The sequence below is a fragment of the Notolepis coatsorum genome (assembly GCF_963971535.1).
Source record: "Notolepis coatsorum genome assembly, chromosome: 6".
In the NCBI taxonomy this organism is placed as follows: domain Eukaryota; kingdom Metazoa; phylum Chordata; class Actinopteri; order Aulopiformes; family Paralepididae; genus Notolepis; species Notolepis coatsorum.
In genome coordinates, this window is record NC_140170.1 from 138,026,702 (window position 1) to 138,098,790 (window position 72,089).

Consider the following 72,089-nt stretch of genomic DNA (forward strand, 5'->3'; position numbering starts at 1 on the left):
GCGGTGGTTCTGTCTCTCAACGCGGAGAAGGCATTCAACCGTGCAGAATGGCCGTATTTGTTTCTAACCCTCGCTGAATTTGGCCTAGGAAACACTTTTATTGACTGGGTCAAGGTTCTTTACAACTCACGGACGACGGCGGTTCTGACTAACGGGCTTAGGTCTAACAACTTTCCTCTACAATGGGGGAACCCCCAGGGGGATCCTCTTAGCCCTTTACTATTTGACATGGCCATAGAACCACTCGCTCAGGCCATTAGGCAGTCAGCCGCGGTCTCAGGTATTAGGGTGGGCGAGAGGGAGCACAAAATCACTCTTTACGCGGACGACGTACTGATCTTTATATCTAAACCTGACTCTTCCATTCCATGTCTAACCCGCATGATTTCCACATTTGGAACCTTCTCGGGGTACAAAATTTACTTTTCCAAATCCGAAGCAATGCCACTTGGGACACTTAAATCCATCCCGACTCTGCCCGAGCCCTTCCCATTTCGCTGGTCGCCCTCCGGCTTTGTTTACTTAGGAGTATTTGTGACACCCACCTATGATACATTGTTTAAGGCCAACTTTCCCCCCCTCTTAGACACCATAAGGGCAGACTTAGTTAGATGGGCCCCTTTACCAATCTCCTGGCTGGGTAGGATATCCCTCGTCAAAATGAACGTACTCCCCAGACTATTATACCCTCTCCAAATGATTCCAGTGCTGCTGACAAACAAGGTTATCAAGGTGCTAGAAGGCTGGCTAAGCTCATTCATTTGGAATGGGAAGAAACCGCGTCTGAAAATGGCCAAATTACAGATGGATGGTGAAGATGGGGGTCTAGACCTACCTAATATTAGACATTACCAACTAGCAGCACACCTTAGGGTACTTGTCGGCTGGTTCAGATCAGACCCACTATCAATCTGGCTAGACATTGAATCCTCGCAATCTAAGTCCCCCCTGTGCAACCTACTATTTATCAAAGACTTTAAGTCTGTTAGGAAAATATGCTCTAACCCCATCACACTATGCTCCGTCAAGGCCTGGAAGACTGTCCGTAAGGTGGAGGGCCGAGCTAAGCTGATCTCTCCTCTTACCCCGATCGTAGGCAATCCTGACTTTAAGCCAGACCAAATTGGCGGTGGCTTCAAGACCTGGCATACGCAGGGCATAACTGATCTTGGCCACTTGTTTGATGGCCAGACCCTAATGTCCTTTCTACAGCTGCAGCAGCGGTATGGCCTATTGAAATACTTACAAATTAGGCAGTTTATCACCAAGGACACCTCACTGTTAATTAACAGTTCCACCTCGCAGGTGGAGAAAGCCCTCTCCTTGCAGATTCCTAAAAAACAAATATCTATCTTCTATAGTACTCTAAACCTTAATTCATCTTTATCTTCCCTTGTCACTAAACAGTCCTGGGAAAAAGACTTGGACATAGAGATCACGGACGAGGACTGGCAGGATGCATGGACCTACGCAAAAAAAATCTCTGTTTGCAACCGCACCAAGTCTATCAGAATTAGAATCTTACACGGCATTCATATTACCCCTGCCCTTAACACTTTCCCCGCCAATCACGTTGTACGACGTGTTTCAAGTTCATGCGAATTCTGCCAATCCACGGCGTACGACGTTATTGAGATCATATTTCATATTTTCGCCATGTTATTCATATTTCCCTCACGGAGCCTTGTCTGATGCAGTGGGACTCGGCACAACTCTGCAACGCTTCAATACTGCCCCCTGGTGGATGAGCGGCGAGTTGCCAAACCGGAAATGGCCGGTTGGGTCTCGGTGCGTCTCCTAAATGCGTCCGGCCACTCGCATATCGTCGCAGGACTCTAGCCACACACCGTGGATATGGATCAAGTTTCAAGTTTCAAGTTTCTTTAATAGTTGTCATACAGAAGTACAGAATACTTTTATACAAAATGCTTCTTACTGTTACGCTCCAGAGACTGTGCTAGACAAGATAAGTATGAAATAAAATAGTATAGCATGTAAAATAGAAGTAAAAATAGAGGTCACAGTGTTCAGTATAGACATATGTACAATGTTCGATGCAGAATAGAAGTAACTGAGTTACCATACAATATACAATATACTATGCAATGTACTAATATACAATACTATATAGTGCAAAACAGAAATGGGATGAGGTACAATTTAGGTACAATTTACAGTAAGGTGTACGAGTTGTAGTGCAAATCCTTTACCAATAAATATAAAGTGTGTTTAGGTGATCTAAAGTGTGGAGAGTGGGTGCTGCAGTGTGTTGTTTGTTTAAAGTGAGTGTGGATGTGTGTGCTGTGTGCATTTGATGGTTGTTGCATAGTGTTTATTGTTCGTTGAGCAGCCTGATGGCCTGGGGATAGATGGCTGCCATAACTCAATAATCGACATGATTTGGGCGTGTATTAGTATTATACAAACCGGAAATGGATCGACTCGATCCCCATCAAATAACTGGGATCTTTTTGCTCCAGTCTCATCGCCCAACGGTAAGAGGAGGCTGCCGTGACTTTCAGCCTGTTTGTTTATTATTATCCATGCAAACTGCTCTGATCTATATATCACCCATACTACATAAAGCATTTAACGACGATCACGGAATTATAAACAACCCCCCCCCCCCCGTTCATCCGCGCATGATCAGTCATAACGTTTAGGACCATGTACAGTTGACATTTTTAATATAGCGTGGATCGGCAACAAACGGCATTTGATAATCTATATATGCATTTACGCCTATATCTCACGTTCTAGGAATTACTGCAGAAAACGATAAAAACATATTTATATTCTAGACGGTATTTTCGTATGAATGTGTGAATGAAAAAGTAAAACGTTCCTACATCCTGAACGATAGATAATCGATGTTGAATGGGCCATAGTAATGTCAATTTAGCAATACAATTTAAAAAGTTATAGCCCTGCAAAGAAGGTGAACATCTCCATAGACTTACAGTACTGGCAGAGAATGGTATAAGATGCTGAAAGTGCGTGGCAGGGAATGTGTTAAGAGTCAAATTGATCCCAATGCATCCCCACTCTGCTTTAAATGCAAGATAGAGATTGGAAACCACGCCCACTGCTTTTGGTCCTGTGTAAAGCTCCAGAGCTATTGGTTCGACATCGTAGAGGAACTATCTGATATATTCCAGACCCCCATCGAACTGGAACCCCTCTGCCTCTTACTAGGCCTCCCAGATATTCATATTGCCAATTTCAAACATAGGAGACTGTTCAATTTGTTGACATTTGCTGCTAGGAAAAACATTCTGTTGTTCTGGATCAAGGACGAGGTCCCATCAAAGAGGTCATGGCACAATATTATAATGGAATGCATTCCCTGTGAATACATCACGTGCATGCTGCACTCTAAACTGGACCATATCTGTCTCATATCGGGCCTGCACTGTCTGCCACTGTACTTGGTGGGTTTCCCCATTACCCATAGCCTCCTTGTGGACCAATGCTGCCTTGTGTTGTTTTGTTAATGCTGGTATCGTTGTTGAGGGTATCATGACAATTGTAAAGGTGCAAACGTGTTCATGCCCACATACACACACACACAACACACGCACGTACACACACACAAAACACATATGCACTCACACACATGAAGCATGCACACATAAAATGCACAAGACTTACTAAACACACACACATAAAATGCACACATAGGGTACGCACAAGCACATAAGTAAAACACACATATAGTACACATACACACACACGTCGCACACTTAGTCTATTTTAGTACATCTGTCCTAACACTGGCAGGGATCCGAATCCTCAAGAGCCACCTCAAGGATACACAAACATGGTTGCTAGTGCCTGAGCCACATTTATTTTTATTTTTATTATTTTACTTTTTCTTGTTTGTTTGTCTCTTGTCAAGGTCATTATGATTCATGTTACTGTTATTATTGTCGCTGTTGTCATTGTTATTATTATTATTATTATTGTACTGTTATGTTCTGTTTTATGTATGAAAAGAAAAGAAAATAAAAACATTTATAAAAAGAAAAAAATCAAAAAAAGAAAGTGCATAATGTCATAAATCATGATTGGCTGCTCAGACAGGTCATCATGAGACGTCAATCAGCCATCAGGCCATATAAGGTCACAGCTGTCCACTGCTCAGACACTCTAGGACAGTGGTTCCCAAACGAAATAAAATAGAAAATGTATATAATATAATTTTAATTAAAGATTTAATTGTAAAACCGTTGTGTAATATAAAACATGGTATTATAGTTTGTTATTCTCATGTGTGTGTGGCTGTGTGAGTGCGTGCGCGAGCGCACGTCCCATCTCCGGTCTAGCTGACTGTACCCCTGGCTCTCTTAGCATCAGCATTATGAGATAGTAACTAAATAGTAACACACAGCCACTTGGAAAAGTAACTGTAATCAGATTATTGGCTTGTAAAAAGTAACAAGTTAGATTACTATTTACTGAAAAAAGTAATCAGATTAGAGTAACTAGTTACTTAGTAACTAGTTACTGGCATCACTGGTTACTACTACCCCTGCCTTAGATAACGTTACTATTACCCCTGCCTTAGACAACGTTACTACTACCCCTGCCTTAGACAACGTTACTATTACCCCTGCCTTAGACAACATTACTACTACCCCTGCCTTAGACAATGTTACTACTACCCCTACCTCAGACAACGTTACTACTACCGCTGCCTCAAACAATGTTACTACTACCCCTGGCTCAGACAACGTCGTTACTACTACCCATGCCTCAAACAATGTTACTACTACCCCTGCCTCAGACGGCAGGAAAAGGCTAAGTGGGTTCACTGCAGAACCCAAACTCACAATAGATAACTTTTTTGGCATTTAGATTGGGCTGAAGCTGTGGTTGGTTTGTATGAATGCAGGCTTTGTGTCCTGCAGGGAGGCTTTGTGTCCTGCAGGGCCAACTCATTTCCCCATGCATTTAGGTTTCACAAGTCACCAGTCACTCCTGCTCTCTCTATTGATCTTGTTCATTCTCATCTCCCACTCCACTTTTTCTCCTCCTGTTTTTCTGTGTTTTTCTCCCATCCCAATTTAGTCGTGCCAATTCCCCCCTCCCCTTCCTGGTCGTTGCTCGCATGTGCCCCCCACTGGTCGGTCTAGGGAGGGTTGATAGATACTATCGCATGTCCCCTCCGATAAATGCGGTGTCAGCCAGCCACTTCTTTTCACCTGCCAGCGCGGACTCTCAGTGGTGAGGTGTAACGTGTGGGAGGTTCACACTACCCTCACCATCTCCCTTCCTCGCTGTGCAGGCGCCCTGACCGACCTGTAGGGGTCGCTGTTTACAACGACCAGATTACCACCCACCGGCTTCCCTCCCGCTGACTCTGCCAATTGAGCCAGTATGACGGCCGGCCAAGCCGGAGGCAACGCTGACAGCCGGATTCGATACCAGTGTCTCACGCGTTGGTTACGAGCGCTTAGTCCGCTGCGCCACCCAGCCGCCCCTCCCACTACTTTATTGAAAGATAAATGTAGTAATCCCTGAGGGAATATTGTGTCACACAGCAGCTAGTGAACACATTGACATTATACATAACAAGACCAGACAGATTGACGTCTAGCCATAAAAAGGTCTCAAATGACTCGACAGGTCTGTCTTCAGAACAAATAATAACCACAATAAGTCAACAGTAAAAAAACAACCATCACTCAAATCAATGTACATCACACCTGTCTTCACCCTACTATAGCAAGTATGACTCACACAACCAAAATATATGAAAAGAAACATTAGGTAAGGTAAACAAAGTACGTAAGTAAACACAATACATTTACATTTACATTTAGTCATTTAGCTGACGCTTTTATCCAAAGCGACTTACAAGTTCTGTACGACAAGTCATCAGGAAGGGTACAACTCTATCAGCTGAGTAACAATACCCAATTTAAAGTTAGGTCAAACAGTTGACTTTGCACTTGTTGATGGGGGTTCTTGCTGTGAGCCAATGAAGTATGGGAGGGCTGGGAGATACTGCATGTCCATGCAGGCACCAGAAAAAGAGATGGAAGTTTCCAACCTTATCCCTCTATTAGACGATGCTCTTTTGAGTCATCGCCTCTAACCAATAATTTGCCTTAAAGCCCAAATCCGAAATATTATTGATGTTTACATGAATTATTGGAGGAGTTTGATTCATATGATTGATTTGAATATGATTTATTAATATGATTCTGATTAATAATATTCTGATTCTGATCTGATTCTGATTAATAGCTAGAAAATTACCTTTTTGGAATCTTCTTCATTGACTTGTGTTAATCCTTTACAACATAAACCCAAACATGTTTAATGTACATCAGAAGACTTCCAGAGAGTCATTTGGGGACCCGTTTTGATTTTGACATTTTGGACAACACTGAACTAGTGAATGAAAACATGTCTCCATTCTCGTTTCTTCTTTTTGGTGGTGGTGTTACTACCACCCATTTGTTGATGTCTAAATCACAGATTGGGCATTTAAAAGCCAGATCAGTGATCCAAATGTAAACAAATGGGTAGCCCCACCACCAAAAATAAGAAATGAGAATGGAGAGCTGTTGATATGAGTAACACTATAGACAACATAAAGGTTGTAAGACGTTTGTTTACATTGGTAAAGTTTGTAAACACTTAATTAGATCTATATTCCGATTTACAACTGGTTAATAAAGTTGCAAAAAGAGTATTTCCCATCTACAGATCTAACCCTTCAAACATTTATGTATGGGACTATATACCTCAAATAGATATGTTTTTTTTTTATTACAGATTGGGGCTTTACTGTGTCGAATTCTCTTTGACTTTGACAGGGATGTTTGCTGTCCTCAAGGGGCTGTACAGTCACCGACATCAGGTATGAGGTTTCACTAAAGTTAACCTTAAAGCCTCTGAGGAGAGTTCTCAAATGATCACTCTGGATTAGGAAAATCAACACAACAACAGTTACTTTAACTTTCAAAGAGAAGGCATTCTAAGAAAGTGAATATCAGGAAGGCAGCAGGACCGGACGGTATCCCCGGCCGCATCCTTAAAAGTCTGTGTCGACCAACTGGCCCCGGTATTCACTGACATATTTAACCTGTCCTTGGAACAGGCTGTCATCCCCACCTGTCTGAAGAAGTCCACTATTATCCCTGTACCCAAAAAATCCAAGCCTGCTTGCCTCAACGACTACCGCCCTGTAGCTCTCACCTCCATAGCCATTAAGTGCTTTGAGAAGCTACTAAAGGGCTATGTTGACAGAGTCAGCTATGTGGCGACAATAATATGTTCATGAGACATGGTTTCTTCACTTAGCCATTAAACGGTGTGGTTTATTATCACGTTGCACCCAACAGTACATGAGAGTCCTTCTCTTGTGAGAGTGACGGAGGAAGAGACAGAGGGGGAGTTAACATCTCCTTTTATACCTCTTACCTGGCGGTAGCATTAGCAGCTCCGCCTATAGCGCCCTCTTGTGGAAACAGTTAGACAGTTACATGCAATCGTACACATCACATAACTTTAACAGGCTACATCTGCTCCTCCCTCCCCATCAACCTGGACCCCCTGCAATTTGCATACCGCCCTAACAGGTCCACGGAGGACGCCATAGCCCATGTGCTGCACACAGCAGCATCACACCTGGACAAGAGGCAGGGGAATTATGTGAGAATGCTGTTCATCGACTACAGCTCAGCATTCAATACCATAGTCCCTTCCAAACTCATAGCCAAGCTCAGGGATCTGGGCTTGAACTATGACCTCTGCCAGTGGGTCTTGGACTTCCTGACGGGCAGACCCCAGGTGGTGAGAGCAGGCAACTGCACCTACTCATCCATCACTCTCAACATAGGGGCCCCCCAGGGCTGTGTTCTGAGTCCCCTCCTCTACTCCCTGTACACACATGACTGTGTGGCACAGCGGAACAACAACACAATCATCAAATTAGCTGACGACACAGTAGTGGTGGGCCTGATCTCTGCAAACGACGAGAGGGCCTACCTGGAGGAGGTCAAGGTTCTAGCGGGATGGTGTCAAGAGAACAGCCTCTCCCTGAACGTCAGCAAAACAAAGGAGATGATTGTGGACTTTAGGAGGTCGGGGGTCAGGGGGCACCGGTTGAGAGAGTGAACAGTTTTAAGTACCTCGGAGTCCACATATCCGAGGACTTGACATGGACCACACACATTGACAGTGTTGTGAAGAAGGCACGGCAACGCCTCTACTTCCTCAGGCGCCTAAGGAAGTTCCAAGTCAGTCAGAAGATCCTTAAGAACTTCTACTCATGCACAATAGAGAGCATCCTGACTGGCAATATAACCTCCTGGTTTGGGAATAGCACTGCACAAGACCGTAGCAGACTACAGAGAGTGGCCCGTTCAGCCGAACGCACAATTGGAGGGGGGCTTCCCACTCTCCAGGGCATTTACAACAAGCGGTGCATGGGCAAGGCTAAGATAATTATCAAAGACTCGAGCCACCCAAACAACTGCCTCTTTGAACTGCTGCGGTCAGGCAAGCGATACCTGAGTCTCATGGCAAGGACAGAGAGACTCAGAAGAAGCTTCTATCCCCAGGCCATCAGGATGCTCAACGAACAATAACACTATGTAACAACCATCAAATGCACTCACAGCACACACATCCACACGCACACACTCACTTTAAACATACAACTCACTGCAGCACCCACTTTAACCACTTTAGAACACCTAAGCACACTTTATATTTATTGGTAAAGAATTTGCACTACAACCCATACCTCATTACACCTTACTGTAAATTGTACCTAAATTGTACCTAATCCTACTTCTGCTTTGCACTGTATAGTATATTGTATGGTAACTCAGTTACTTCTACTCTACATTGAGCATTGTATATATGTATATATTGAAAATTTTTGTCTACATACTTGACTTCTATTTTATACTTGCTATACTTATTTTATACTTATCTATTTTTGCCTAGCACAGTCTCTGGAGTGAAACAGAAAGAAGCATTTTGTATAAAAGTATTCTGTACTTCTGTATGACAACTAATAAAGAAACTTGAAACTTGAAACTTCTAACTCTATGTTAAACAGGTCCCCACTGAACTCTTGTCCCATGTGACAAATATCATGTCAGCTCACCGTGCATCACTGAGGAAGAATGAATCTTCTCCTCATTTGCGCAAGGCTGGAAGAGCTGACAGCATATTAATCTTAAGAGTTAATCATTCTGCAGAAGCAGGGCTCATCAGCGGGGTAATAATAAAATTACTTTTTAATGGCATGTCTTATTTTTCTGATGCACATGTTCCAACCAGGCCGTGCCTTTTTACACTTGAATCTAGGCTATACACACACACACACACACACACACACACACACACACACACACACACACACACACACACACACACACACACACGAGTTGCTAGTTTGCTAATCGGGGTCCATTTCATGCTGCATGCACAGAGAATTTATAATAGACTACACTGTCTGCATGCACTGTACAGCTTTAATTGAGCAAGGCGCAGTTACACACACGCGCGCGCATGCAAGTTTATCAAATAGTTTCAAATTGCTTTTAATGTTTGACAAGGGCAGTACTGCTGAGCTGATGAAAACACACATACTTATGCAGGCACAAACACATGTCCCATGGAATGTGCCATCTTCATTATTACAATCAGAATTGTATTGCCACGCACATGGAATCTGTCTTGGTGCTTGCTCACACAAGGAGGACAAAAACATAAATAAAAAAATGTAAAACACTAGAATAATATAAAAATGAATATATATCTGAGAGGTGATAGTATATAGTACAGTATTGGGAACACAATAAATACAGATAATTTGCAAGGTGGAAAGAATATCTTCTTGCTGTACAGGATCAAAAGAATTAATACAGTATGTGAGAGAACCTTAGCTATTACATTTGAGGATGTGGTGAAGTAAGGGTTATATACAGTAGAGGAAGAGGAGTAGCAGTTGTAAGGTGTGAGGGCTGATATGCGGAGGACTGCCAGGGGGTTATAGTTCAGTTATTAATGAGGGCCACAGCTGTGTCTGATTGTTTTAGACATCAGAGTCCACAGTCTCTTCCCTGAGGGGACAGTGTGGAAGAAGTGGAGGGATCTGTGATCTGTGATGATCCTTTTGGCACACATCCTGGTCTTCGAATTATAGGGGTTTTTCAAAGTGTTGTCTCTGATGAGCCTTTTGTGGCAGTGGAGTCCATGTCGGCCCACTTGAGGTCCTGATATATTGTGGTTCTCATGGAACTTGACTCCACATGGATCTATGACCCACCAACTTATGAGGTTAGACATGGTCTGATGGGAGAGCTTGGTCTGTAGGAGCTGTGGGATGATGGTATTGGACAGAACACCAAGCTGTAGTCCATAAATAGTACCCTGGCATAGGCACCAGGGCCCTCATTTATCAATAATACGTAGAAAGTGTTCTATTTTCATTCCTACGCACAGAATTTAGAATGTCTCTATACTTACAGAAAAATCGTGATTTATCAAACGTGCGTGCACAGGTCGTACCACACTCTGTGTTGATAAATACCAATTGTTCTTACCATCTATGCTTGTGTGTTACGAGTGGGGGTGATGAGGGAAGGTGATGAGAACTCAATATGCAGACAAGGAAGATTACGGAGACGGTGGTTGCTCTACTCAACGACGTGTGTCTTTCTTTAATAGAAGAACACTGAAGCAATTCAGATAATAACCAAAACATACAAAACAAAAGGCAAAGGCACAGCCGGGCTGGCGCTGGAGAATACACAGACTGTATACGAAAAAACAAAGAGCATAAAACAGGAACACACTCACTCAACAGGACACCAGGGTACACGGACACAACAAGGGGAACAACGCTGGAACAATGACGCCACAATAATACAACCAACCAACAAGCAATATATACAGACACTAATTAATGATGGGAGACAGCTGGGGAAGACAGACCCTAGAACTAAACAAGAATCAAACACAACAGGAACAATGAAACAGGCTAGGACAACAAACAGAATCAGAGATACAAACACAGAGAACAACCTAAACAGATAACAATTGTAACATCAACAATAAATGCAACGACAGCATACTGTTCAGGAGAATTATCACCACAGAGTGCATCATCTGTAGGTGACCGCTAGATGGCACCATATCTGGGACAGCGAGGCCCATTGTTCACATTGTCCGCTCCACGTCTGGGACAGCGATGTTCACTGCCCATACGGTCCCAGACTCGAGCCTGTCTGGGACTATAACAGTACCCCCCCCCCCCCCCCCCCCCCCCCCGAACGGGAGGCTTCCAGACGCCCGAAATTCTCGTCCGGACACGGGCGAAGCAGGAGGCCAGGACCCCGGAAAACACAGAGGGCGAGGACCCGGAGAGCTGGGGCCGGGAGCAAGAGAAACGAACCCAGGAGGGGCACAGCAGACAGGGGGGCCGAAAACTGGTGCAGAGGCCCGGAGAGGGGGGGTGGGGACAGGGACAGAGGCCCGGAGAGGGAGGCTGGACCCGGGGACAAAGGCCCGATGAGGGGGGGATGGGAACAGGGACAAAGGCCCGGAGAGGGGGGCAGGACTCGGGGACAGAGGCCCGATGAGGGGGGTGGGGACGGGGACAGAGGCCCGGAGAGGGGGGCAGGACCCGGGGACAGAGGCCCGACGAGGTGGGTTGGGGACGGGGACAGAGGCCCGGAGAGGGGAGGCGGGGAGGGAAACAGGGAGCCGGTCAGGGGGCCTGGAGCCAAGGGGCAAGGGTAAGGACCCCGGAGCAGGATCCCGGACGAGGAACCCTCCTGCCGCCGGACTAGGGACCGGATCAGGAGAGCCGGAACGGAGGGGCGACGGCGACGACCCCCAAAGTAGGACCCAGCGTAGACCACGGCGAAGACCACGGCGAGGACCAGGGCGCCGGTCACGGCATAGGGCTGGACCAGAGGGGAAGCCAGGACCAGTCGAGGAGCCAGGAACAGTCGAGGAGGTGCCGGGACCCGGTGTTGCAGCCGGACTGGCGTAGAGGCTGGGCTGGGCATGGAGACCGGGCCGGTCCCAGCGACGAGGCATGGCGTAGAGGCCGGAGATGAGGAGCCGAGACCGGGCGTTGCAGCCGGACCAGGCGTAGAGGCTGAGATGGGCGTGGAAGCCAGAGGGGGCGCGGTGACAGCCGGGGCTACCCTGACCGGAACCAGGCTGGCAGCGGAGGCCGGACCAGCTGTGGAGGCCATGTTAGCTGTACTAGCCTCGCTAGACCTCCGAGCCTTGCTAGCTCTCGGAGGTCTGCAAGCTGCGGGGGCTAGGCTAACAGTGGGGCCTGAACTAGCTGTAGGAACCTGTCTAGTAGCAGGAGCTAAGCTAGCTGGGGAGACCAGGCTAGCTGCAGGGACAATGCTAGCTGGGGAAACCCGGTTAGCTTCAGGAGCTAGGCTAACAGTGAGGACAATGCTAGCTGGGAGGGCCTGGCTAACTGCAGGGGCTAGGCTAACGGTAGAGGCTGGGTTAGCTGTGGAAGCCTGGTTAGCTGCAGGGGCTAAGCTAGCAGACGGGGCTGGATTAGCTGTGGAAGCCTGGTTAGCTGCAGGGGCTAAGCTAACAGACGGGCTGTGCTAGCTGTGGAAGCCTGGTTAACTGCAGGGGCTAAGCTAACAGACAGGGTTGTGCTAGCTGTGGAAGTCCGGTTAGCTGCAGGGGCTAAGCCAACAGACGGGGCTGTGCTAGCTGTGGAAGTCTGGTTAGCTGCAGAGACTAAGCTAGTAGACGGGGCTGTGCTAGCTGTGGAAGCCTGGTTAACTGCAGGGGCTAGGCAAGTAGATGGGCTGGACTAGCTGTGGATGCATGGCTAGCTGCCGAGGCTAAGCTAGCAGACGAGGCCGCGCACGATGGCCAACATCTCATTCACCTTGTCCGCTGAGTTCTTGAGTGGTGGCGTCATTCTGTTACGAGTGGGGGTGATGAGGGAAGGTGATGAGAACTCAATATGCAGACAAGGAAGATTACGGAGACGGTGGTTGCTCTACTCAACGACGTGTGTCTTTCTTTAATAGAAGAACACCGAAGCTATTCAGATAATAACCAAAACATACAAAACAAAAGGCAAAGGCACAGCCGGGCTGGCGCTGGAGAATACACAGACTGTATATGAAAAAAGAAAGAACATAAAACAGGAACACACTCACTCAACAGGACACCAGGGTACACGAACACAACAAGGGGAACAACGCTGGGACAATGACGCCACAACGAATACAACCAACCAACAAGCAATATATACAGACACTAATTAAGGATGGGAGACAGCTGGGGAAGACAGACCCTAGAACTAAACAAGAATCAAACACAACAGGAACAATGGAACAGGCTAGGACAACAAACAGAATCAGAGATACAAACACAGAGAACAACCTAAACAGATAACAATTGTAACATCAACAATAAATGCAACAACAGCATACTGTTCAGGAGAATTATCACCACAGAGTGCATCATCTGTAGGTGACCGCTAGATGGCGTTATGATACCACTGTTCACATCATTCATACTGTCTGTTCCTTGTCTGGGACAGCGAGGCCCATTGTTCACACTGTCCGCTCCCCGTCTGGGACAGCGACGCTCACTGCCCATACCGTCCCAGACTCCAGCCTGTCTGGGACTATAACACTTGTGCACGATTATAAGTATTTGAATACAGAACCGCCCCTAATCAACCATATATGGTAATTAAATACCCCCATGGGAACATGCCTGTTTGTGGAATGTGGAATAATGGCTATAAGCGAACTATAAAGATACATTTCACGGAGCGAGATTGATCACGGAGGTCATCTTATGAACAAATTGAAGGTAGAAAGCATTTCGTTGTGAACAATCTTATTTGGAAACATGACACAAAATAATATTCCGTTTTGGGGCGGCTGGGTGGCGCAGCGGACTAAGCGCTCGTCACCAACGCGAGAGACACTGGTATCGAATCCAGCTGTCAGCGTTGCCTCCGGCTTGGCCGGCCGTCATACTGGCTCAATTGGCAGAGTCAGCGGGAGGGAAGCCGGTGGGGTGGTATTCTGGTCGTTGTAAACAGCGACTCCTACAGGTCGGTCAGGGCGCCTGCACAGCGGGGGAGGGAGATGGCAAGGGTAGTGTGACCTCCCACACGTTACACCTCGCCAATGAGAGTCCGCGCTGGCAGTGAAAAGATGCTGCTGGCTGTCTCCTATGTCTCGGAGGAAGCATCTGATAGACTTCAGGAAGGGAAGGGGGGAATTGACATAACGACTAAAATTGGGATGGGAGAAAAACACAGAAAAACAGGAGGAGAAAAAGTGGATAAAAAAATAAAATAATATTCAGCTTTTTTTTTAAACAATATTTGACAAGCTGACCTGATATTTGCACTGTAATGAGTGAAATAAACAAGTCACTGAAGCAAATTGCTACAACCCAATGGAGAATACAAACTCGTGACCACTATTTTGCGCTTGCGTTTACTGTATACTGCAAAATAAATGCACTCTATGGCTCTTGTGCGCGCGTGAGCCTGTTATAATTGCGCTCCTGTTGGATCATTGGGTTGGTCAGAGTCATTAACTATGCCAGCCACACCACTATCTCCAAACTTCCACTCCTTTCGAAACTTTCTTTTGTTATGTGCTCTAGGGCTGCAACTAACGATTATTTTGGTAGTCGACTAATCTAACGATTATTTCTGTCACACCCTCCATCTCTGCTTCCTGTGGGCGCGGCTCCTTTTCAGGGCTCCAGTGCATGTTTTACCTCACATGCTCAAGTCTGCACACCTGTGAATGTCACCCTCCCTCTGCCTTAACATGATCCCATAGCAAATTTAAATAAGGACTCATGAAACATTTGAATTTGGATCTTAATTAAGCTATTTTAATAACAAATACAATAATCAATCATAATGAAAACAAATTAAATAATACAAATTAAAGTGCAAGTTTAAATGTAAAGATAATGTGCAAATAATGTTTTAAAAGTAGCAGCCTCCGCCCCAGCACTGCGGTTCTGATGGGGCTGTTAACCTGGTCCAGGAGGGTGACGTGGATCCACTCACTAGGCTCCACCATCTCCAACAGCTGTAGGGGGAGAGAAGAGGAGGTGGATGAGTCAGATCAGACAGACTTCTAGGTCTTTTGTTTGCTGTGTGTGAGTGAGAGGAGCTGTGTGTGTATGCGTGTGTGTCTTACTCTGATCTCCTGCAGGGGAACACACCATTTACAAATGACAGCGTCCTTAAAGGAACCCGTAGCAAACTTATAGATCATCAGATATAAGATAGCTAGCACTAACGTTCTCTGTCTCTGCAGTCTTAGCCCAAAAAGTTCAACTTTTTTCAACTGAGAAAAAAAAGCAGCCTAGTCTCTAAACCGCGGGGGGTCGCCAGATGATACATTTTTTTTTAAATGCCAAAAATATATATATATATTTTTTTATGCAGTCAGGCCACTGAACTTAGAAGCAGGCCAGGCAAGTGTTTCTAGTTGCAGCAGCGCAATAGTTAGATAACCTAGGTGGGGAACAACCAGGAGATCACTGCAACTCACACAAGTTGGAGAACTATCTCTCTCTCTCTCTCTCTCTCTTGCTCTCACACACACACAAAGGGAGCCGCATGTGATTGGTGGAGGCGGAACCCTTACAAAAAACTGCTAATCATTGACACATGCTAGCCTGTAATAATCCCCCCCAGAAAAATCTACTTTGCATTTGATATATTGCCAATATATGCCATCACACACACTGGCATTTAAAGGGTTAGAATTATAAAATGAATATGTGGTGTTATGATCAGGGCTGAAATTGAATAAAAGATTGTATTTTTTATCAATTACAAAAAAACTGAAAATCCATAAAAATCTGTGTTGTTGCTAATCATGTTAGCCTGTTTTTTAACAATAATTTGTGATGCCATCACGAACACTGGCATTTAAAGGGTACAAATTAAAAAATTCCTGCACCAGAATGCAGGAAATTAAGTCTTTGTAACAAAAGAAATTCCTGGTGGGGACCCAGACCCCCTGCTTAAAAAGTGGCCTGACTGGGACTATATTTTGCACTATATTTCCTGGCCTGAATGATTTCCCCAGTCCAGCCCTGGTTAAAAGCCTCCAATGCTTATTAGTGTGTGTGCGTTTGCATGTTTCAACCATACATTTCCATTTATAAAAAAAATAAAAATAAAAAAAATTGTTATTATTATTTAATTTTTTTCTCCTATAATAGTGGGGGTCGCGGCTCACTGACACCGTTATTTGGGGGTCGCGGCCTGAAAAGTTTGGGAACCCCTGCTCTAGACCATGGCGCTATATAGACAGTGGACGTTGGCACTAGCTATCTTAACTTGTCTAATTAATACTCCAGTCTGCAAAAATACGACACTTGGTGCTAATTCACGGAGCTGTAAACACCGGTAGCCTAGCCAAGCTCTAGTGTGCTCTAGTAGGCTGTAAGCTTGGCACACTTTAGCTAACGTTACATACAGCTTGTTGGTGGACACGCAGCCTCACCAACATATTAACTGAAATAGCGTTCGCTTAGCAAGCATTATCCATGAGACATTCTGTTTTCCAACATGTAAGCTAAAACTTACCCATGATCCGAATAGCTGTCATCACGGTTCCAGGGTGCTTGCTCGTGCATCACTGCTTTCTTCTTCTTTGTCGTTAGTACACAGAATGCAGTCATGGCAGACAAGGGAAATTATACTGCCCCAGCACTTCCTGTAGTGCATTTGCGCAGTTTTGAATGAATGTTACCGGCTCTGTTTTTATATGACGCATCGACACAAAAATTCCGCGCAGACGAATTTTTATGATCGACATCGTCGATTATGTCGACTAATCGTTGCAGCCCTAATGTGCTCGCGCTGCCGCATGGGTTTTCTTTTTATCTGTCGGCTTACTCCTTCCATAGTTCCACATATTTGTAACCCATTTAACGTTATTACGCTAACGTTAGCTAATCGTCGGACATAACATTAGCTCCCTACGGCGCAGTCAGGACAGAAGAGTAGCGGATGTGACGTCGGTAAACAAGCCACAAATTAGGCTGTTATGTAAGACCAAAACACACCGCAGAGCGGGTCTTCTCCAAAGCGGGGGACACAGTGAGTGTGGAGCGGGCTCGGCTCTTACCAGAGAGAGTGAACGTGTTAATCTTTCTGAAAAAGAACTGCTAGAATACTCAATCAGCAGCAGAGTAGTTCATTGCTGCTAGATTGTTTGTTTGTTTAATCAGTTGTAAAATACTTTGATTTATTTGTTATTTAAATATATAGATGTGTATTTTACAATTTTTTTATCAGCAGAATAGTTCATTGCTGCTATTGTTTACCCTTGTTTTATACTTGTTATTTTGTAAAAATACAATACCTTTATTTATTTTGTATTTAAATATAGAGATGTGTACCTTTTTAGTTAATTTTAAATAAACATAACATGTATATGTTTTTTTTTTTTTTTTTTTTTTTTATCTTTTCCCCCCTCCATTTTCCTCCGATTTTCTCCCATCCCAATGTTAGTCGTATGCCAATTCCCAATCCCCTTCCTGGTCGCTGCGCACTTACCCCCCACAGTCAGATCATCTGGGAGAGTGGAGGCTATCACGTGCTTCCTCCGACACACGTCCAGCCAATCAACCGCTTCTTTTCACCTGGCAGCGCGGATCCTCCCTGAGAGGGTGTAGCGTGTGGAAGGATCACACTATCCCACTCAGGTCCTATCCGCGCTTAGCAGGCGCCCCGACCGAACTGTAGGAGTCGCTGTTTACAACGACCCGGACCCACCCCGCCAGCTTCTCCCACCCTCTAATACAGCCAATTGTATTAGTGTGAACGGCCAGCCAAGCTGGTGACAACCCCGGAGCTGTGAGCACAGCTCCGGGGTTGGTGACGAACGCAATCTCCGCTACGCCACCTAACCGCCCCATTTATATGTTGTTCTAAATAAATAATAATAACTATGTGTATAGCACCTTTCAGACAGGGAATTGCAGTTCAAAGTGCTTTACATCAGTAAGATGTAAATAATAATAAAGTAATAATAATACATTATTTATTTATTAAATATTAAGTTTGGAATTTCTTTTTACAACGGAGGTAGGTAGATAACGTTTTATTAAACTAAAGTACCGAAAAAAGGTACCGGTATCGATTCACAGGTACCGGTATATATCGGTTCAAATGTGAAAGGTACCCATCCCTAGTGATCGACTGACGATCTGAATAGTAACCATAAGGAAGAACATATGAAGCCAACTTAACTATACACACCAGGTACCAATTAGTGCAATCAGGGCAGATAGACAGGTAATTACCATCGGATAACACTGGGCTTTTGCTCCTGCAGAGGAGAGCAAAACCCCAAACGTTACATCCACCTATAATAATAAACATAATTATATTACATATAGCAAGTTGTAAAACAAGATCAATGTAAGGACCTTGTGGTTGTGGGAGTGTGTGAGAGTAAGAAATAAGTATGAGCAAGTGTGTGTGTGTGTGTGTGCGCGTGCATGTGAGTGAGAGTGAGAGTGAGAGTGAGAGTGAGAGTGAGAGTGAGAGTGAGAGTGAGAGTGAGAGTGAGAGTGAGAGTGTGTGTGTGTGTGTGTGTGTGTGTGTGTGTGTGTGTGTGTGTGTGTGTGTGTGTAAGCGTGTAGCAAACACATGAGTGCACAAGTTAAAATACTGATTACAATACACATGTTACAATACACTGTTACAATATAATAATCATATGTTGCTTCAAAACCTTTTTTGTACTTTTTTAAAGAAGATTTTATTTTTGCCAGATGGAGAAAATCATTCCATAATTTCACATCTCTATATTTAATAGAACGTTTACCTCTGCGACTCTGCATGTAAGAAATGTAGGAAGATGAAGATGTAAAGATTGATGAGTAGAGTATGAGTGCCAGATGAGGCACTACGCGTTTCTGAAGGAAATAAGAAAGATACGGATAAATTAGGCTATAATAAAGAGCAAGAAGACAGCTAGTGGTAACAAGGTGGCTAATTCTTCTTATTATGCCAACATTTATAATTTATTTTATAAACCCAGTCGATTCGTTAACTGTGTCATCCACAGACATGTTGGTCCTGTAGGATAAAATGTAGACCCATGTTAACTGTGGTGAACTGCAGGGGTTCCGTGATGACCTTGAGGTGAGCCAGCACGAGTCAATCAAAAGCGACAGGCCAGTAGCCATTTAGTCCTGGTACAATTGTACAGTGTAGGTCCAGTGACTGGTTGCTGATGACAGGTGCTAGGTGCTACAATGTCTGAGAGAGGATGGGGAGTCTGGGTGAGACGCTCTGATTCTGTCTCTTGAAAGATCTTTTGACGTCCTGCTCACTGAAATTACATTAGTGTTTTGTACAAAGATGTTGTTGATTGGCACAGTCCTTTCCTCATTTTAGCTCCAGCTTAGCCACAAGTAATGAATGCAAAGTCAATGGGGTCAAGTTTCTGTTTGTACAGGCTGCTCCACAGTGCACACAAAATAGATGTCAGTTGTCTTCAGTCAGCTTGTCCAGACAGGAGCTTGACTTTGCATTGGTTTATGGCTAACTAGCCAGAGCTAATGTGAGGAACAGTAGCTATGGTGGACTCTACCAGTCAAGCACCATTAAGTAGCAAATAGGGCCAGGGTTCCATAGCCTTTTATGATAAATAATAATCTGCTTTCCAAAACCTGCAAGCAATTGAATGCAGATATATTTAGCTGATAGCTAAGTGTGTCACTTCACTCAAATAGCCATTATTCACATTATTTTCAGTCAATTAATAAAATATATCCCATTGTGCCACAGACCATTCTTACACACACACACACACACTAACCCCTGTGCATATAGACATACTGTAATGAAGCCTACTGTTAATCCAAAGGAATGCCTCTCCTCCCTTTTAACTGGCAGCGGTGGTATTTACAGTAACCCACTCACTGACTCAAGGGTTTGCTTTGCTCCATGCTGTTCCATCCAACCTCTGTTGTCTACAGGCTGTACACACGCGAGTCCGCGACCAACGCGCATCACGGTGATAACCACGACGAGAAACACAGGTCAGCAATGCATCCTTGCGCGACGTACGGTAACGAGTTTGGCCAAAAGTACAACAACAAAATGACACTGAAACCTCTTGAGCCAGTATCGGTAGGAGGAGTAAATAATGTGTAGAAATGGGACGGGAGCAGTGAGAGTGTAGACAGTGGAACTTCTGGAGAAGAGGATTGTTTGTTACAGCACGGACATGATCTTATCCCGCTAGGATAGAAAAGCACGACTGCGCATGACACAGGTGTCCACTGGGACACGTTTAACAGCAGCTTCCATAGCAGCTTCTATACGATGACTTAAAATGTTATACTACAGTATGTTGTCGTATTTTATGGGAGGAAGTTATTCATTATTTACTCACTTGTTTTCAGTGGGGGGAACACTCATTTTAGGTGGTAGGTGTGGTGTGAGCGTGGAATGCTAATTGACACAAAGTCTTGGAGAGATTGAAGAATTCGATTGCTACAGTACATTGCCATGGGGACTCGTGAGGGAAGATCCAGTTTTGCTCGTCTCATCTGTCTGCTCTGCATAATCAAAGGAATACGTTTTTGATATTTTTTTTATCAATTTGTATTTATATATATATTTTCTTTTTTTATGTTATTATTTATACCATGGAGTGGTATTTGCTTTCTTATTTTGTCCTCGGGGTAATGTTGCGGCCGACCAATACGCAAGTTGGTCTACCTGATACAGGTGAGTTTAGACCATACATACCTGATTGATTGATTGATTGAAAATGTTATTAACGGATTGCAGAATGGGTACACACAATTGTTAAGGGGATGCAGACCAGAGAAAAAGTTTCGTCTTGTTTACATCAGGGTCCCCCATTTTCAATTAATCATATGATGACATACAGTCCAGATAGACAGTACTGTATACCTGACGGTAAAATATCAAGAAGATGCATCTTTTAGCCTACCCGTTGAGATTATAATTCGAAAATACAGTACATTAACAAAAAAAGAAAGAACGAGAGATTTAAATCAGATACGTTTAAAAATATATATCACATTTCAGTCTTTGTTGTGTGCTGGAGCCCATCAAGACAAACATTTTCAGTCCAGTGTTTTGCTACTAGTAGCCATAGGCTATTCACGATCGCAGACATCTTGGTCTACAAACAACAGGTAATAATGGTAATACAATTTATTTAAAGGGAAACTTTATTATGCACATAATCTCATATACTGTATCCCAAAACTCTAAACCGTTTTGTACACATTAATTTAGTTTGGCAGTTATTAAGTTAATGTGTTTGGATATGTCCTCCAGTGATGTGATCGGAGCACCCTGAATCTGTGTGTTGTGTTAATTACAGCTCAATGAAATGATGTAGATGAAATAATAGGGATTGCAATAGGGAATGCTTTTTTGTTTATCTACATCATTTCATTGAGCTGTAATTAAAACAACACAAGGATTCAGTGTCCTCTGATGACCTCACGGAAGGACATATTCAAACTCAATAACTCTCAATGACTGTCAAACTAAATTAATGTGTGCAGAACTGTTTAGGGTTTTGGCATGATATGTGTGAGATTACGTGTACAATAAATCTGTCGTTTTTTGGTGAAGGGTCCATTTAATAACTACATTAAGATTAAATGACAACCATGGCCAGTGAGCTGTGGCTTTGCACCATATTGGTTGGCATGACACATCATTCGAATACTTCACTACAATGTAACATTCTCATACAGGTTTACAGGTTTAGTTAATGGGACATTTCTTCAGTTATTGTTGTTCACCAGCCTCTTCTGATAATAGGTGCTTGTTATTATCATTTGTCATTGAAACAAGTTGGTAGGCTACTGCCTGCCAACTGAGGCCTTGCACAGAAGGTTTAGAATGCCCATTGCCAGGGCCTGATTAACGACCCGGCCGTTTTTTTTGGAGGCCCCTCGTCACTAGAGGCCCCAACATTCTTTTAATTTTTTTTTAACTTTAATTTTTAATTTTTTTTAAGGCCCCTCGTCACTAGAGGCCTTTTGGAGGCCCCTCGTCACAAGAGGCCCCAAATTAGTATTATTATTTTTTTAACTTTTATTTTAAATTTTTTTGGAGGCCCCTCGTCACTAGAGGCCCCAAATATTCGTTTATTTCTTTTTAACTTTTATTTAAAAGAAATTTGGAGGCCCCTCATCACTAGAGGCCCCACATTTTATTTTTATTTGTTTTCTTATTTTGGAGATCGATGTCATACTGTGACACTGAAATGAAAACATATTTCATCAACTAAAATATTTAGTCAACAAAAATATTTCATCAACTAAAATATTTAGTCAACAAAAATATTTCATCAACTAAAATATACAGTACGTCACACCCTGCCGCCTGCAAGTGGCTAATCTTGAGTATTTTTTCTCCTCTTCATAAGAGTTTGAGGTTTTCCGTTTGAGGTAAAAACAGCAATAAAAAGTCAAAACTTGCATCTCCACATCCCAGCCCCGACGCCTGAATACTTTTACCAATGGATTTCCAGTTCCGCGTTCGCGTTCTGCGCTCTGATTGGCCACTGCCGTTTCTGGTAGCGCCAATCGTGTGACGCCTCTTTCTTTCACCGGTTAAGCTTAGGCACTCTTTCGAAGTTGGTTAAGGTTAGAGTTTGTCTTAGAGCAGGGCGATAGAACACCAGCCCTGATTCCATACTCTAACCTTAACCAACTTCGAAAGAGTCGCCTAAGAAACGTCAGTAAATATTTCTATTGTATTTTTTTTCTTTTATACATACATACATACATACATACATACATACATACATACATACATACATACATACATACATACATACATACATACATACATACATACATACATACATACATACTGTACAGCCCCACCCCCACCTAATAGACAGTCCCCTCCCCACCATATGTAATGTATATATTCTCTCCCCACCGTATGTATATTTCTCTCCCACCCACCCACCCCCTCCTAATGTACAGTCCCCTCCCCATCATATGTATATACACTCTGTCAGGATCTATGGGTAACAGTACTGTATATTTGCATATCATATATGTCACAAATGTAACAGTACTATATACCTGTATGTCATGTATGTCCCTATGCCATAAATGTCATGATGTCATATATGTTGTGCATGTCATACATGTCACTATGAATTGAAAATGGGGGACCCTGATGTAAACAAGACAAACATCTTTCTGTGGTCTGCATCCCCTTAACAATTGTGTGTATTGAGCCGTACTGTATTATTTGTACCCATTCTGCAATCTGTTAAATACCATTTTCATTAATTCACAGACAGTAACACAGGACAAAAAACACATTTCAACCCCCTCCCTTCCCTAATTATAATTTAAATTGACATTCACGTAAAAGTAAGCTTACTATTCTAATATTATATTCTTGTCTCCAAAGTGTGTGCATGTTTTTTTTCTTCCTGAGGATGGCGCCATCCCCCCATCTAAACATGATGTGTTTCTTTTCTCTTCTCTTCTTGATTGATTGAAAACTTTATTAACAGATTGCAGAATGGGTACAGTACAGTACAGCTCAATACTTGTTAAGGGGATGCAGACCAGAGAAAGACTTTCGTCTTGTTTACATGAGGGTCCCCCATTTTCAATTCATCATATCAATTCATCATATCATATTCATATATGACATACATGACATACAGATAGACAGTACTGCTACATCTATACATTTATGACATACCAGATTTGCAAATACAGTACTGTTTGTGATACGAAAAGAGTCCAGAAAAGAGAGTATATACATTTGACGTAGAAACTGTACATTGGAGGAGGTTGGGTAGGTGGGGTGGGGTTGGGGGGGTGGGGGGGACTGTACATTGGAGGTGGTTCGGTGGGTGGGACGGGTGGGTGGGGGACACTGTACAAGCAAAACTGTACATTGGAATATTGACAAAACCATACTTGGTCATTTACTGTACATTGGAGGGGGTTGTGTTAGGACATTTACAGGGGCCAGTTTCGAATTGCAGTCTCCCGTAGGTGTTCTTTGGGAGTGCTTTTGAAAGTGGGTAGTGATTCACATTCCTTTACAGCTTTGGGTAGGGCGTTCCACATTGATGTGGCATAATTGCGAAACGTGTTTAGTCCCTTGATTGAGCCGAATCTGGGTTTAACATGATTTGTGGAGCTCCCTCTGGTGTTGTGATCGTGGTATTCACTGACCTTTGGGAAGTATTTTGACATGTACATGGGTACCTTGGTCGTGTAGTGTATTTTGTAGACCAGGCCCATTGCAAGTTGCTGTACTCTGTCGTCTACTCTAAGCCATCCTAGGTTGTCAAAGTGGGCAGGGGTGATCAAAGTCCTTTTAGCTTGGCCCTCAGAGCCCACCACTTCTAAATATTCTATATATTTTTTAAAGTGACATATAAAAACGCCACTGTGCGTACGTGCACGTGTATGTGTGTGTGGGTGGGCCTCCACAAGAATCTGGCCCAGGGGCCTCTGAAGTCTGAGGGGCCTTTCTCACTTAAGTTTGGAGATCGAATCACTGCTCCCGAGAACGGGGGGGAGTGTTCTCACTCACCCCTTTTGCGATGCGAAACGGCGCTGATTCGTTTCACCCCCCGCTGAACGGGATCTGTTCGATGAGGTGGTCTCGGAATCGCGCCGTGCGGTGCGGGGGGCGTGACACACACAACGTCGTTACTGTCATGCTTGCTTGAATTTTGGGCAGATAACACCACACACAGCAACAACTGGAGAATACCCACAAAAACGATATTTATGGGCAATTTGAGAGTTCAGACCTCAGCCAAAAACAAGTGGATGAAAACATGAAGTTATTGTTATAAGGACCCCAGTCCAAGCTACAACAGTCTGCATTCCCTTAACAATTGTTTGTATTGAGCCGTATTGTATTGTACCCATATGCAATATGTTAAATAAAGTTTACATCCATTCATTCTGCTAGCATTACCGATTCGGCGATTGCATGAGCAGCTGGCTAATGTTAGCTATCAGACCGTGTTAGCTCAGAGCTCCTCTTTCAATCTTAACAAGCATTAAACAAATGGCCCAGTCATCTATTCACCGTTGTTTAATACACACAGTGTTGTCTCTAATGTCTCTAACCAGTAGATCAATGACATTCAATATAATGCATATAATCGATGCAGCAATGTTACTAGTAAAAGGCTAAGCTAACTAGCGTTAGCCGTTAGCCATTGCTGTATACTATACTTTCTTGTTCGAATGCATTTATTTCTATTAGACCAGTGGTGCCCAACCAGTCGGCCGTGGTCGACCAGTAGATCAATGACATTCAATATAATGCATATAATCGATGCAGCATTGTTACTAGTAAAAGGCTAAGCTAGGGGTGCTCCAGTAGCACACCATGTTACCGCGCTGCGTCGCGGAACTCCGTGCTGCGTCACGGATCTGGTTGACTCCGAGTTCGATTCCCGGACTCGCAGTCATTTGCCGAATGTCTCCCCCTGCTCTCTCTCCCGTTTCACCCTACAACTGTCGGTCATGCTTGACCAGGAAAGCGATAAACGCTAAAAAATAAAGTAAAAAAAAAAAAAAAAAAAAAAAGGCTAAGCTAACTAGCGTTTAGCCGTTAGCTTAGCGCTATCGTTAAAACGCTCAAAAGCGGACTCTACAACACCATCCATTCGTGATAAAATGGGGTGGGTTATATTGACAAGGCTTGACAACAGAGGTTCAAATATAACTTCATATTTATTGGCAATTTGTTCATTATATCAGCATCCAGAGTCCGCAGTCGTGTTAAGACATTCCTGTTTACATTTTCGAACGTGACGTCATCGCCTACGGCAAGCGTAAACGCTCAAAAGGCAAACCGTAAACAGAACCCGAAGCGAACCAAGACTGCAGTGTGTACACAAACTAGAGGGGGGAGAGGGGGGGGGGTTCGCACTCTGACCCGGATGGAGGGCGGTACGCGACCGGAACGGACAGAATGAGTGAGTGAGAAAGGGCCCTTAATCTGGCCTTGCCCATTGCCCTCCATTTTGGAAGAAACAATGGTTTCTATGTGCAACAAGAAATATTTAAACAAACATTTTATAATTTGGTTTCTTAGACTATTACTGGATCTTGTAATATTGTGTTTTTCCAATGCTTTACCACTGTATAGAAATTATGCAATTTCTTTCAAAAGTGGTTAACAATGGTTATAGGAAACCAAAGTACACACTCGACTCATTAGCTGATTAAAAGTTATTCCAATGTCAGCATCCCTTGGACTCGCGGAGGATCCTGCATTGAGTGACACCGACCCTTTGAGAAACCATCTGACATTTGAAAGCAGGAAGCTGGGTAGAGGAAGGTATATTCCTCCTGGACTGTACTGACTACAGTATTGGTGGGGCTGGAACCCAATAACCCGGGCTCTCCAAGTGACAACACTACTACCGTACCAAGATACGTTATCCCACTTGTCAGGGCAGTTAGGGGCCTACCAGGGTTGTTACAAGATTGATGGACCAAGAAAGGTCCTATTGTCCTTGATAGTCCAAGCAGTACAAGTAGGCAGATGTCTGTAAGAAGGCCTACCTGAATGGCACGTGTGCGCCGTGGAGCAATTCAGTGCCCATGTTAACAGGTTAGAACAGCCACACAGTGACCATGTTAACAGGTTAGAACAGCCACACAGTGACCATGTTAACAGGTTAGAACAGCCACACAGTGACCATGTTTACAGGTTAGAACAGCCACACAGTGACCATGTTTACAGGTTAGAGCAGCCACAGTGACCATGTTTACAGGTTAGAGCAGCCACACAGTGACCATGTTAACAGGTTAGAACAGCCACACAGTGACCATGTTTACAGGTTAGAACAGCCACACAGTGACCATGTTAACAGGTTAGAGCAGCCACACAGTGACCATGTTAACAGGTTAGAGCAGCCACACAGTGACCATGTTAACAGGTTAGAGCAGCCACACAGTGACCATGTTAACAGGTTAGAACAGCCACACAGTGACCATGTTACATTTTACATTTACATTTAGTCATTTAGCTGACGCTTTTATCCAAAGCGACTTACATGTTCTGTACGACAAGCCATCAGGAAGGGCACAACTCTATCAGCTGAGCAACAATGTTCATCAAAGTGTTGAGTGCTACAGTGTAGGTTAGTTTATTAGGACAAGTGCATGACAGTACGGTTAGTTAGGGTTAGATTTATAAAAAAAAAAAAAAAAAATTTTTAATTCAGATAATGGTTGAAGAAGTGCGTCTTTAGTCGACGACGAAAGATTGGACGTGTTTCGGCTGTCCTAACTGGGGTGGGTAGTTCATTCCACCATTGTGGGGCAAGGACTGAGAATAGGCGACTTCTCTTTGATGAGGTTAGAACAGCCACACAGTGACCATATCAACAGGTTAGAGCAGCCATACTGTCAGGATGGAGGTAGGTGAGTTCCAATTGTTGTAGGCAATCACAGAGACGGAGAAGGTATACTCTTGAACAGGTTCGACTTTAATAGTAAAGAACACAAAGAGTAAAACTAGGATACTATGCCAAAGGCAAAGGAACGAGAGAATAGAAAATGGAGCTTAGTGGTGGTCCAGAACTGGAACCGGCTGCGTTATCTCCGAACGCCTATAGTGAAGACCTGACGAATGACAAGCAGAGGAAAGGAATGTTAAATAGCCACCAAATACCAACATTCCACACACACCCCTGTGACAGCCAATCAGAAGCCAACCCCTAAGTGACAGCACTAAATGACAGGGAAAAACAAGTGACAGCAGTCAGGTGACAGATGACAGAGAAGGTGGGTGGTTCCCGACCGTAGTCAGGAACCAGAATCGTAACAGTACCCTCCCCCGACGAACGGCACCAGATGTTCACCTGGGGGCCTCGGGATTCAGCCGCCGGAAATCAACGATCAGGCTGGGATCTAAAATATCCCTTTGAGGCACCCAAGAACGCTCTTCTATCCCGTACCCCTCCCAATCTACCAAGAACTGAAACCCCCTACCCCTCCGCCTACAACCCAGTATCCTCCGCAACGTGTAAATGGGCTGACCACCAATAAACCGAGGCGGAGGAACCGTAGGCAGTGGCGGGGCCAAGGGCGATGAGAGGAACGGCTTCAACAGGGACACATGAAACGTCGGATGAACCCTCATAGAGCTCGGAAGCCGTAGCCTGTAAGCCACAGGATTCACCCGACGTACCACTTTAAAGGGCCCTATAAAGCGAGGAGCCAGCTTCCTGGATTCCACCCGGAGAGGGAGATCCCGGGTGGAAAGCCAAACCCGCTGCCCAGGACGGTAAACCGGAGCCGGACGACGCTTGCGGTTAGCCTGCCGCTGGGTACTAACCGAAACCTTCTGCAGCGCCGCCCGGACCCGCTTCCACGTCCTGCGGCAGCGAGCCACGTGTGCCTGGGCCGAGGGCACCTCCGCCGCCTGCTCCTGCTCGGGAAACAGAGAAGGTTGAAAACCATACTGACACTGAAAGGGAGACATACCGGTAGAGGAGGAGAGGAGGGTATTATGCACGTACTCAGCCCATGCCAACCTCCTACTCCACGTTGCCGGGCAACATCTCAAGACCCCCTCCAGGTCCTGGTTGACGCGCTCCGTCTGCCCGTTCGACTGCGGATGAAACCCAGACGAAAGGCTGACGAAAGGCAAACGCCTTCCAGAACCTGGAGGCGAACTGAGGACCCCGGTCAGACACGATATCCACTGGAAGCCCGTGGACCCGAAAGACATGCTGTATCACCAGATCAGCAGTCTCTTGGGCCGATGGAAGCTTGGGGAGAGGAACAAAGTGAGCCGCCTTAGAGAACCGGTCCACCACCACCAAAATGGCGGTGAACCCATCCGAAAGGGGGAGGCCAGAAATAAAGTCCAGGGATATGTGCGACCAGGGCCGTTTAGGAATAGGAAGCGGCCGGAGGAGACCTGCTGGTGCACAGCGAGAGGTCTTACTGCGTGCGCACATCGGGCAGGCCGCCACAAAGGAACGCGTATCCCCCTCCACTGTCGGCCACCAGAACCTCCTACGGATAAATTCCAGGGTCCTGGTGGCCCCAGGGTGGCTGGTGAGGGATGAGGCATGTGCCCACTGCAGCAAACGTGAGCGTGCCGCCTTGGGCACATACGACCGCCCCGGAGGGCCCCCGCCAGGATCGGGCTCCCGCGTCAGCGCCGACCTTACCACCTTATCTATGCCCCAAGATACGGGTGCAAAAATCAAGGCCGGTGGAATAATGGGATGGGGCTGCTCCTCCCGACCAGGAAGATCAAACTGGCGCGATAGCGTGTCGGGTTTGATATTCTTGGACCCGGGCCTATAGGAGATGATAAATCGAAATCGTGTGAAGAATAACGCCCACCTGGCCTGGCCCCTTGGATGTAAGCCAAGTTCTTATGATCGGTCCAAACAATGAAAGGATGTGCCGCACCCTCCAACCAATGTCTCCATTCCTCCAGTGCCAATTTGATAGCCAACAACTCCCGATTACCCACGTCGTAGTTGCGCTCGACTGGTGACAGACGGCGAGAAAAAAAAGCACACGGGTGCACTTTCCCATCCTTTAAGCACCTCTGAGAGGCATCCACCTCCACAATGAACGGAACCTCCGCATCATGGCGGATCAATACAGGAGCGGATGTAAACCGACGTTTGAGATCGCAGAAAGCCGACTCTGCCCTAGGCGACCATTCAAAGCCAGGGAGAGAGGCCTTAGTGAGAGCTGTTAACGGATTGGCTAAGGCGCTAAAGTTGCGAATAAAGCGCCTGTAAACATTTGCAAAGCCCAAAAACCGTTGTAACCCCTTGAGCGACGAAGGCCGTGGCCAGTCCAAGACTGCACTCACCTTGGCCGAATCCATGCGTAGATCACCCTTCGTCAACACAAAGCCCAGGAAGGAAACGGTATCAGTGTGAAACACACACTTCTCGGCTTTAACGAATAGTTGATGCTTGAGGAGACGTCTAGCACCTCCCGAACATGCAGTTGGTGTTGCACCATATCGCGAGAAAAAATTAGGATATCATCTAGGTAAACAAACACTGACACCCCAATCAAGTCTCGCAGCACGTCGTTAACCAGGGCTTGGAAGACTGCCGGGGCATTAGCCAAACCAAAGGGCATGACCAAATACTCATAGTGACCATTAGGCGTATTAAATGCAGTCTTCCACTCTTCTCCTTCTCTAATCCTGACCAGATTGTATGCATTACGTAAGTCAAGTTTAGAAAAGACCTGCGCCCCCTGTAAGCACTCAAAGGCCATGTCCATGAGAGGTAAAGGATATCGGTTCTTGATGGAAACGTCATTCAATCCCCTATAATCAATGCACGGACGCTGATCCCCATCTTTTTTATCAACAAAGAAGAAACCAGCGCCGGCCGGGGATGTGGAAGGACGTATGTGCCCCGCAAGCAATGCCTCCTCAATGTAGGTGTTCATGGCCAAGGTCTCGGGGCGTGAGAGAGAGAACATTCGCCCGCGAGGCGGGGAGGTACCGGGTAGGAGATTAATGGTAAGATCTATGAGGCGGTAGTGCTTTAGCACGCGTCTTGCTAAAAACGTCCGCCAGGTCCCAATAGATCTCAGGAACCCCTATCAAATCGGGATTAGAGGGTGGAACAGAATCTGCGACGCTCCCCACCATCCTGGAGAGAGAAGAAGGAGAAAAAAGAGAAGAGGGGGAGGGAGACAAGGGAGTGGACAAACTCTCGCCGACGACCGACTTCACGTCGACCTCCGTTGAGAGCTTGCCCATGCTCCAATTAATATTACGTATACATGAAGACAACCAGGGATGACCCAACACCATTACATAATAGGGGGAGACAATGACAAATAATTGAACCCACTCCCACCCCCCACCGCCACCCGGATGTGTATAGGAACAGTGCGTTGAGTGACGCTCCCACTGCCCAGGGGCTGACCGTCCAGGGTGTAGACCGGAATAGGAACCCCCAACTCTTCTACCGGGATTCCCCATTCTCTCACCAACCCCAAGTGAATGAAATTGCCCGCCGCCCCTGAGTCAATGAGAGCCTTCGTTCCCCTAACGTTACCCCCACAGTTAACCGCCACCTCCAGAAATGTACGTGCGTCTGATGGTAGTGCTGGGGTGAGCCCACCTGCTGGCGCCCTCTCGAGGCCCGGCGGAGCACCTCCTCTTCTCAACTGGCGCCGAGTTGAGCCAGCCTGTTCCCGACAGCTGCCGAAACAATGACCGGTGCAGCCGCACCGGAAGCAGCGTCGCTCCTCGATGAAGCGCCGCCGCTCGTCGTCTGAGAGCGACATCGCCCCAAGCTGCATGGATTCTTCACCCAGTGGCCCACTCATGTAATGCGGGAAAGTATCAACAACGGGAGGAGAAGGGACACGTACCTGGGTAGTATCTTCACGCTCCCTCTCTCTCTCCCGATGCCGGTTGTCCATCCGTATGGCGGTGTTGATGAGCGTTTCCTGCTGCTCAGGGATCTCACGCACGGCGAACTCGTCCCTCATCCGTGCGGAGAGTCCCTTGAGGAACAGGACCACACAAGGAATTTCTGGCCAAGCTGCCTCCCGAGCCACGATCCGAAATTCGATGGCGTAACCTGCGACCGTGTGGAGGCCCTGCCCTGCAGGCGAGAAGCCGCCCACCGGCCTCGAAGATCGAGAATACTCAGGAAGTGTCAAATACCCTTCTCAACTCCCCGGTGAAGTCGTCCACACAGTCGCAGATAGACGAACCGCTCTCCAATTCGGCCGTAGCCCAGGAGAGAGATTTTTCTCATCTACCCGCCACTGGCCGGTGAGTCAAAAAGTTAATTTCGTGCCCTGCCTGCATCCCTCCGGTGCTCCCGCGTAGCGGCCTGGTGCGGGTAGCCGTGGCTCCTGGGTCCGATCCTGGTGCCCAAGAGCTCCCCGACTCTCCTCGGTGTTGAACGTGGTGTTGAACGCCGCCTCTCCTGCCGCCGTCTCTCCCACCGTCGTCCTTACCCCAGCCACCTCGACTTGTGCCTGCTGGGCTGTGAGTAGCGCCGACTGCGCCGTCTCCTGCGACGAGCTGACGATCCCGCCCAGCCGAACCAACTCGGCGCTGACCAGATGTTGGTGTTCCTCCATGCGCTCCTGTGCACTCTTCTGTGCCTGGAGCATCTCCATGATTGCCTCCATGGAACTCTGATGGTCAGGTCTTCTGTCAGGATGGAGGTAGGTGAGTTCCAATTGTTGTAGGCAATCACAGAGACGGAGAAGGTATACTCTTGAACAGGTTCGACTTTAATAGTAAAGAACACAAAGAGTAAAACTAGGATACTATGCCAAAGGCAAAGGAACGAGAGAATAGATAATGGAGCTTAGTGGTGGTCCAGAACTGGAACCGGCCGCGTTATCTCCGAACGCCTATAGTGAAGACCTGACGAATGACAAGCAGAGGAAAGGAATGTTAAATAGCCACCAAATACCAACATTCCACACACACCCCCGTGACAGCCAATCAGAAGCCAACCCCTAAGTGACAGCACTAAATGACAGGGGAAAACAAGTGACAGCAGTCAGGTGACAGATGACAGAGAAGGTGGGTGGTTCCCGACCGTAGTCAGGAACCAGAATCGTAACACCATACAGCCCATGTTAACAGTGAAACGATCTGTTGATCACATTGACACAAGTACCAGGAACCCCATATAGACTATAATTGAGTACCTCAGACAAATAACCATACAAGTCTGTTTTAAAAACAATATTTTCCAACTGTATTATCTAAAGATGGTAAGTCAGAATGTTGTGTTCACTCATGGTTAAAGATGGTCGAGGTTTTACATTTTAAAATGGACTTATATGGTTCTTCAGTGCAAGGGTTCAATTATATAAAATTAATAACTTAACACACCATCAGGTGAAGGACAGCAGTCTTCCACCCCCACCCCCCCCCCCTCTCTCTCTCTCTCTCTCTCTCTCTCTCTCTCTCTCTTGCTCTGAATGCGGGAACAACTAAAATCACGTGAATGCTTTCTGGTTACAACTCTTCACTTTTCTGACCTGCTCATCAAGGATTGATGATATAAAAATTATATTATTGATGGCCATTATCAAAGGCAAAAAAGAAAGATAGGGCTGGTAGTATCAGTGCATCAGCAGTTCAGCGAGATAGCCACCACGCACAGTTAATGTAAGCTGTATGAACATAGTGAGTGTAATGCACAGTTCATCTAAGCTGTATGGACATAGTGTAATGTACAGGTAATGTAAGCTGTATGGATATAGTGTAATGTACAGGTAATGTAAGTTGTATGGCCATAGTGAGTGTAATGCACAGTTAATGTAAGCTGTATGGACATAGTGTAATGTACAGTTAATGTAAGCTGTATGAACATAGTGTAATGTACAGTTAATGTAAGCTGTAAGGACATAGTGTAATGTACAGTTAATGTAAGCTGTATGAACATAGTGTAATGTACAGTTAATGTAAGCTGTATGAACATAGTGTAATGTACAGTTAATGTAAGCTGTAAGGACATAGTGTAATGTACAGTTAATGTAAGCTGTATGAACATAGTGTAATGTACAGTTAATGTAAGCTGTGAGGACATAGTGTAATGTACAGTTAATGTAAGCTGTATGAACATAGTGTAATGTACAGGTAATGTAAGCTGTATGTACATAGTGTAATGTACAGTTAGTGTAATGCTATATGGACATGTAATGCACAGTTACAGTTCAGAAGACGTCAGGGATGCATTAAGCAAGTTCTCTTATCTCCTCCACTATTGTGGTCTGCCAATCAGTTTCTGGGTCACAGAGGAAAGGAGGGAGTAGTGGAGGAGGAAAGGAGGAGTGCTTGGAAGTTTGGGACACATCCAAGGCCTATATAGTTAGTGTTGACTTTGGCAAATACTTTTTTGGAAGGTTTTGGATATGGTCGACTCATTGTAGGCAAAGGATCGCCCCAACTAATTAGAAGAAATGTATTTGTTATCTACCATTGGCTTTCTGAAAAGAAAATACATTTACTCCCATGATTATGTTTTGGACTGAGGATTGTGCATTTAAAACCAAAATAACATAATCAAATCTCTCTCTCTCTCTCTCTCTCTCTCTCTCTCTCTCTCACACACACACTCTGTACACCATTATTCTGTGGAATGCAAAGAGGGAACAGAACTGCATTCCTCCACATCTCCATCATCAACACTAGTCCCACCTCTTCTCTCTTTCTCTGCCTGTCGTTTATATTGTATCCTATAGCCTACTAGCTTCCCTCTCTTTCTCTGCCTGTCATTTATATTGTATCATATAGCCTACTAGCTTCCCTCTCTTTCTCTGCCTGTCATTTATATTGTATCCTATAGCCTACTAGCTTCCCTCTCTTTCTCTGCCTGTCATATATATTGTATCCTATAGCCTACTAGCTTCCCTCTCTTTCTCTGCCTGTCGTTTATATTGTATCCTATAGCCTACTAGCTTCCCTCTCTTTCTCTGCCTGTGGTTTATGGTTTATATTTCTTTTCATCGGAATCCCAACCTGAGTGTGACATAAGATAAAAATGGCAGCCGTGTGAATATGATCAATTGAAAGAATCTATTAGTTCTTATCTGACACTAAAGGGGTCAGAGGATCAGAGCAGCATATGAGAGAGTGCCTGGTATATTTGGGGGTATTATCCTGGGTATTTTCCATGATGTTGCTTTGTTCATTGATTCAGCCACATTGTATGCAAGGCAAATTGGGGAAAATACACTAACCACCAGCCAAGAGGCTGTTAAATTAAGAAAAAGTTAAAAGTTGCGCCCCCTAGCCAGGAATTCCAATGAAAGTGAAATGGTGTAAGTTTAACCCCAAAATAACATCAGGGTATAATGCCTTTCTCCCCCGTTTTCTTGTTGCTCTCTTATTTATGATGTCATCCTTAACACATCCACCGGCAATCCCGTTGTACAGCGTGTTTGCCGGCCATGCAAATTCTGCCAAACCACGCTGTACAGCGATATTGAGATCATATTTAATTTTTTCGCCTTGGCATTCATAATTCCGCCACCCAGCCTCTGGTGATACAGTGGGACCCTGCACAATAGTGCAACGCCTCAATACCGCCGCCTGGTGGATGATCAGGCGAGTTACAATCGGTGCATCTGGGAAATCCGTCCGGCAGTCACATATCGTTGCGGGACTACAGACAAACACTGGCGTGCATATGGATCGCTGCCATAACTCAATAATCGATATGATTTGGGCGTTTATTGCGCCATACAAACCGGAAATGGATCTAGTAGATCAACGTCAAATAAGTGGGATCTTTTTCCTCCAGTCTCATCGGCGAACGGTAAGAGGACAGTAACGTTACTTTCAGCTTGATTGTTTATTCTTTTCACTGCAAACCGATCTGATCAATATATCACCCATACTACATAAAGCATTTACTGACGATCACGGAATTATAAACGACCCCCCCCCCTTTCATCCGTGCATGATGAATCATAACGTATAGGATCATATACAGTTGAATTTTTTAATATAGCGTGTATCGGGAATAAACGGCTGTTGATAATCTATATATGCGTTTATGCCTATAACTCACGTTCTATGAATTACTGCAGAAAACGATAAAAACATACTTATATTCTAGAAGGTATTTTTGGAAGAATCTATGAATGAAAAAGTATAACGTTCCTACATCCTGAACGATAGATAATCGATGTTGAATGGGCCATAGTAATGTCAATTTAGCAATACAATTTTAAAAGTTATAGCCCTGCAAAGAAGGTGAAAATCTCCATAGGCTTAGAGTGGTGGCAGTGAGCCTACATTGATGGATATAACCGTGGCAGGGAATGTGTTAAAGGAGTATGCAGACTTTTTTTATTTTATTATTATTATTTCATCAACTCACCACTATGAGACGAGAATATCTGTGTTTGTTTCTATAGAGGACCAAATGTGTCCTCAATAATTAGCCCAAATTATTTGATGAGCATTTTATAGGCCCAAATAGGTGTTGGTTTCAGGCGGTCAGAAGATGCAGAGCGTAGCGGTCTTGTGGGTGTGTAGTTGGAGACCATTGACTGGAGGTAGGAGGGAGCCGTTCCCCTTGCTGCACAGTATGCCAGGTCAAGAACCTTGAAGCGGATTCTTTCGGCAATGGGAAGCCAGGCCACTGCGTTCTGGATGAATCGAAGAGCCTTGGTGGCACAAGCCGGTAAACCAGCTAGCAGAGCACTGCAATAGTCAGGGCGAGACATGACTATTGTGATTGCAGGAGGAGTTGGGTGGCTTCTTTTGTCAGGAAGGGGCGGATCCTTCTGACGTTGCTCAGGAAGAATCTGCAGGTTCTGGTTGTAGAGGTGATGTGAGCAGAGAAGTTCAGCCGGTCGTCAAGGACTAGTGTTCTCCAGCAGGCGTATATTTATATATTATTTATGTATTTATATCACGGTATATTTAAAATGTTGGATGGTAATGGCATATATCACGGTATATTTAAAATGTTGGATGGTAATGGTATATATCACGGTATATTTGTTTTTCTAATAACAGGACAAAACAAATCTATCTAATTTTATCAGATGACATCCTACAACATAGACTACACACAGACAGCAATCATCCATGAGTTAACGCTGCTGCTCATCATCACAAAACAATACTTGCTGGTGGCTGGGTGGCGCAGCGGACATTGCGCTCGTCACCAACGCACAAGACACCGGTATCGAATCCGGCTGTCGGCGTTTCCTCCGGCTTGGACCGGCCGTCATACTAACTCAATTGGCAGAGTTAGCGGGGGGGAAGTCGATGGGTGGTAATCTGGACGTTGTAAACAGCGACTCCTACAGGTCGGTTGGGGCGCCTGCACAGCAGAGACAGGAAAATGGCGGGGGCAGTGTGAGCCTCCTACACGTTACTCCTCGCCAAATGAGAGTCCGCGCTGGCAGGTGAAAAGATGCGACTGGCTGCCTACATATCGGAGGGGACATGCGATGGGCTTCTATCCTCCCTACAACCGGCCAGTGGGGGGCACATGCGAGCAACGTTGCAACGGCACATGTGCAGCGCACCGATAGAAAATATTGTTGCCTCTTCTGACACAACAATGGAGCCAAGTAAACACTATATGCCCACAATGATGGGACTTATAATTGACCAAACTCATTTCACCACACAGCACAAACAAACCACTAGCTGTGGGGCTTACAATGATATGCTCATCATCAATCATCCTCATTGATCATCAATACTACTCAGAGAATGGCAATAAAAAGCATGCATACCATTTAGTTAATTTGTCCGAAACAGCCCAGAAAACAGCCATGGAGCCATCTGACTCATTCTGCTTCATAACGTTATTCCCAGGGTCTTTCTTGGGCAGTATTGTATGTCCTTTGATAATCCATGAACACCTCAGAACACCTTCAACTTGTTCAACTTGTTGATATTTGCCTCAATTGGTAAATTGATTATAGTAGCGTACGACCAAAACCTCTACTGTACATCTCTCATTGGAGTGAATTGAGCCTGTGCCAAAAGTTGTTTGTGCCAAAAGCTTTGGAGGAAGTAGAAGTAGTGGAGAGGGGAGACTAGTAAAGGTTAAAGTAAAGTATGCAAATATTGCCATGGTGTTTATAAATATATACAGTAGGGCTATGGTCCTGTATGATAGCAGCTGAGAGACTTTCTTGAAACAATGTCTTTAACTTTAGAAGTCTCTCCGTCTTCTAATGTCTCTAGTTATTAATAATGTGTTTTAAGACACTGGCTGGTGTGCCTTCCTCTGTCTTCTAATCTCTTGAAGTTATTATCAGTGTGTTTTAAGACACTGGCTGATGGCTTCATCTTGATTGCCTCTTATTTACACTCCTTTTGTCAGCACTGGTTTATTCTCCGGCTCCTTAGAAAGGTTGAATGGCTGGGAGCTGTTGTTGCAGGGACGTCTTGACAGTGTTGTGCTGAAGGATCAGCAGATGGCCGAGAGGAATAGAAGTGCAAAAAGATACAGATGTGGAAAGACTGACGTAGTATGAATAAGTATATTAGCCAGGGACTTAAACTGGGAAATTATGTTGTGGGAGTATGTGCGTGTGGGAGAGGGAGCTTTATTGCTGTTTAGGGGAAAAGGAGAAGTTAGTGAGTGTCAGCCAGTCCGTAATTTTTTTTTATCCACTTTTTCTCCTATTTTTCTTGTATTTTCCTCCCATCCCAATTTAGTCGTTATGCCAATTCCTCCCTCCCCTTCCTGGTTGTTGCGCACATTTGCCCCCTACCTGCCGGTCTAGGGAGCCCTGAAGTCTATCACATGCTTCCTCCGATACATAGGAGACAGCCAGCAGCCTCTTTTCACCTGGCAGCGAGGACTCTCATTGGGTGAGTGTAACGCGTGGGAGGGCACACTACCTCACCCAGATCCCTTCCTCACTGTGCAGGCGCCCTGACCGACCTGTAGGAGTCGCTGTTTACAACGACCAGAATACCACCCACCGGCTTCCCTCCCGCTGACACTGCCAATTGTGTCAGTATGACGACCGGCCAAGCCGGAGGCACTGCTGACAGCTTGATTCGATACCAGTGTCTCTGCGGTGGTAGACAGACGCTTAGTCCGCTGCGCTACCCGGCCGCACCTAGCCAGTCCGTAATTCTTGAGAATCGTCTTGGTCCGTTAGCGGGGTTCGGTACATATTGGTCGGTTCTCATACGGGCGGGGGCTGGTCCGGGAGAAGAGACGTCAGGCGTCAGGGTTCTCAGACGATCGGGGGTTATGGCACACAGCGGGGTCCTCCTTCCAAAAGCAGATAAACACAGCATGGGGTCACACAGACAACAATCTTCCTCCTCTTCTCTCTCTCTCTTCTCTTACTCACTTCCTCTCATTGCGTACAGGTTTCACCTCAGTTACTCCAATGATTCTTTCTCTCTGTCTCCATTTTCTATGCTGCTTGATGTTGATTGCGCTTACCTGTCCCGTGTGCATCTGGCACAGGTGCGCTGCATTGGCGCTGACGCACTCTGCTCTGCCGGGAGTCTCCTTGGATTCCCTAATATGAGCATATGCCCTAGTACATTGGCCGAGACATAGCGGCCATCCACATCCAGTACCATGCCAGCCGGTCTGCCACAATATATAGTTATAGAATAATGAATATTCTATATATATGGTTCTAGAATTATTTATATTCTATATCTATGGTTTTAGAGTAATTCATATTCTATATCATTATCTATGGTTATAGAATAATGAATATTCTGGTTTTAGAGTAATTCATATAATAATTTGTATCTGTTTATATCAATCCAATCCAATCCACTTTATTTATATAGCACATTTAAAACAACAAAGTTGACCAAAGTGCTGTACAAGTCCACAAACATAGGATAAAACATAAAACATAAAAATTTAATAAAAGCACATAATAAAACAGTACAATGTGTCACATAAAAAAAGGCCAATCTCTCAAAAACTGTTTAAAAAACAAAAGCCAGAGCAAATAAGTGTGTTTTGAGGCGTGATTTAAACACCTGCAGAGTGGGGGCCTGCCTAACATGCAGTGGCAGCTCATTACAGAGCTTTGGGGCTGCCACTGCAAAAGCACGGTCCCCCCTAAGCTTCATCCTGGAGTTTGGAACGGCCAATGGTTTTAGAGTAATGAATATTCTATATATATGTTTTTAGAGTTCTATATCTATCTTTGTTTACCCATCTATCAAGTCAAAGTGGCTGCTGTGAAGAGGGCCTATTATCATCACCAAAGCAAAGTATGTCAGTATGATTGAGTTGCTTCCTGCAACAAATCCTGCATGCATTATTAGCCACTTATACCTGACACAGGGGAAAGATGACATGAACTGTCACAGCTCCTGTAAGTGACAGATATATGCCTACTGCTTGATAAACTGCATAACCCAGTGGCAAATCTCACTATATTTATGACAGACCCACACACCGGCAGGTCTTGAATCAGGGACATTTCTTACTGTGAGTGTTTCTCGCTTGGATCATGGGGTAGTAAAGTGGATGTGATACTTTATGCTGGAGTTAATGTAGATCCACCCCCCACCCCCATTGAAATAGAGCTCAATTGCTTCTGAGAAAACGAGGTATGGGGTCTGGTAATCAGTAGGCATATAAAATGCTCATCAAAGTGCAGAAAACTTGAGCTGAATCTCTCTCTCTCTCTCTCTCTCTCTCTCTCTCTCTCGGCATTGTCAGGCACTCCTCTCATTCTCCTTGTATCTGCTATGTGTAAATCTCTCACTGCAGTGGCCTCTTCTATCTCTGAATGACAATGTCAGGGATATTATGGTTTTACCCCGACTGCCATTGCCACGTTAGCGAGATAATCTTTTCACATTTGTGGTGCACATTCATGACCCCTAGATGATGAACCCTATTGGTGACCCCATGACCTTTCCTCTAGCGCCACCATCAGTCCAAATGTAATTTTGAAAATTGTGAATATGATCATTCGAAGAGCTTTCTTTCCAATCTTTTATAATTTGCGGTGCACATTCATGACCCCTAGAGGATGAATCCTATTGACTTTGGTGACCCCATGACCTTTTCTCTAGCACCACCATCAGGCCAAGCTTTCGATTTTAGAATTAGAGTCTCAAATACCTTTCGTTCAAATCTTTTTTTAATTTGATGTGTATATTCATGACCCATAGAGGAAGAGGCCTATTTATTTTGGTGACCCTATCACCTTCCCTCTAGTGCCACCATCAGGCCAAACATTCATATCCTACTTGGGAATGTGATAACTTAATAGATTTCATTCTAATATTTTCAGATTTGTGGAGAACATTCAGTACCCCTATATATACCCCAATTTCCACCAAACTTGACAAATATGTTTGCCTTACAATAACAAGGAGGCCGGTGAAGAGGCATCTTGCCTCAGGGTGGTGCTATTCTCATAAAACCAAAAACATCTACTCCTCAACGGAGAATTCAGGTCGTTTGGGAATATACCCGCTGTCGGTCACCGATGGCACATGTCTAGTTGTTATTATGGTATTTGGTACAGTACATGGTTTTATGGTATGATGCATTTAAAATATTTTGAAAGAACATAGCATTTTGTAAAACATGTATTTTGACTCGGTATAAGCATGATGTTAGTGTTATCGATTGCATACTTATACAGTATTCAGATTCACATTTGATCAAATTCTGTGCTAACCTCAATGGTGTCATTTTTGTGTCACTCTCCGAGTGCCGTTCCACTTGATAGACTTGAAGAGGAGCCACACTTCCTCAGAGGATGTACTCCGGCACAAAGGAGCGACTTCTCAGAGAGAAACATAAAAGTGCCACTGGAGAGATTTACATACAGTATATTAAGGCATCAGACCCTATCAAGACAAGAATGACATTAGACTTGCGTGTCAAGAACGCTTACATTGTTCATTAATATCAGATCCCCTTGTGTTCTGTTCCATCTTCTCTACCAGTGTTTCACTGCTGCGAGGGGGACATTCTCCTCCTGCTGGACTCGTCAGGAAGTGTGTCGTCCTATGAGTTCTCACGCCTGGTGCGCTTCCTGACTGAGCTGCTCCGCCCATTTTCCCTGGGGTCTGGCCGGGTCCGGGTGGGACTGCTGCAGGTGGGCACCTGGCCTCGCTTGGAGTTTGGCCTGGAGGCCCACAGCAATCAAGCAGACCTGCGGGGGGCTCTGCTCGGGTCCAGGCAACTCAAGGGAGACACCAACACAGAGGCTGCCCTCAAGATGGCCCGGCAGCTGCTAACCAGAGCGGAGACGGAAGCTGGACCGGAGAGAGACGTCGAACTCCCTAAGGTGCTCCTGTGGTTGACTGACGGAGTGCAGCCCGGAGACGTGGATGAGCCAATGGCTGAGCTGCGGCAGCAGGGTGTGGCTGTGTTGGCTGTCTCTACGGGGCATGGGAACTACCAGGTGCTGCGGCGTGCTGTGACTCCGCCCATCGAGTCTCACCTCTACTTTGTGGACATAGATGACATTGACATCATCTTAGAGGACCTGAGGGAGGCCATCATTGGTGTGTGTCTGCCTGCCTGCCTGCCTGCCTGCCTGCCTGCCTGCCTGCCTGCCTGCCTGCCTGCCTGCCTGCATGCTTGTATTGCCAGATACAGTACATATCGCTTCTGTCGGGTGAAAACCTTGTATCTCCATAATGGTCAACTTTTCAGGAATTAAAAACAAAATATTTTGGATTGACAGCCATGTATTTATGAAGTTCTACATTGGTTTTTGGAATGTGTTTCAAGGTCCTTTGGGTCATGAAATACAACACGGAGAACCATGTAAATGTTCAATTCAAGTAAAAACATGAAACAGCACAGCAGTGATATGTGAGAATTCATTTATTTAAAGGATTTTAAAAGATTATTTTGGACCCCTAGCCATGTTCCCTACTTACCAATGATGTAGAGTCCTTTACTCCTTTCTCAGCACAATGTTGTTATTTTTTTTATCCACTTTTTCTCCTTATTTAATTTTTTTTTCTCCCATCCCAATTTTGTGTATCCAATTCTCCCCTCCCCTGTCTTGAACGTTGCTCGACTATGCCCCCCACTGGTCGGTTGTAGAGAGGATAGAAGCCTTGCATCACGTGTTCCTTCCGGTACACGAGGAGGCAGCCTGTCACATCTTTTTTCGCCTGCCAGCGCGGACTCTCATTGGCGAGGTGTAACGCATGGGAGGCTCACGCTACCCTCGCCACTTCCTGTCTCTGCTGTGCAGGCGTCTCCCAACCGACCTGTCCACAACGTCCAATCCCCACCCATCGACTTCCACCCGCTGACTCTGCCAAATGAGCCAGTACGACGGCCGGCCCAAGCCGAAGGCAATGCTGAGACTGGGATTCGATACCGGAGTCTCTTGCATTGGTGACGAGCGCAATCTCCGCTACACCACCCAGCTGCCTAGCACAATGCTGTTCTTAATACTGGATCCCTGCAGCTCCTGCTAGTTAGCCACATGTGCATGTGTGCCTGCTTTTATTATAGAGTTGTTGTGCTGATCTTTAGAGGAAACAACTGTTGGAACCTTCTGTAGTGTGGTAGTGAAAGGGTTAACCCTTTGTCACGTGGCAGTGAAAGGGTTAACCTTCTGTGTTGTCGCAGTGAAAGGGTTAACTATTTGGTAGTGTGGCAGCAAAAGGGTTAAATACAGCTTTGTGTTGATCCTTAGAGAAAAAACAGCTGTTGGTTGTATTATAGACAGAGTGGTGCTGATCTTTAGTGTGTTGGTTGCACAGATTGAATTCAGCGCAGTAAGAACCCTGCCAACACCATGCGAGAGGTGAGAAGGAACAATCTGCCATGTGGCTGAGCTGATCTTTAGAGGAAAAACAACTGTTGGTTGCACCAATTGAATTTAGCACAGTACTAGAAACCCCACTGACATCACGCTAGGTGGGGAGGAACAAATCAGCAGGTGGCTGACAGAGTCGTCAAAGTGAAGTATCTTTAGACACCAGCTTGTTATTGCTGATAACGGAATGAGACGTGTGATCATTCTCTCTTGTGTCTGTCTCTTGTTATCTGTGTGCGTTCATATCTCTGTGTGCCTCTGTCTCACTCTGTGTTCTCCACTTCTGTTTGGTCCACAGAACTCATCCGCACGGAGCGGCTGCGCGTGGTGCGTCTCTCCTCCCACAGTGCAGTGCTGCAGTGGTGTCCTGTCCTGACTGCAGAGACTGGATACTACGAACTCAGCTATAACTGTGTGTGGAGGACAGAGGGAGAGCCCCCCCCTGGTACAGGCTGTAGCAGCGGGCAGTACCACAGACGCGTCCTGCCGGGGGACACCAGCCGGGAGGAACTGAGCAACCTGCAGCCTGACACCACCTACACAGCCACACTCACCCCCGAGTCCAATCAGCACTTCCACAACACCCTGTCCGTCACCTTCACCACTCTGCCTGGTGAGAGAGGGGAGCATAGCGGGTACACAAATGATAGACACCATGTAAAATCCACCCTGATTACTTCATCTAGTTGAAATGGGAGTTGCACATGCACAACTTCCACTGGGAGGAAGTCCAACCCTGTGTGTCTGGTTCTGCAGCGCCCTGATTAGCTGTCTGGTTAGTTGCTATAGTTATCTTTAATGACAGAATATGACCTTGTACAATTGGCCACTTGAAGCATGTGGCCAAATAGTACTTAACTTAACCCCAAATACTGGGTTTTCGATTTTTATTTTAACCACCGTGGCCCATTTTGTTGTAGTATATTGATCTTCCCTAAGGGTGTGATTGATGAATGTAAATTCTAACTAGGTGGGGAAAATGTACTAAGTGTTAATAACAGCTGAACAACTGCCAGAGGGTAGCTGGTTGTCCTTCCAGATCCTGATGGGAGGACATGAGCTACATGTACTGTAAGTTAACTCAGCGAGTTGGAGGGTAGCTGTCAGTATATTCACAGTGCACTGCCCACCAACACGCTGAACACAGAACCTGATCCATGCAACTACCTTCTGCGGACATCACCCTGGTCTGTCGTGAGTGCACACTCGCGTGAGCGTGTGTCTCAAGTTTGCTTATTAAAAGACAAAGTCCAATAATTGTATTTGATGTTAAAAAAAAGTTCCTTTTAGTTAATTTGAGTTTCTTGTTGGATGTAGTGGTATAGTGCATTACTGTAGAGCATTAGTGTAATGTTAGAGGTAAGAGAGTGAAGTAGACTGCATTTTCTGACTAAAATCACTTTTAAAAACTGCCTCTTTTTTAAAAAGTGCTTATGTTGACCCAGAATTCATGCTACGTGAACATTTGTTTGCACGTTGCTTGGCTGTGAATGTATGGGAAAGGATTGTGGTGGATTGATCACACTGGGCTCTGAGTCCTCATCTCTTGACTCCTGTGGGTATCGTTTAAGCATTACATCATGCGCAGGAGTGTGTTATACGAATTAGATCATGCCTACGGGTGGTTGTTAGACCCCCCTAGGCATGATCTAATTCGTATAACACACGACTTCAAGTGATGTAATGTCTTTTATACAATGGCCCAATTCATCCAACCTTATTGCTATACAATAAACACACAGTAATTGAAGCATAATGGAGATTTATTCACAAAACCATCTGCAGAAAAAGTAGGTCCAAAACAAAAAGAAAAAAAAGTTGCCTCCGTGTCTAGAAGCAGGTGCGGTGCTTCAAAGCATGCCATCTAACAACAAACTTCATATAAATCCCGTAATGTATTATTGTTTTGACAATGGGTCATGACAAACCAATTACATAATCCAACATTGTGTAAACAACTAACATATTCCAGTTAACGGTATCTTTTTAAAATTATTCGTTACGAATATATCCATACTTCCATTGTGTCCGGGACATCCAGTGAAATCGCTTAGTGCGACAGTGTCCTTTTGCAGAGGCAGGTTGCTACAAAGCATGCCATCCAACAGTGAAGTTACCGGTTGTTATTTGATTGATTGATTGATTGAAAATTGTATTAACAGATTGCAGAATGAGTACAATACAGTACAGCTCAATACACACAATTGTTAAGGGGATGCAGACCAGAGAAAGACTTTCGTCTTGTTTACATCAGGGTCCCCCATTTTCAATGCATCATAACATATATGACATACAGATAGACAGTGCTACATCTATACATAGGTTGCTACAAAGCATGCCAGCTAACAGTGAAGTTAGCGGTTGTTATTTGATTGATTGATTGATTGAAAATTTTATCTACAACGAATGCCATCTAACAACACACTTCCCGCGATTTATATTTTGTTTCACAATGAGTCATGACCAACCAATTACATAATCCAACATTGTGTAAGCAACTAACACATTCCACGTGACTTTATCGTTTTTGAATGAGTCGTTATGACGATATCAATACATCCATTCATAAAGATTATTGTCCGCCATCTTGGTTTCATTCATAAAAACACGAACGGCAGAGTGATTCGGAAGAAAAGTTATTCGGTTGTGGGCGGGTTCTGGGATCACGTGGAGTGTGTTATGAGAAATAACAACGTCTGAAAGCAGTGTTTCAGTCAATCAGAATCAAGAAATTTGCATGCCATAATTGCTCTTAAGACATGTGCTTTGTTTCATAATGCTGCTTCACGTTGCCGCTTTTCATAATTGCCACACTTTCAGTATATATGAGGCAGACTTTTGGCACTCACTGCAGGAGGAATAAAGATATATTGGTTTGTCCATTCATCCATGAACGCTCGATATTCTGTGTCTTCTGATCTCATCTCTCACATCTCCAACTTTAGTTTATCTTGCTTTCTCTCTCCTACTTTGGTTTATCTTGCTTTCTCTCTCCTACTTTAGTTTCTCTTGCTTTCTCTCTCCTACTTTAGTTTCTCTTGCTTTCTCTCTCCAACTTTATTTTCTCTTGCTTTCTCTCTCCAACTTTAGTTTATCTCACCTTCTCTCTCCAACTATCTATTTCTCTTCTGCACACTGTAAACGATCACTTAGATTGGCTGAGTTGCGTGAAGTAATTTAAATAACGTATGCGATTGGTCTGGGGGCCTCAGCTCCGAGCCAGCGCAGTTGAAGCTGGATAAGCTACGCCCTGTTAAAGACTCAACATTATGATTAATTTCTCGATAATTTACCAAAAATGGGCCGCAGTCCGGATAGAACCATCACTCAGTCCAGTCTCTACCTCCTGTCTCTTCAGAGGTGCTGAGTCCAGCAGTGGTGTTGGTGTCAGACTCCGGCCCTCACCAGGTCCGTGTGAGCTGGGGTCCCCAGCAGCCTGACCGGGTCCGGGAGTACAGGGTGGAGTACGGAGCCTTCCCCAGAGGACACGTTCAGACTGTGACGCTACATGGCCATCAGAACTCGACCCTGCTCACAGGCCTGGAGCCAGCTACCCAGTACCTGGTCACAGTCAGCGCTCTGCACACGTCCGGCATAGAGAGGGCCATGTCTGTCAAAGCATGCACTCAGGAGGGTATGGTTACACGTGAATGCCTGGGGAGAGATGATGGAATTAGTGGCGTGTGTGTCTGTCTCTCCAGAGCCAATCTCACCAACTATAGGGCTGTGGTGGCTAACGGGGCTGTGGTGGCTAACTTGCCATGTAGGCTGACAGCAGGCCAAGGACGTGACTCCTGGAATATTAAGTGTAGGGGGCTGATGGGGGCGCTATAATTAACCCATTAAGCCCAACGGGCCCGGTACGGGCCGGATTTAATAGAATAGAATAGAATAGAAATACTTTATTCATCCCGAGGGAAATTTGGCACTAAGAATCGCTCACAGTAAACAGTAAACATTTAGGGAGAAAAAACAATATCACATCAATATCATGTCATAAATAGATCAATACAGTCCATATTAATTAATGTTGTATTTTATTTTATTTTTCTAATGTAGCCAAGAGTAAAGACCCTAACCCTATCAAAACGGCAGTCAAAGTGTATATTTTCAGCACTACGTTTGTTTACCAATGATTTTAAGTGTTATTAGCTAAATATGAGTTGATAAATATCTCTGCGCATCCCGGTGGAAACCGGATGAATTAGACGCGAGGAAATAACGCATCATAAATCAAATCAAATGTATTTGTAAGGCCCGACAACACACATTAATGTCCCTATGGGCCGGACACGTCTTCTTTAATGGTCAACATTTTTAACTTTGAAAGGTCATACCTCTTCCGCCAGTCCAAAGTCCAATTTACATTAAACTTGTTACAGACATATATCAATCCTCACTCTTAAAATGTGCCTCCTCAATGGCCCATAAAGTCTGCCATATTGGATTTCCCACCATTTTCACTTTAAAAAAAAATGTGTCCAACCCTTGCAAATAGTGTGCTAGTGTAATAGTGTGTAGTAGTGTACTACATTCACATTTACATTTAGTCATTTAGCTGACGCTTTTATCCAAAGTGACTTACAAGTTCTGAATGAGTAACAATGTTCATCAAACAGTGCTGAAACTTGGGTGCTGCAGTGTTTAGTGCATAGTAGTAAAGACATATTAGTATAGTAGGAAGAGTGCATGATAGTATAAGACCGTAAGAAGGTTAGTGGATATTTTATTCCTTTTTTTTCTTCTTTTTTTCATTTCAGATATTGTAATGATATTGTAAGTGTGTAATAGTGTGTGATTGTGTAGTAGTATAATGGTGTCAGTGTAATAGTGTGCTGGTGTAATAGTGTGCTAGTGTAATAGGAATACTGCGGGGAGATATGCTTTCATTGGTCTAGGTTTGCCCCGTCCCCTATACTTAAGCCCCACCTAACATGTAACGTAAGGCTCCTAGAAAATAAATGCGTGGCTGCCCCCTGGAGGAGATTTATGCTCTACTGCAGTGGTTCCTCTAGGGGTTGCGAGCCGCCGTGGGGGGGTCGCCAGATGATTTAAAAAATAATAATAATAATAAAAGATACAAAAATATATATATATTTTTTTATTTATTAATGCAGTCAGGCCACTGAACTTAGAAGCAGGCCAGGCCAGTGTTTCTAGTTGCAGCGGCGCAATAGTTAGATAACCTAGGTGGGGAACAACCAAGAGATCACTGCAACTCACACAAGTTGGAGAACTATCTCTCTCTCTCTTGCTCACACACACACACAAAGGGAGCCGCATGTGATTGGTGGAGGCGGGACCCTTACAAAAAACAAAAAATCCATCAAAATCAGTGTTGTTGCTAATCATTGACACATGCTAGCCTGTAATAATCCCCCCCCAGAAAAATCTACTTTGCATTTGATATATTGCAAATATATGCCATCACACACACTGGCATTTAAAGGGTTAGAATTATAAAATGAATATGTGGTGTTATGATCAGGGCTGAAGTTGAATAAAAGATTTATGAAAGAAAAAGTGGTATTTCAACATATAGTAATATTTGTATGCCGTTTTTGAAGAGGACAATTTAGTCCCTTATGGTAAGAGTGAGTATATTTTTTTTCAATCTGACGTTACAAAAAAACTGAAAATCCATAAAAATCAGTGTTGTTGCTAATCATACATATGCTAGCCTGTTTTTTAACAATAATTTGTGATGCCATCACAAACACTGGCATTTAAAGGGTACAAATAAAAAAAATCCTACACCAGAATGCAGGAAATAAAGTCTTTGTAACACAACATTTCCTGGTGGGGGACCCCCAGACCCGCTTAAAAAGTGGCCTGACTGGGGCTATATTTCGCACTATATTTCCTGGCCTGAATGATTTCCCCAGTCCGGCCCTGGTTAAAAGCCTCCAATGCTTATTAGTGTGTGTGCGTTTGAACGTTTGCATGTTTCAACCATACATTTCCATAAAAATTAAAATAAAGAAAATCTTTTTTTTACCTCCTATAATAGTGGGGGTCGCGGCTCTCTGACACCGTTATTTCGGGGGTCGCGGCCTGAAAACTTTGGGAACCCCTGCTCTACTGAACACACCTTTCTAGTTGTACATGGTGTTTGTTTATGTGTGTGCATGTGTGTATTTTGTGTGTGTTTCAGCTCTTTTTTCCTTCCCCTAAATTCAATTTCCAACAGTATAAAATTTTGTTCTGTTTATTTAAGTTGTTGACCTTGAAGAGGTTGGTTCCTGAGTACACTGTCACAGTTTTCTGTTTTAAAAAAAATTACTTAATTTTTTAACTTTTTCAACACATTTCAAATACATTCAAAACCAGATCTGTGTGTCCCAACGTTTTCTCTTAGAGAACACTGATTATTTTAAACATATCAACTCTTGATGAATGGTACAAGGTACAAGAAAATCCCATAGGTACAGGTACAACTCTGTATAGACTCAGAGCGGAGCATCTGGAAGAGATAAAGGTACATTGATGTTTGATGTAATTGATCTGCTCAATTCGGAAAATTGACCCCTCACTTGTTTTGTCATTTTGACAAAGTTCCTTTTTCCCCCTCTCGCCTATGGTGAAAATAATAGTGTTTTCCTTTCTCGTTTACCAGTAATTTTGTCCTTGATACTGCATGTGGGGTTAATGGGGAAATTGTGTTTCGCCAAAGGATTCTATGTTTTGTTAAAGTAATAATATAAATAAATTTCTATTTTCCCACTCTCTATCGCCAACTAACACAATAGTGATTCTACCTATAACCTGTTCATGAATGTTTTTTTTGCTGTTCTTGGCTGTTATAAACACTGGTGTCTGGCAGGACATTCCCGGGGGAAATCATCTGGCACACAGGAGGTGATGTGTTTTACATCACCAGCAGTTAGTTTGGAATGAATAGAAGATTAACTCAGTAGTAGCATGAATTTTCAAGATGGAAAGCAAATCAATACAATGCAAAACTACAACAATGACCACTTATCACCAATAGATGTCGCCAAAATAAACAAGGATTAAGGATTGCCACTTTAACGTTCCAATTTTTAAATGCCAGATTTCTAACACTAAACTACCAGATGTTGCAGACAATGCACTGACGCTGGTGACCTGATCTGCAATGCTAAGCTATTTTTGGCCAGTGATTATAACTGCAGATTCAAAATTCTAAATTATTATCAGAGAGAGAAATGTATATTAGATGGCCACAGCCTGCATGAGCCACAGATGAAGCTAGGAGTGATCTATTCATTCATTCATTCAATCTTTATTTAGACTCAAAATTACATTAATAAATCCTTAATAGTCCATTCATCTTCTTATAGTTGCAGGAGATACTGGAGTGGCAGGAGCAGCCGTCAATACATCACCTGTGAGCGGTCTAGTCCCTGTGGCAGTGCTCCCAGGCCTGATGGACCTCAGGCTGACCTCAGTGGAGCGAGGTGGGGTGCAGGTGGACTGGCGGGGCCCTGAGGAGGGCCTGAAGGGCTACTGGCTCAGCTGGGAGGGGGAAAACTCCCAGAGCCCCTCTCCCTCCCAGCCCTCTACCATGTACCTGCCCCCTGGTTCTCCATCCATGCGTCTCACACACCTTGCCCCCAGCAGTCGAGTGTGTGTATCCCCCGTCTACAGCTCTGGCCGTGGAGAAGGAATATGCTGTACTGCAGGGAGGTAGATGGGTTGGTCAAGTGGAACATTTGCTTTTGATTATTTTATGATTAAATTGTTGCAACACACAATTTATTTATTCATAATGGGTTTGGTGTTAGTCCTAAGCGAACATGTACCAACACAGATAATTGAACCTCCACCCTCTTCTCTGTCTTTGATAGGTTCAGTGCTCTGGGGCTATCAATAATAAGACAAGCAGGAAGCTGACGTGAAGAAACTGGTGAAATTTGCCATTTTAAGTGCTTTAATGCTACCTTGGCAACACATTAAAGACAGAACCCTTTATGTAAAATGTAAATAACCCTGTCATTTCATCAAGCCACTTGTGTTTTCTGCCATGCTCCAAGGCTACCAGTGCATGAGGAGAGGTGATGCAGTGCTTGAAACGCACTGAAATGATGACTGTAAATCATGTTCTCGTTTGGTTGGATTGATGTAAAGCTGATGCTGAATCAAAAACCACAACATCAAGAGCTAGCCAGGTCAGCTTCTGCATAGAGCTTGTATTATAGGAATGATTGTGAATATGTTTTGTGAATGCATTTTCAATGTTTTATACAGTAGTACGAAGAGGCATTTGTCTGTAACTACATGCTACTGTCTTCTTGCCCAGGTCTCCTTTGTAAAAAAGAGTATATCAACAAGAATTACCTGGTTAAATATATGGTTCTTTTTTTAAAGAAGATAAAAAATCGATGTACTTACGCCTGTAATAATGAAATTAAGTGATAATGATAATGAAAATAAAAGTAATTCTGTTTGAAACCAAAGGGAACAGGTAGCTACTTACCAGAAATGGACAATGTGTCTTCTCTGGTATTCATAATAATGACTGTGGTGGAAAGGGAGTTGATTAAATGTAGGCTACTAGACATGTTATGACATTAACGATACACACAAAAAAACAAGAATAAGTGGATTTGCTTGGAACACCTGATAAATTAAAGGTCAGACGAGATTCAGCTGTCAACTCTGTCTGAGCTTGCTTGTTCATAGGGCCATCTAGTGGATATTTATCACAAGTTGCCAGTTGTATACAGTTTGTCTCGCAATGTGTTGATAATTTACAAGCCATTACCACTGCATACTTTTTCTTTACACTGAATGTACTGGAAATATGTTTTTCAAACAAAAAGTTAAATTGTATCTGAAAACAAAGAATGAGATTCGGCTTATGATATAACTCTGCCACCGGCTACGTCAGAGAACAAAGAACTGAGATCAAAGCGACCTCTGGTTCTTTTAAAAGAAGCTTTGATGGTTAAGTTGCCAGGAGGGTGGGATTCATATGGGAAAGGAATTTGAGGAGTCTAACAGCACACAGAAAACTTTTATGGGCAAACATTATGGGCAAACATATGGCTATTAGAACCCATTTTGGAGTGCTAATGCAAGGATAAGACACTAACAAGGATATTCTTTTAAGTAGATTCCAATTCAGAGGCAGCAAGCACAAAATAATTTGAGTTGTACATGCTCTCTTCATCCTGTGTTGAGCATTTCTCCACTGGGCTCCTCTTCCTCCAAGAAAAACATGAAGAAACATCTTTCATGTCCTCTGAGACCTCATTGCCCATGTCCTCTGAAACACCCTCTTTCATGTCCTCTGAATTTATATTTTCCATGCCCTCCAAAATGTTATCTTCCTATGTCTTCACCAAGGTTTTCAATCATGGACATCACAAGGGAACATCTGGAGGCCATGGAGGAGTTCCCTGGCTTTGGATGGAAGGGACCCACTATGGTAGATCACTGCTGCTCTCTTCTTTTTTGTTGTGATAAACAAGTCATGCCCAGAGCAGTCCTGTTCAGTGACACAGGAGGTATTGGCACCATACACACATTCTTCAACACGTTTCACAGAGAGTGCTTCATCTACATTGAAACTGCCTTCCATCTCTAGCTTCAATAATAACTCTCCATGGGTTTCCTGTTCTGAGACTATCTCATCTTGGAACATGTCACTGTCCTCCAGCAGCAAATTGAAGCTCCTGTTGAAGGAGTCAAGCTCTGAATTTTGTGGTATTTCCATCACCTCTTGAACAGAGGCACCAGCTGCCTCAACATCACTCTGTGCTGGATGCATGTGTAACTCAGACTCCATCCTCATCAGCTCTTGAGCTTTCTGATTCTGAGCCCTTTGCTCCAATGTATTGGTGTAATTGCTGATCTTCTGGGCCGTCTTCATGGTTGTTTACATCTATCGAGAACATCAGGTCATGATCGGAGATCCCAAACATTTCCATGGAGTGAAGGTAGGCGATGTGTTCATCTAGTTCAGGATCAGTTCGTCTGCATCTGAGTGCTGTGACTGAAGCTGCAGCTGTGTAGACTAGAACCGTGTGTCCTGTACTGTGAAGAGCTCACTTAGCTCTTGCTTGCTTACCGGAATGGATTATTTTTGTCTCCAGTGGTCTGCCTAATCAGGGAGTCTTTGAACACCTACCATCTGTATATTTTCTCCACTGTCCCACAAATGATCAGTCTGTATATGACAACATTTTGCATTCCAGCTAGGATCGAAAATCACAACTCTGTTTGCTGCGGTCAGTGTGACTGTGATGACAACCCCACCTACTTGAGTAGTCAGGAGGAAGACTGAATACTGCTTGTTCGTCTGGAAGGAAGAGATATGCTTCTCCCTCCCAGCCAGTTGAGTTATTGTGCCGTCAAGCCTTATAGTCTTGAAACCTCTGTTCACGACATGCTCAAGTATGTCAAGGACCTTCCTGAAATGTGCAAAAACAAGGCTCTTCCCTGAGCCTTTCGAGAAGTGCAATGAGAAATACAAGCTTCCCAGACTCTGATATCAGGTACGTTGACAATACTATTTTTAGCAGGCTCATTCTCACTATCCTGGAGGTTTGCCATTTTGCCAAGGCCTTAGTGAGTAATGGTAGTCTCAGACAAGAGCCTTGGGTGGTCACACAGTTTCTTCAAGGGGTCAGTTCTGTGAGAGGTGACCCGGTGGTCATCAGCAGCTCTTTGATGTGGTCCAATGAAATAAACTGCCTGTAAAAGTCTTCCTGAACTGGGCTTAAGTATGTCCAAACAATCAGGTAATTCTGGGGACACGTCCCCAAGGACTTCAAAATTGCGAGAGTAACACCCCTGCACAAAAAAGGCAGTAAATTAGACCCAGGCAACTACCGCCCTGTTTCTATCCTTACCTCCATCTCGAAAGTCATGGAAAAAAATTTATAATTTATATATCGAAAAATACCTTGCGGAAAAAAATCTAATCTACGAATTCCAATCTGGCTTCAGAACATCCCACTCCACTGACACATGCCTTCTCTATTTAAACGACCACATCAAACAAGAGGTGGACGCGGACAAATACTGCGGCATGGTCATGCTGGACCTACAAAAGGCCTTCGACACTGTCAATCACACCATTCTGATAGACTATCAAAACCAATTGCTTTTAGCTTGTCAATCAGTGAGCTGGATGCAATCCTACCTGGAAGGGAGAGAGCAGATGGTGGAGGTAAACGGTACCCTATCCCCCCCCTCACAGTAAGCTGTGGTGTTCCACAAGGAAGCATACTAGGTCCGCTACTGTTCCTAATTTATGCAAATGACATGTCGTCAGCTTGTGACTGCAACTTGTTCCTGTTTGCGGACGACTCAACCCTGCTGGTCTCTGACAAGAACAAGTTACAGGTTGAAAAAACCCTCGGCTCAGAACTAGGCAAAATCTGCATATGGCTCGCTGATAACAAACTATCATTACACATGGGCAAAACAGAGTCCATTCTCTTCGGTTCAAATAACAAACTCAGCAAGACCGACGGCTTCTCAGTTACAGTGGGTGACAATATTGTCACAAGGAAAGAAGATATTACCTACCTGGGTTCCATCCTAGAGGCAAATCTTTCCTGTGACAAAATGGCATCCAATGTAATAAAAAAAAGTCAACCAACGAACTCGATTCTTGTACCGGATCTCCTCACTGGTAAACAAGAATACCCTGAAGACTCTGGCAGGAGCACTCATTCAAGGGTACTACGACTATGCTTGCACCTCATGGTACCAAAGCACCTCAAAGGCGCTAAAAACAAAATTACAAACATCTCAAAACAAACTGGTCAGACTACTGCTTGACCTTACTCCTAGAACTCACCTCACCCCTGCCCACTTTGACAACCTAGGATGGCTTAGAGTAGACGACAAAAGGGTAGATTATACAAAAAAAAAAGGGTGAATGAATAATTCTGACTTTGTTATTGTACAAAATTGCTTCACCAATAAAAACTTTTGCTTTAAAAAAAGAGTAGACGACAGAGTACAGCAACTTGCAATGGGCCTGGTCTACAAGATACACTACACGACCAAGGTACACATGTACATGTCAAAATACTTCCCAAAGGTCAGCGAATACCACGATCACAACACCAGAGGGAGCTCCACAAATCATGTTAAACCCAGATTCGGCTCAAACAAGGGACTAAACACGTTTCGCAATTATGCCACATCAATGTGGAACGCCCTACCCAAAGCTGTAAAGGAATGTGAGTCACTACCCACTTTCAAAAACACTCTCAAAAAACACCTACGGGAGACTGCAATTCGAAACTGGCCCCTGTAAATGTCCTAACACAACCCCCTCCAATGTACAGTAAAAATTACCAAGTATGGTCTTGTCAATATTCCAAAGTACAGTTTTGCTTGTACAGTTGTACAGTGTCCCCCACCCACCCCTCCTACCCAACCTCCCCCCCCCACTCCTACCCAACCTCCCCCCCACCCACCCAACCACATTTTTTTTATGATTAATTGCGAATATTTTCATGTTGAGCTATAGATTGTGGACGAATACGCACAGAAAGGTACACCATGCAAATGTTAATGCTTTTTGTTTTAAACGAGACGATTTAGAAATGGGCAATGGGGAAATACATTGCGTTGGACAGAGGGTGGAACACGAAAAACTGCAATGACGTAACCACTACACCTCCCTATAGCAGTGTTAATTTTGTCAACTAAAATGGTGACGAAAGATGTTCGTCAACGAAGGTTTTTTTCATGACGACGTGACGTCACGTTATTGAAGACCATGTCACGCTAAGAGACTAAATAGTTTATTAAATATCGTTGACCACAACTGAGGACACAAATGTAATTTACAAAAACCAGGATGAAATTTCTCTTCATGTATGTTGATATTGTTGACTAAAACAAGACGAGACAAAATAATTATAACTTTTCTTAATGCCATCGTCCCGACAGAGCAGTGTGACGGGGAGCTCTGTTATTACTAGCTATTTGAAAAGCTAGTTTTAGCTTTAACGTTACCTTGGCTAAAGTTGGGACTATTCATAATCCAGCTGCAGACCTTCAAGCAAAGTACAGCAAGTTGGCAAAGGAGTATTCCAAGGTAAATCACTTTCACCAGTAACATTACATTATTTCCATCTAGCTCACGCTAACTGGCTAACCTAGCTCACGCTAATGTGGCTAACTGATCGACCTCTCGCACACAATTAATGACATGTTGCGGACAGCCATACCGGTGACAATGTTTAGCTTTTAGTGCCAAATGATAAGAGTCTGAGGCGGAGTCTCAAAAGAGAATGTTGAATATTTATTGTGCATTAAAAATCACAACAGAGCCTCTGCTACTAGCTGACCTAAACGGAGCCTTCTGGAAGCAAGTGCAACAACGTATAATGTCCGTGTGGAACCAATGTGCCAACAACCTTTCTGTGGGTGAAGCATATTGTCATTTAATGATACTAATACTAATCTATACAATCACCTGTTGTTGAATAAATACCATTACATTCTAGTTATTACTAAAAAACAGTATATATAAAACAGTAGCTGTAAAAAAGAAAAGAAAAAAAAAGTTTTATCATTTATATAATATAATTTTTTTTGTACATTAACTAAAAATAGACAAATGTCATCCGTTTTCGTCGACAATCTAGACTAAAACAAAAAAGACAAAATTGAGACAAAAACTGACTAAGACTAAAAAGCTCAGACATTTAGTTGACTAAAACTGACTAAACGAAAAATAAATGAAGATGACTAAATATGATGAAAATGAAAAAGGAGCACTTGACACATGACTAAGACTAAAACTAAAATGAAAATAGCTGCCAAAATTAACACTGTCCTATAGGCTGTACAAAAAGGCCACTCCTTGCTGGTGATCATCACATATTGTTACACAGTTTCTTGTAAAGCATGAGGCCAGTTGTTGGCATCCTCAAACTTGTCACCCTCACATTTCCTGCTAGAATGTCTTCAAGTTTCTTTATTCTACTTTTCACTTTCTCATTTGAGAAAATCTTGTGAGTCAGTTTGAAGAGTTCCAGTGCTTTGGAAATGTTTCCTTGTCTGGAAGCATCTTTTCCATCCTTTGTGTACCTGTAAAATAAAAAAAGGGCATCATTAAACATCATTATATGCTTTAACCAAACTTTCACTATTTTCCCAGTCAATAATATTATAAAATAGATGACTGACGTTTGGTTTCCTGCTAATGTGACTGAGAAGACAAACTTACTAGCCACATTTGGAATTTAGCAGGATTTGGCTGGTATTATTTGTCACACTGCCTGTTAAGCAATGCTACCGCAAGTCAATGCTGTGAGAAACCATTCAATCCAAAAAATGGACATAGTGCCAATCCGTTCTAACAATTCCTTTACACATTAAAGTGGAAACAAACTTCAGGCACTTTTGCGCCCACACTATCCATGCTAGAGTGCTTGAAGTTTGTTTCCTCTTTCATTCGATGATCCTGAACATCAAACCTGACCTTCAAGCTTAATTTATACTTCTGAAGGCTCTCAGATGCGACGCACATGAAGAATGTAACTACACATCAAGCTCAGCAGAGGTAACGTTTGAGCTTCAGAACAATAATAACAATATAATAATAATGCAGGACCTCTTTAGAGATGTCTTTATTCGGCATGCAATGACATAGGACATGCAATGGGTGGCACACACACAGGAATACACACACACATGCATTTTTTTGTATTCTTTTTTTTTTACTTTTTTTTTTTTTTTTTGCAAGGGGTGGTTTGGAGGGGGTCCGGCACGACCCCCTCCACGGCAGATTTTTTAACATTTAATGAACACCTGTATGTGCAATTTCCTGCAATATAGAGCCTTCAATCTTGACCAAAATAAAGCTGCTCTTTTCACTATAAAACTCAGTTTATATTGCAGTATGATAGCTATAATAATAATAACTTCACTGCGAGGGCTCTTTTAGCTAACGCTAGCTAGGCACGTATGATAGCCAATTACTATTATAATAATAATAATAATAATAATAACTTTCCCATCCTCCCAAAGCCCCTCCGGCCCGTTCACATCCGCAGCGCAGTACCAACAACAACAACAACTAATTGACGCTATCAATAGCCCCAGTGAGCGCGGCGGCTGAATGAATGAATGAAAACTTTATTTAACAGATTGCAGAATGGGTACAATACAGTACGGCTCAATACACACAATTGTTAAGGCGATGCAGACCAGAGAAAGACGTTTGTCTTGTTTACATCAGGGTCCCCTTTCGTGACTGTGCTGCACCGAGTGAATCCACAGTCACTTGCTCCTCAATGGGAAACCAACCTAGATTTACCATGAAGGACTGGTTCTGGCCGAACCGTTCGTTATACAAGTATCACAGAGACATTACAAAGGTGCTCACAGTTGCACGAGGGGTTCGCACAGAGATACGGGATGGTTTGAAAGCTCGGCGTTGCTAATAAATATTTTTAATATTTTTTTATAAACTGCTCAAAGCGGCATTATTTCCGCCGTTGGGTGATCACAGCGCCTGCGCACCATCCCGTATCTCTGGATTCACTCGGTGCAGCGCAGCAGCGCCGAGGCTCACCATACGAGAAATATTCAGTTTCAATCTGTTTGCGCATTTAGTATACAGTCACAGTGTTCGACTTACATGATGATTTGCTCCATTTTGATGTAAACACCGAAGAATAATCCAGTCACAATGTTATCCAATATCCAGCCTGAATTTTTCAAGGGCTTTCGAAAAAGCCGCCTCCCCCAACATGTCGTATACGTCATGCCGACGAACCGTGGCCCGTGGGCACTGGATCAAACCATTAAAGTGGGGGGTCACACAATCTTTGGAAACTTAAAAACTTGCTATTAAGTGTCATTGCGTATTATTAATTTGATTGAAATTACTTAGTTATGGTTAGATTTATATATGGGGGGGGGGGGGGGTATATCATATTTTTCATATGATCAAAAAGTGGGGGAGCAAAACCAGCGTTTGCCCCCCCATGTTCAATAGTCGTAGAGCACCCGCTCCGCGTGCTCTATTGCGCAGGCGTCTATGCTTGTATTATTCACTCGACTATAAGAAGAGGAACGTCATTCTTATACGACAAAGATCACCAACATTTTAGCTAGTTGCGCTACTTCTGTCAGTCTCACCTCAGCGTGCAACAGTGAACCAGCAAGGTGAAGTGTAGCGATAACGTGTTACTCAAGGCTAATAGATGTTTGGAAAAATAAATAGACTCTGTTTCAAAGCTGCATTCCACAACTCTGGTGTAGGAACATTTTGGGATGAGAGGAGAGGAGAGCCCATTAATAACGTGAACGAGCTGGTGTGGGACAATTTTGGGATGAGAGGAGAGCCCATTAATAACATGAACGAGCTGGTGTGTCAACTGAATGACCAATTCATTCTCCTCCATTGAGCGAATATTTTCCTTTTTTTTAAGTGCTGAAAGCAGTCGAGAGAGGCTCAGTGTTTTGGGTCACACATCAGACTTGATGAGTCGGGAGGGGACGTGTCATTATCTGGCTGAGCGTCTCTCCTTCATCATTCTCTTTTCTCCCCTTATTTTCCAGCTTACTTTGGGCACTTGCTTGCTTGAATGGTTTGAATAGGCAATATACTTCACAACGAATGAGCCGTTTCAGCTCTGATCTGCGTTGTTTCCTCGACTGAGGATAACTTTTTTTTAGATGCAAAGTTACCAGTTAACTAAAATTACAATAATATCGTTCTCACAATTATTTATGGGACAATATATCATCCAACTAAAATAGTTATCGTGACAGGCCTAAGGGTTTCTGGTAGGCTTGCTGCAGTGTGTAGTGTTCCTCAGTGTTCAGGCATACACCGAGTACATTACTTGTCCACCAATATGCTTTTAAAATAAATAAATAAAACCCATTTAGTTAATTTACGCATATCAGTGCCTACTCAAAAAAGAACTATTTTGCACATAATCTCACACACATTCAAAAACGAAACAGTTTGGCACACATTAATTTAGTTTGACAGTTATTGAGAGTACATTTGTTTGAATATGGCCACCAGTGATGTCATTGGGGTCAATGACATGTGTGTGGGGTCAATGACGTGTGTGTGTGTGTGTGTGTGTGTGTGTGTGTGTGTGTGTGTGTGTGTGTGTGTGTGTGTGTGTGTGTGTGTGTGTGTGTGTGTGTGTGTGTGTGTGTGTGTGTGTGTGTGTGTGTGTGTGTGTGCCTGAGAACAAGAGGAATTATGAGGCAGGCAGACATGTGGCCTCTCATTCAGTCTTCTCCAGCTATATGTTTATTAAACATTTTCCAAATGCAAACAATGTCCCTTCTTCCTCATTTACTATATTCACATTGTCTATTTCTGTCAGGTAGAGCAAGTATTACCATTTCACATTCACATATACCTGCTATTAAAAATGAAAAAAAAATTACATTATCTTTGTTTGAATAAAAATACAATGGCTTTCTGAATTAAATCTAACAAGTGCTTCTGTTGGTACCACAACACCTTCCACAGAGGTCACACACTCGTTAGTTTGTTTTAGCATCTAAGCTACATGAAATACACTTAATGTGGAGTATGTGATGACAAGACTCTTACGCTGTTCAAAGAACAGTCTACTCTACTGTATACTCTTATTAAAAGATAATATGATGTGCAGGAGCCAGAAAACTACCGCCTAACTCGAGGGAACGCACTGCTATTTTAGCACTCAGTCTTGATACATTCTTACATAACTACTAATACAATACTACATGAAACTGCATAATTTTAACATAAACAAATGGGTAGACATTCGTCTCCAAGTTATTTGTGTTGTGCTTTGTGTACTTTACATATCACCAACTAGGAATAGGCAGGCAGGCGTAACTTCAGTCATTCTGTCTTCTTAACTATGGGAGGACATAGCAGGTGCACATGCATAGTGTAAGAACCACAGCACTGCACTGCCACCTACTGTCCATATAGGTTAGTCTTAAAGGTCCCCTGTTTTGCTATTCCTTTCACTATTGGGCAATTTTACACAATTCCTCTGAGTCTATGGAACACATCTGTATGTTTTTTTTTCAAAACAATTCATTGTTTTGTATTTATAATCAAGAATACCGCCTTGATGGTAGCCTCTTCAACATCCGCCGGCTCCAGGCACACACAAAGACAAAATCCTGCCAAGTATGTGAGCTACAGTACGCTGATGACTGTGCCATCTTAGCTCACAGTCCAGAGTCTATGCAGCATGCTCTCGACACCATATCCAGCCTGTACCAATCCTTCGGTCTCCAGGTCAACATACAAAAAACCGAAGTCATGTCCCAACTCACTTCCCGAACCTCTACACCTCCCAGTTTTCACATAAACGGTGTTCCACTCAAAACAGTGGATCATTTCACCTACCTCGGCTCCACTCTGTCCTCATGCTGCTCCCTTGACGCGGAGATACACACACGTATCAATAAAGCGGCATCATCCTTTGGACGCCTACGCAGCAGGGTTTTTGAAAACCGAAACCTGAAGATCAGCACCAAGGTTGCCGTTTACAACGCAGTATGTCTCTCCACTCTGCTCTATGGAGCAGAATCCTGGACCCCATACCGCCGGCACATCACCAACTTGGACGCTTTCCACATCCGTTGCCTCCAAAGGATCCTCGGCCTGACCTGGGAAGATCGAGTCCCCCACACAGACATCCTCAACAACACCAACTCAATCTGTATGGCCGCAGCTGTGGCCAAAAAACATCTTCGTTGGATAGGGCACACCATACGTATGCCTGACCACCGCCTGCCCCGCCAAGTCCTCTATGGCCAACTCAACTGAGAGGAGCAAAGCGGGCTGCTGGAGGCCAAAAGAGACGCTTTAAGGACTACACCAGGGACCTCCTAAAGTGTGCAAACATCACGCAGCTTGAAACTCTGGCACTCGACAGATCAGCCTGGCAAGTCACTTGTGCCACTGCAGTTTCCCAAATACACCAAACGAACCAAGACCGAAGATCTGAGAGGCGCACGCAACGACACCAGCGGGCGGCTGGCATCCCCCAGGTATCTGGCTTCCCTTGCGCCATCTGTGGACGGGTGTGCGGCTCAAGGATCGGACTCAACGCCCACGAGAAGTGGCACCAGCGGCAGTGTCGCTAACTCCCCTCCCCACCCCATCCCTGGAGCAAGCGTCATCATCGAACACGATGGACAGCTAAGAGAGTGTGTGTGTGTGTGTGTGTGTGTGTGTGTGTGTGTGTGTGTGTGTGTGCCTGAGAACAAGAGGAATTATGAGGCAGGCAGACATGTGGCCTCTCATTCAGTCTTCTCCAGCTATATGTTTATTAAACATTTTCCAAATGCAAACAATGTCCCTTCTTCCTCATTTACTATATTCACATTGTCTATTTCTGTCAGGTAGAGCAAGTATTACCATTTCACATTCACATATACCTGCTATTAAAAATGAAAAAAAAATTACATTATCTTTGTTTGAATAAAAATACAATGGCTTTCTGAATTAAATCTAACAAGTGCTTCTGTTGGTACCACAACACCTTCCACAGAGGTCACACACTCGTTAGTTTGTTTTAGCATCTAAGCTACATGAAATACACTTAATGTGGAGTATGTGATGACAAGACTCTTACGCTGTTCAAAGAACAGTCTACTCTACTGTATACTCTTATTAAAAGATAATATGATGTGCAGGAGCCAGAAAACTACCGCCTAACTCGAGGGAACGCACTGCTATTTTAGCACTCAGTCTTGATACATTCTTACATAACTACTAATACAATACTACATGAAACTGCATAATTTTAACATAAACAAATGGGTAGACATTCGTCTCCAAGTTATTTGTGTTGTGCTTTGTGTACTTTACATATCACCAACTAGGAATAGGCAGGCAGGCGTAACTTCAGTCATTCTGTCTTCTTAACTATGGGAGGACATAGCAGGTGCACATGCATAGTGTAAGAACCACAGCACTGCACTGCCACCTACTGTCCATATAGGTTAGTCTTAAAGGTCCCCTGTTTTGCTATTCCTTTCACTATTGGGCAATTTTACACAATTCCTCTGAGTCTATGGAACACATCTGTATGTTTTTTTTTCAAAACAATTCATTGTTTTGTATTTATAATCAAGTACTCTAAAGCAGCATTTTTCCACTTCAAGATTTCAAGCTGTTTTTGGCTGGGCTCCGCCCATACTCGCAAGACGCTTTGAGTGACAGTCACCAACCAACGTTGCATCCAGCCTATTTGTAGATAATACTAGAATCCAACATAGTCTGGTGAAAACACACCTTATGTTATGGATGGATCATCACCGTTTGTCCTCTTCCTCTTCATAATAATATTCAATAGTTCGCTGTAGGCAAACACCATTGTAGGCGATCACCCAGCTGTACTTTGGGGAGCTCTCAACTCGGCGACAAATAATGCCTCGGCCGGTGTTGTGCCGAATTTGGACTCCCTGCCAGAATCCGACTCGCCCTCGCGTGAACACGCATACACTATCAGATTTCTGTCATAAAACGATAAAGCGGAAACGTTTTGATTATATTTAAAAGGCTTTGACATTGTAAAAACGAAATAAGTGGAGTTTCGAAGCTGTAAGCTGAATACAAGTCATAGGAACACCCATGTTCTTCCCCCTTCCTACTGTATAAGAAAGAAGAAAATCACAAAACGCAGAAACGCTACAGTAAAATAGTAATGTTAATACACTATTGACACATGTGCAGACAGTTGACAGTTGCTGAGTAATAATTTGACAACTTCTGTCCATAATAAATATAACCCTGACAGTGAATCAATGACTAATTACGACATTTGTACTTACTGATTTGATATTTTCTTTTCGGGTCCCGAATACTCGATTACTCGGTACAACTCCCTTCTTTAGTAACATCCTGGAAATCATCCTGGAAATCATCCCAGCATTATAAAGTCCTTGATTCTCAATGTCCTCCTTGCAAAAATGTGCGGTATACACACACCCGACTCCGAGCAGTTGGGACAAACATTCGGCGGGTCTCCAAAAACAAAACAAACTTGGCCCATTGCTGGCGGATCACGACATCATCAGAAAATGAATGCAAGGACGTATTCGCTGCTTGGCAGTCAGGAACAGCACAACATATCTTGCCCGTTTTGCTCATAACGTTTTTAAATGCTAACCCAATGCTAACTAACTGTTAAACTTCAATTCCACACATTTGCTTGCGTACTGCAATAAATAATGGTTGAGTGTGTGCTACAACCATAGAGGGGGCATTAGTTATGCAGATCAGCTCCTTGCTGATCTCCCAGCTCCTTGCTCCTTGAGTCAAATCAGAATGGCTTAGTTCACTGGGGGAGGATCTTGTCTCATCTGAATTGGAGCAATCTGCCAAAATGAGAATTAGAGACACAGACCCCATTGATACAACCCCACATTGCTAGAAAACAATGCTAAACACGGGAAAATGCAATTTATAAGACAGGGGACCTTTGAAGTTAGTATCATAGATCGGTGGCTATAACCCGTTATACGACTACTGGCAGAGCGTCTTGCTCCGCCTATTGGACTACACTTGTGTACCTATTGCACTCGCCTGAAAAAAACAATAATGCACCTTACATCTACCATAGCCACGCCTACCTCCGGTCGTATATATTATAGCCCGGTGTAGTGGCCATGCTCACCCTTCCGAATCTGAATTTCATGTGAAAACAAGCAGGGTCCTCAGGGCCGAAAAGTGAGACGCTCTGCCAGTAGTCTTATAACTAGGGTTATAGGATAAGTCAAGATAACCACCGTTATACTTCCTACTGGCTTCGCGTCTCGCTCCGCCTATTGGACTAAATGGGCGGAGCAGAGTGCGTAGCCCCGATAAATGTTACCCCCTGAGGTCCCTTATGACCATCAAAGCGGGAGGGTCCTATCCCCACACTCGTCCTAACGAGGAGCGGGAGGATAGGACTCCGATACTATGCATAATAGGGCGCAGCTTCCCTAAAATGCACGACGTGAGTGGACCGTGCGTAATCAAACCACTGTCCACATCACCACACATCCCTGCATGCTAACCCGCTAGAGGCAGGATGCAGAAGAGGTCCCAGCCCTAAGGACCGCACAAGAGACAGAACTCTCGGCCAGGTCCACGAGATAGAACCTGACCAAAGGACCTGGCACGGCCCCATGCCGCAGCCCTTATCTGCTCCCAGCTGCCCTTGGGGGGAAGGACGGCGGGATGGGTCAAGTGCAGACACTCAATTTCATCGGCGACCCAAAAATGTGTATGTGTATGTGCCGCCCATTGCATGTGTGTGTCACTGCATGATAAATAAAGACTTCTTCAAAAAGTCCAGTTTATATTATATTATAGTGTGTGTCTGTCTTTCCCATATCTCGAGAACTTTCCATTATATCAACTTCATGCTTGGTGGCATAGGTGGCGGGTATAATAGGCCAGGCTAGGTTATGCCTACGGCAGCCTACCCAAATCGGCAGCCCCAGTCGGCCAGGGCTCTACAGTGCGACCAAATTGCTCGCATATGCCCCTAAAAATATGTGTGTGCGAACTAGGGCTGTCTTAAATACGTCGAAGCTTCGAAGCTTCGTTCGATGGCACAAGCTTCGAACATTTAAAAAAAAATCGAAGTTTAAAAAAAATAAAAATATTAAAAAAAAAAAAATCTACTTTTTTTTTTTTTTTACTTCAGTGTGTGTGTGTGTGTGTGTGCATGGGGCCATTGGGTGGGGCCGGGGGACAAATACACTGGAGGAAAGTAACCCAGCTCAGCACTGCCCAAATTATATCATCACTATTGCCTGTTTGAAGGATATCATCCTCAAACACATATACACCACCTACACGCCTATTCTCAGTCCTTGCCCCACAATGGTGGAATGAACTACCCACCCCAGTTAGGACAGCCGAATCCCGTCCAATCTTTCGCCGTCGACTAAAGACGCACTTCTTCAACCATTATCTGAAATAAAATTAAAAAAATCTAACCCTAACTAACCTTACTGTCATGCAAAAAAACCAACCTACACTGTAACACGCAACACTTTGATGAATATTGTTACTCAGCTGATAGAGTTGTACCCTTCCTGATGACCTGTCGTACAGAACTTATAAGTCGCTTTGGATAAAAGTGTCAGCTAAATGCTAAATGACTAAATGTAAATGTGAATGTAAATGCCTTGTAGAATTCCACACATAAGAAAGAAAGATACTGGGATGAATAAACAAAATAGGAAATAAAATGTAGAAATGCATGCAATACATAAATAAATATGAATCTCCATATATGAAATAGAACATTTAGATAAGGTGCTACTGAGATGTTTTGGTGAGTTCTTTGTTTTTTTGTGGAAGTAGCCCTTCTTAAAAATGCATGAACATTCACTGATAATTGGTCTGTAGTGGAGTCTACAAGGTCTACATTGCCGGACCTTGTAGATTGACATAATTCTGTGCATAGTTTAGTCTACACAGGCCATATTTCAAATAATCTAAATCTTACTTCATTCATCTTAAACATTCTTGATTTGGGGGATTGGTAGTTCCCATGAAATCTGAAGTTGTTCAAACGACAACAGCGATCCACCTTGAATTAAATCACACAGCCGTCCGTGTTGGCTGTGTCACAGTCACGAAAGGGGCTACTTAATTCATTAATCCAATCCACTTTATTTATAGAGCACATTTAAAAACAACAAAGTTTACCAAAGTGCTGTACAAGTCCCACAACATAAGATACAAAAAAAAAAAACTATAAAAAAAAAAAAAATTAATTAACTTTTTTTAATTCGAAGCTTCGAATTAAAATCGAAGCTCGGCCCCGAAGCCTCGATTGCCAAAAAAAAATTCGAATGTCAGCCCTACTGCGAACCGTAAAAATCAATTACGCGCACGCTGTGCGAGTACAGATTATAGCCTCTCTTGTCTTTTTTTTCCTCCGCTGCGAGATCGTTAAAAAACTACAAGTCCCACATTGCACTCAAGTCAACGGTCCAATCACAGTAGAGTGACGTGACTGGTTTCATGAGAAAGAAAGCAAATGACCAATCGGAAGCTCTCATTTGGCTTGTTTACTTCCTGAAACGCCACCATTGCGATATGCGGGCAGTCTGCTCTAGTCTAAAGCGGACCTCCATGAGCTACCGTTACTGTTTAAACAATGACCCAGTCAACTATTCACTTTTAGTTTAATACATGACAAGGCATTGTCTAACGGTATCTAGCTGGCTAGCTACTGATAGCTGCTGATATCAACAAATGCTCCAGCAATAGTCGACTCGAGTGCATAATACCTCCGTTCCCTCGTTAGCTAGCTCACGTTAGCTAGCTCACGTTAGCTAGCTCACGTTAGATCTATATGTCCCAGTAAACTAAATTGTCTTAACGTTATCTAGCGGGCTAGCAGTAGCTACAGATAGCTCCTGATATCAATGTCTTATAACATTGATTCAATGTGTATTCTAGCTGAGGGCTTGCTGAATGTGATTTGACCAAAGAACCGTAACATTATACCAATAGGGACCAGCTGCAGCGCCGGAGAATCCTTGCATGCTGAATGTAGAGTATAGGGCCTAGCTGCAGCACCGGAGAATCCTTGCTGGAGCTGGAGGCTACTCAAGTATACACACAGACAGTGGAGCTCTTTGCAGATAGCGAGCATTTTGACTTGTTGCGTGGTGGAGATGTCTCGCAGATAATACAACTACAAGTATGATTATATAATATATATTTTATTAAAAAAATGTTTTTATATAAAATATATATATTTTTTTTTAATCAAAAAAAATTTGGCAGGTAAGAAATATGCTTGGCGGGTAGATGCCACTGGCCGGTGAGTCAAAAAGTTAATTTCGTGCCCTGGTTACACCCCTACACCAAAGTAACTGGCCCACTGTGTATGTGTGTACAGCTAACTTGGCTAGCGTTATGAACAGCAGAGGTGGGCAATAGGGTCCAGCTGCTGCGCCGGACGGCCGGAGTGCAAGCGGTGTGACGTAATTGGCAGACTCGACTGTCAATCAATGGTCTACCTGACACGCAAACTCATAAACAATGTTTCTGTACTGGAGGTGTACAGTATTTCAATAGGCAACCCTGAAAGGATTATTTCTCTAGAAGAGCAACACAGCCAAAACATAGGCTGTATGCATAAAAGGGGCAAAAGCTAAAGTTAAGTGACTGTTACTTTTGTAGCAGTAGTTTGATTTGATAGTTTATTTGATAGGGACAGCACATGTTAATGAACATCAAGTACAAAATACAAAATGTAAACATGCAGGGTTGTAGCAAGAGCTAATTTACACACATGCACGCACAGTACAAATATACATTTATTTAAAAAGAAATCTTTTACTTGAAATATTTTCACTGTGCTCCTAAATATTTTTGGGTGCTCCTAAATTTCTTTGTGTGCTCCTAACTTTTTTCATTTAGGAGCACCTGTGCCCCTAGTGAAAAAGGTTAGCGTAGAGCCCTGCAGTCTGCGCATTATTAAGTGGTCTGCACACGCCGAGCGATTTTTTAAGCGAGACGACCGACAGAATTCTATCGCCTCCATTGTTATGAATGAGACAACCCACACGGCAGGAGATTTTGAAGCGACGGTCGTGCAGCAATTTCTGTCGCCTGGCAAAAAATCGCATCGATCCTATTTTTTTAGGCGACACAGCAAGGATAATGAGGAAATAACATGACTTCTACAGTAGAAGTAGTACAGAAGTTCTACTGGTGTATCATTTGTACACCATTAATGTATCAATACATTCATTGATCAATAACCTACGTATTATTACCATGCTACTTATGTTAATTATTATTAACAGGAACAATTTAAATAAATAACGTTAGTTGGAGAAGCTATAGTGGCCGCTTGTCATTAACTAATAAATGAACAATGCGCCACGATGCACCTACTAGTGTTTTTATACTCTGGTAACAAAAGAAGTTGTGGATGTTGACTGATGTGGTTTATAAGGTTTATTGTCCAAAGAAATGATGGTTGAGAACAGCACAACGTCTTCAGTGAAAAAACACTCTCTCAGCAGGTGCATAACAGCGATCAGTGACTCATGCAGTAATGTCAGGAAGAATGAGGAGAGGTTGTATTCGTATGGTGGTTTAATTCCAGCTCAATGTGGGTTTAGTTCCCTCGTAATGCACAACACAGCTACCTGCTAATACGCTCGCTTCACAACAACCTAACGTCCGTTTGTCGTTAACCTCGTTCCCAGCTTTATCTCGAGAGAGTTTGTCGTAGAGACTTGCGGGTTGTACCATTGTACTCATTGGTCTATATTGACCACGTCCTTAGGCCACGCCCCCTTTTTGTATCTTTTGAACCGTTTGTCATAGAGACAATACAGACCCTCTCCCGTTGGCCGGCGGTGCACAGGCATCACCCACACTTTCACAATTTCCCTGTTTGTCTATTTTTTTTCTATTTTTTTTTTATTTAAATGTTTTTAATTAAAAACGAAGGTTCGAACGTCCGTTCGAAAAACCCTGACGAAGTTTGAATCACTTTATTCAAATTGAAGATTTAGTTTGAGGATATAAAAAAAAGAATTTATAAAATTATTTCTTTTTTCTTTTAATTTCTTTATTAAAAACGAAGGTTCGAAACACCCTGACGAAGTTTGAATCACTTTATTCAAATTGAGGATTTAGTTTGAGGATAAAAAATATATTATATATTATAATTTAAATTTTTTTATTAAATTTTTTTAATTAAAAACGAAGGTTCGAACGTCCGTTCGAAGAACCCTGACGAAGTTTGAATCCCAAAAACAGGCTTCGGGGACAGCCTTACAAACATATTATTTACATTATTCAAATGGAACTCAAACATGTTCCGTTGTAGGGTGACCAGGTGTCCCCAGTGTTCGAATTATGAGGGGGCCAATGGGGGCTCAGCCCCCATAGCTAGAGTCTGAGCCCCCATAGTCAAGACCCCCTGTGGGGGTCTCTCAAAAAAATTATATAATTTTTTTTTTTTTTTTTTAATGCACAAATTAGTATTATTTATGTTACCTAAATAAATTGTTAATAGATCATATTTTTCTTTTCAGTTTTTAAAATAACAGAGTAATTAATGTTGTGGAATAGGCTGCATTTCACCTCCAAGCCGCTATGCGTCGCCCATAAGTTTAACGCTACTCCAACCTAGTGAAGAAGAAGCAGCAAGCAGCTGCTGTAAACAGAAAGCTGCCGGTCCGTGTCCTGCAACTGAAAACATAAACACTACAGTACGCCACATACCGCCAAAAAAAGGCTCAACCCGCCGCAAGGCTGTACAGCTTTGGTTTTATAAAAAGGCCAAAGACTGACGCTGTTAGGGGACAAATATATATATATAAGCATGATTACATATTATTTCAGTCTTAACCCCTGACGAGACCATGGACCACTACCACAGAGTGCTGCTTGCTGTAAAGGAGAGGGAAACTACAAAGACTGCTTGCCATTCACCAAATTGAACCCCCTTATGACACTTAATGAGTTGAACGGTGCGACAGTCGGGCCAGCTCACCGATCCGATCATTCTTGTGCACAGATCATAGAGCACATTGCCACAGAGATGAAAAAAAACATAATTTATTTAGATTTATACAAGTATTTATTTTATGTTCATTTTATTATCAGATGATAATGTTACACTGTATCCTGATAAATGCTGCTGTTGTGCCATACAACTATTTATTTTCCATTCGATTATTTTGTTAGTTTTTGATTTATAAGTGCAGAGACAAATAAATGTTAATTCAAGTTCATAAATTTTGTCTAATTTTTTAAATTAAATTGTTGTATTTTATCAGATGCAAAATGCAAATAAGTAGGGATGCTCGATATTGGCTTTTTTACCGATACCGATATTCCGATATTGTCCAACTCTTAATTTCCGATACCGATATCAACCGATATCAACCGATACCGATATATGCAGGGTTTCCCCATCTAAAAAACTGAATAATTTCAGGTAACTAATAATTTCACTGGATATATATATAACAAATATTGTTATTGTTTTTTTTTGTTTTTAAACCGATACCGATATTTTCCGATATCACATTTTACTGCCGATATCGGCCGATAATATCGGTCGGCCGATAATATCGGACATCCCTACAAATAAGTAAATATGGCATTATATATAAGTGAGTAAGAAAATGAACAAATATTGATTGTTAAGAATGAGACTGAATAATGACATCACACAATAGTCTAATGATTAGACTGTTGTGTGATGTCATTATTACTTAGTATTAGACTAATCCTAATGAGATATTCCTCTAAATATGACTTCAAAAACAGCCACAATTTCAGGAAAAAAAATAGTATAAAAAAAATTCAGGGGGCCCCCATAGCTCTCAGGTGATAATTCGAACCCTGCCCACGACAACACAGTGCTCCTCCTCAGAGAGTTCGTAGCTTTGTTTTCCTGGGAGCCCCGATTCCGAGTCTAGGGTTCGAGTCCCGGGTCTCTGAAAAGGGATGCCCTCTGCCGCCGCGCTGGACGACGCCCCGCCTTTCAAGACGAAAGCTCCCGGCGCGAAGGATGCGAGCTTGGTGTTTTGTTAGAAGAATATCCCCGAGCTCAAGACGGCAGCAGCCCGCATAAAACAAAGCTTTGCTGCCGATGCCACTGTATCTCTGGTAACACCGTTCTGTGAGAGGGACGGGTGTTGTCTGCCCCTTTTTTCTTTAAGGGGCTGAAGAAGAGGCAGTCGGCTGTCTGAAGTGATCAGGCCTGCATCGCTATTCCTCACATTACACAGCTTCAGTAGTAGCCGTTAGCTAAACAGTGGGCCTGTGAGAGCTAAACCGT

At 43.7% G+C, this 72,089-nt stretch overlaps 1 protein-coding gene across 1 annotated transcript; it reads left to right on the forward strand.

The window, feature by feature from the left end:
* The first annotated feature begins 20,678 nt into the window (after positions 1-20,678).
* Positions 20,679-51,872, forward strand: LOC311231136 (von Willebrand factor A domain-containing protein 1-like). The gene is made up of 5 exons (XM_084317637.1): positions 20,679-20,779; positions 41,474-42,037; positions 43,613-43,927; positions 46,673-46,948; positions 50,637-51,872. Exons 1-5 carry the CDS (start codon positions 20,698-20,700, stop codon positions 50,984-50,986), a joined length of 1,587 nt encoding a protein of 528 aa, XP_084173763.1. The 5' UTR covers positions 20,679-20,697; the 3' UTR covers positions 50,987-51,872.
* Positions 51,873-72,089: the final 20,217 nt, after the last annotated feature.

Excerpts from the sequence above, each read along its gene's own strand:
- LOC311231136 (XM_084317637.1), top strand. The coding sequence starts at position 20,698 with ATGGAGTGGTATTTGCTTTCTTATTTTGTCCTCGGGGTAATGTTGCGG. Across the intron at positions 42,038-43,612 it reads CCTGAGGGAGGCCATCATTG|AACTCATCCGCACGGAGCGG; the intron begins GTGTGTGTCTGC and ends TTTGGTCCACAG. Across the intron at positions 43,928-46,672 it reads CACCTTCACCACTCTGCCTG|AGGTGCTGAGTCCAGCAGTG; the intron begins GTGAGAGAGGGG and ends CTGTCTCTTCAG.